Source organism: Pinus tabuliformis, chromosome 1_2 (genome assembly GCF_031772625.1).
Source record: "Pinus tabuliformis cultivar Carrire ecotype Pingquan chromosome 1_2, CPIR1, whole genome shotgun sequence".
NCBI lineage: Eukaryota > Viridiplantae > Streptophyta > Pinopsida > Pinales > Pinaceae > Pinus > Pinus tabuliformis.
In genome coordinates this window covers 886,500,192-886,572,280 of record NC_142298.1, presented here as the reverse complement: position 1 = coordinate 886,572,280, position 72,089 = coordinate 886,500,192, and positions in this window count along the sequence as shown.

The window sequence follows — 72,089 nt, the reverse complement described above, 5'->3', positions numbered from 1 at the left end:
AGGAGGCCGAAAAAGCCCTGAATGATTGTCATTCAGGCGCGTGCGGGGGGCATCAATCTGGATATGCAACAGCACAAAGAATCTTACGAGCAGGATACTTCTGGCCAACTATGTTTAAAGATTGCATAATAGCTGTCAGAAGTTGCCATGCATGTCAGATCTTTGATAGCAAAACCAGAAGACCACCCGCACCCTTACAGCCGATAGTTGCTGTTGGGCCCTTCGCCAAGTGGGGCATCGATTTCATGCAATGTAACCCCACCTCGACCGGGGGGCATGGGTATATTATAGTCGCTGTTGACTATTTTACCAAATGGGCCGAGGCGATGCCTACATTAGATAACACTGGTGAAACAGCTGCCCTTTTCTTTTTCAATCATGTAGTCGCCAGGTTCGGCGTTCCGCAAGCTATAGTGACGGATCATGGATCGCATTTTCGCAATCACATGATGATCGAATTAGCTGCCAAACTAGGGCTATCTCACGACAGCTCTACTCCGTATTATCCACAAGCCAACGGACAAGTTGAGGCAATCAACAAGGTCCTGAAGCGTATGTTGCAAAGGATGATCGGGGTTCATAAAAGAAGATGGCATCTAATCCTGTACTCAGCACTATGGGCTTACCGAACCTCGGTAAAAAATGCCACTGGGTTCACACCATTCCAATTGGTGTATGGCCTGGAGGCAGTTTTACCGATCCAGTGCGAAATTTCGTCACTTAAACTCGCAATTGACCTCCTCCCCGGAACCTCAGAAGAAGAGGCTCGTTTCCTGGAATTGATCCAGTTGGATGAAAACCATCGTGATGCCGCTTTGGCGAACGAGGCTCATAAGAAACGAGTCAAAGCACAGTTCGATAAGAATGTCAAACCGCGCAACTTCTCTGAGGGTGACTTGGTTTTGCTTTACGACCAAGAATCCGATAAATTAGGAGCAGGAAAATTTCAGTCCTTATGGATGGGTCCTTATATTGTTAAAAGGGTGTTAGCAAAAGGAACCTACGAGTTAATGGATTATGACGGAATACCACTGGCGCAACCCCGTAACGGGTTGTACCTCAAGCGTTACTATGCCTAAATAGTAACCTGAGTGCTTTTGTTGTATTTTGTTTTCGCTAAAATGTTTGTTTCGGTAGTAATCCACCCTTCTCGTTTGTTGCAGATGTCGAATTATTCTGAAACATATGTGGGATATGACGACGGAGCGAGTCGTAGTACGCGGAATTTGTCCTCCGCTGCCTGGGCCATTTTTGATCCAAGCGGCGAGTTAGTGAGTTTCAGAGGTGTGTGTATTGGACGGTCGACAAACAATATCGCTGAGTATAGTGCGTTGATCGAACTCCTCTCTGATACCATTGCTCATGGTATACGCCGACTAATTGTCAGGCTAGACTCACAACTTGTGATACTACAGCTCACTGGTATATACTCAGTCCGCAATCCAGCTATTTATCGTATGTTTCTAAGAGTTAAGATTTTGGAAAGAGAGTTTGATTCAATTCAATACCAGCATATTTCCAGAAACTTGAACACATTAACAGATTCATTGGCAAACTATGTATTAGATAGACATTTACAACATATATAAAAAGAGATGCATCAGTGCTATGTAAGTGGATCACAAATAAACTGAAATAAACTCCGAAAATCAAAATATATAAAGCTGTTTATAGTTTGTACATAATGTGCTGTAATCAAAACAAAATTGGTCATACGACCTAGAACTCAAAAAGATGCTAGGGGGCACCCTAGCCTAATGGTGCTCATGAAAGTACGTCACGGTCTGTGCGATCATGCGCAAGAGACGAGTCCATCGTCTAGGCACGCCGATGGTGTGTCACTGCAACTGTAAAGGTAACTCGTCAATCTGTACATCCGGAAGGCCACGAGTAAGGCTCTCAACCTGCTCCTGCACAGCTGCAAGTATCTCAGTATCACCAAGGTCGCGAATAACAACTCTCCTAGCAGGCTCTGCTGCTGGGGCAGCAACTGGCGACCGTGGACGAGCTACTGGACGAACAGGACCAACATCTGCATGCACCCAAGAGTTTGATCAGTTTTGAACAGCAAACATCATGAATGAAAACAATAGACAGTGATATGGTCAGAGATTTTACCAATAGCACCCCATTGCTCGCCATCCGGAAGCACCAAGTCCGGATCACCTCGGTAGTCCATACCTACGTATGGATACTCAGAAAATGCCATCTCCTGACGCTCGAACCACCTAAAGAAGGACTCAGTGAATGTAATATGAGGTTGACCAGCATGCCGGGACATATGGTCAACCCACCTCTGCATGCGTGGCTCGGTCGGAGAAGGCACATCAAGCAAGATGTACTGAGGTTGCATCAATGGGATTTTCTCCAAGACAAAGGCAGTGAGAATAGAACCAAATCCGAAGTTCTTCAGCCCCCCGTCCTTTACCTTGGTCAATTGACTTTTCATCTGAACAAGTACTGCATCACACCAGTTAAACACTTTCGGTTGGAGACACTCCAAGGCGTGCTGCATATAAGATCTGTTGGCAACATGCAAAGCTGCGCTACCGACCATCCTACCAATAGTAAACAGAATGGACCTGAGAGACCTGTCAGTGATGTCACAGATATTGATCTTGCCGTCTTTGCTCGGCTGTGAACCTTCCCGGCAATGCTGACGGATATAGTCTCTGGTGGAAGTAGTCCCTCGAGCCGTACCTGACAAAGAAATGGGAGCACCCCGCCTTGACAACCCAGTCAAGAAGTACATGTCCTCTATGGTCAAGGGGAAGGACTTCCCCCTAATCTGAAATACTTGGTTAACAGGATCCCAAGCATCTAGCATATACTGCAGTAAAGAAATCTGTGCTCTCATGCTAGAGATACGGAAGAACTTCAGCAGGCCACAGTTCCGAAGCGCGTTCACCGTGACTGGGTCATGGAGTGCAACCATGTCCTCTGCTTCATGTTCTCGTTCTCGCCATGTAAGGGACATTTTGTCCAAAGTTCCCTACAATCAAACAAGAGAATGAGTAAGTTCCTGAATTTGATGAAAATTTGGCGGAAAAAACATCAAAAAACTCATGCAAACTCAGTCTTTTTAGGCCCAGCGCAGGCAGAGATTGTTCCCCCTGCTCTGTAATTCAGTTTGCCTCAAAGCTGACTAGAATACAGCGCAAGTTTCGAAAGGGGAACCTGCGCTGATGCCAGGGCGCCCTAATGGAACCCCTGGGGCCCAGAAACACTGAAAAACAGGCATGAAACTGAAAAAGGAAACCATGAAAGTGAAGGGCTAAAGTTTAGCTCCTACCTGGTCCAAACGGCGCCGAAAATCGTCCACAGAATCTCCTGGAATCAGCTGGTGAAAATCAAGGAAGAAGAGGCACCTCCAGAGCTCCAACAAGCAAAATGCAAATGAAATGGTAAATGAGAGGTAAAAACCCCTTTTTATGACTTTTTACACCGTTTAAAGTTAAATATTAGGGTTATATTCTCGTTTTCATGCAATTATTATCCATTTCTAACAAAATTTGTTGCAGCAATTGATAATGAAGTACTACATTTGAAAAGAGAAAAGCTAATGAAAGTAAAAAATTAAATTTGACCATGAAACGAGCAGTTTTACCACGGAATTTATACTCGTTAAAAAATAAAAAAGTGTGAGCAGAGTTTTTCCGCCAAAGTTCAAGCTCATTAAAAAATGAACCTATCTAGGTAAATAACCATTGCGATCGTAAATTTATAAGCCTTAAAAACCTTGGTCGTGTTTTCATCCGTCACCTCCATTTCATTTGGCCGATCGTTCACCCCCATATGTGTGTTTACCTATTTTGAGGAACAGCTGCGAAGAGTGATTTCACCTAGCCCTCCTTGTGACACTACCGTGATTGGAAATTCCAATTTGTACCTGGAATCAGTTGCTATCCTTGTTTATCACTCGTTCCTCAAAAGACGAGTCTTCTTTGAGCTCTTTTCACTGACTCGTAAAATATGAAAAGTTTGCCGAGTTTTTGGCCTTCTAGCTCGTTAAACGACCGAAAGCTATCCCTCCTCTAGATTTTAATCTTTTTGGACCTGAGGGATTATTACACAAAAAGATCGAGCGCTTGTCTTGTTCGGCTCGTAAAAATACCGAATAGCCATCCCTTCTGTATTGTTTTATACTTTTTCGGACTTAAGGGATTAGATGACGAAAAAGGAATTATGGAGTTGACTTTCTGTACCTTTTTAGACTCTCTAAAAATGAAAAGGACCGAGTTTTCCTTGTCGTTAGACTCGTTAAAATGATTAAATAGCGACAAACTTGTCTTTAGACGAGAACGAGTTTCCCTATCGCTAGGCTCATTAAATCTTAGCGATGGGCTTGCCCGAAGGGCAGGTTATAGAACAAGCATATGTTATCCTCCTCAAGCTTGACAAAAATAAAGAGGTACTGGTCAGAAATGACTGGGGAAAAATTGGGAGAACATCAAAGTTTAGAGGTAGCAAGTCACTCTTGAACATGACACTTTTCCTCCGTATCACATCGGGTTGGGTTGTCTCATTCACCGGTTTCATCACCATGGTCCTCGCCACACCATCCATTCGGGGTAATGCTACCGATCCATCGCATCAGTGTCGTTATATGTTCAAGAGGGGTCATTCAGAAAGTGTCAACCGTATCCCATCCACTACCATACATTATCCTTCATCCATTTCACGATCGCCACCCTGAATCATATGTCACAGTTTGTTTCCACCTCCACTAAATCATTAGCTCCGTTCCGTGTCATTGATGTGGGATTCATTAAGGCCCTCCTTTGACGGATCGCTTCTTGTCGACATCAGCTCATTATCCAAGAAGTCGATCTAGGGACACCCCCATCAGTACTTTGAAGCTTGCATGCCTCAATGGCAAGTTTCTCACTTCCGGCGACAGGTATACATCAATGACCTTCGACCAGAAGATTTTGCGTGGCGTTCGACGCCAAGTCCTTTATTCACGCCACGTGAATTGTACTGCCGTACCTTGAGGGTCATCGTCCTTATTGGTGATTCCTCTCGCACTTGTTAACGGTTTTCATTATTGACCGGTAATCAAGCGATGTCTTTCCATGTTCGACTTCAGCGTAATTCTCACATGGATCGACTTGTACTTAGAGTGAAGATCGAACGAGTTTGAAGACCCCGGATCTAGTTTCATCCATCCGGGCTGCGATATATATTCAGGAAATATAAAAGCATTTACCATGTACATCATTGCAGCAGATGATCATCCTCCTCAAAGGATGATAATTTTAGCGGAAGATTATCAGTCTGTCTTCAGACGATCGTCTGTCGTATGTACCAAAATGTATTTATAGAAAGCTGAGCATGGGAATACCCGCCTCAGCTGGATCATGAAAATAATGATGAATGAAAGATAATGTATTGTATTGTATTGTATTACAGGGCACTCTCCTCAGCACTGGAACGAACTTCGGACCCTCTAGCTAAAGCATTTCACCCGATTAACGGCCTCATACTTTAGGGGGCAACTGTTATAGACATTTTTGTGCCTCGCGTCAAGGAGCAGGAAATGTCGATAATTACAGGGATCCTCAGTCCCTAAACATGTTGTTCTTACCCCTAAAAGAACAAGGTCATCAATCAACAGCACTTCCAATCAGTTCTCCACCTGAAAACACTTCAGAACAGGCTTATTTTGGATCATGTCAGCTGCTTAACTAAGCTTCTGCGCTGTATTGCAACTGTCCCACTCTGTACCTACGCTGGAAGTCAAAAACAATGAAGGCTACCTGCGCTGGGCGAGATTGGCCAAGTGGCACAGTCCTCCTGCAAGGTGTCAATTGCCCAGGAAGCTTCCAAACTGACACTTGGTTCATCAGATTCGCCTTGTGATGAGTAAGAGGTACTTGATCACCATGTGTAACCAAGGATCTCCAAGTGGACTCAAGAACTGAAGATTAACTGAAGAGGGAGAGGACACAAGGCAGCTTCATGTCAGTCTCAAGCTGACTCATCCTTTCTTCTTCTCTCCTATATATAGAGCTCTTCTATGAGGTCTAAGGAGGCTGGAATTTGGTATAAGCAAGGAGGTGTTGTTGGTATACTGCCAGGATTATTGGGTGATTGTTTTACTAGAGGTGAAGAAGAGAGTTCTTGCTGCCGAGGAGGTGCTGCTGGATTGGGGCCAACATCATTGGTTGTAACTTCCTCTGGAACCCTGTTACTTTCTATCAATAAAGTTTGCATGTTCTTCTATATACTTGTTTTACATAGATGCTTTTGTGTTTACATGTATATTTGATGCAACCTAATCCATGTTTCAATTATGATTGCTTGTATCTCGTAGTTTGCTCCCTTTTGTTGTGCAGATTCTGTGTGTAGCTGGATCGGCTTGGAGAGTAAAGAGCTGGGAACGGGATACAAAGCGAGAAGGACAAGGATCGACTAAGCGCAAGACACCAGGTTGGTTGATCCTCTTTCTATTCTCTCTGTGCTTTCATAAAGATGAACATGAAAACTTTGTCATTCAGTTGTTGCTAAAGTCTGTCACCTTTAGAAAGGGTTAGTGTCATCCGCATCGGATACTTTTCCCCACAACACCAGGTAAATACATCCTCGAACTCCTTAAACAGATTGATATATTTTACCTTTTCCTCTGGGGTTAAGGCTTTAGATATCTTAATGAGTTTTGGATTATCTTCAGTTTTGATACTACACTCTTTTATGTCAAAACTTAGAGGTTCCATCTTGGGTTTCCTAGCTACATCATTAGAGTCAAACAAATCCTCCAAAGGTACTAATCCTTTAAGCAAAAAATTATTTTTCAAATTAATAATCTCAGGATCATCATTCATTATTTCATCTATCTCTACATTTTCTAAACTATCTATTTCTACTCTAGTGAATTTAGTTGGTTTAGCCACATCGAAAATATTTACATCTAAGCTAATTTCTATATTATTGTCTATTGTAGAGTCAGTATCTATCTTACAATTATGAAATTCACCTTCGTTGTTCATGCAATCATATATCTGAGAGTCCTAGGAGAAAATCTACCAATACTTGAGGTTGTCTGGTATAACAGGCCTATGTCTGAATTCTACAGTGTACTCGTGGTTTGGTTGAAATGGAAATTTACAAGTACTAGAAAAGGTGGCCAGAGTATGGGCCTGCATTTTTTGTTTTCTAGGAATGGCAACAAAGTTTGATTCCATGAGGTTCTTGATCAAGTCTAAAACAATATCCCTATATCGATCAAGCCTAGGGTTGTTGACAAAGTATTCAACCCTAATCTGTTTAATAGTTAGCTCTGAGTCTCCCATGATGGAAACTATTTTGCCTCCTAATTTTCTAACCGATTGTAACCATAGAATTAGGGCTTCATATTCGACCATTTTATTGGTACATTTGAAATTCAATCTAAAAGCATGTCCCTCAGCATTATTATTCTCCATATTATGGATCCACACTCCTACACGAGGCCCTAACCTATTGACAAACCCATCAAAGTCTAAATGCCCAAGTGACTCATGGAATATGTTCTCATTGTCAACTGTTCTATATTTAAGGTCTTTGGCTGTGATTTCCTTTTTATCATTTTCTGCATTGTATAAGATGAAAGAGTCCATATCTGAATGCATGGAGTATATGGGAAAGTTTTGTGGTGTTTCCTCACTACTGAACATGTACTTCATCAAGGTCTCCCTATATAATTTTCTTGGTTAGCCAAAAACAGATATGGTGGCATAAGACATATCCAACTGCAAAGATCCCAACAGTTTTTCTCCCCATGAGTGAGATAGTAGCATTCCATATTTTTGTGGGATGTTTACAACTACAATGTCCATTAGAATGCTCATAATAGGGCACTGGACAAGAGTCACACATAAGTCTTTGATTAGGCATAGGCATTTAACCTAGCTAGAGTCAAAAGAAAACAAATCCTTATAAGCCCTGATAATGTCTAGGTTTAGTCTTTCAATTATTGCCTTTCGCATCAGATTATGGGATGCCCCTGAGTCCAAAATAGAATTATGCAAAATTTTATCATGAATGTTTATGCTGATGTAGAAAGGAGGAACTCCCCCTTGCTGATGAATTCCATTGTCCTTAGGGTCAAATAATAATTCAAGTTGGTCATCATTCAAATTAACAAAATTCTCTCCCTCTCCTATGTTCAAAGTCTCAGTTATCTGTGACCTATAAGATTGATCCTTTACCAGTTCAGTCAAAGGAGCTGATATCTTTAATTTAGCTATTTCATTTTTAATGTTGAAAGGGAGGTGAGGTTTGTTTGTTTGATTCAAATCTTCCTTAATGTGTGCAGTTTGAGTGTATTTATTCTATTTCTCAGTGGTAGGCATTTCAATTTGTGTTTCTACTGTTTTGCCTTGATTTCTTTTATTTCGATTGTTTTCAATAATTGTCTCTATTTCGGTTTTAGTGGAGGTTATATCAACAATCCTAGGGGTTGAAGTCTCCAGTGTTCCCCTCGGGAGAATCTGTAACACTTTGTTAACTGGAGCTTCTTTTATTATCTTAATCTAGGTTTGGATGGATCTTTTAATGGGAGTCTTGTTATTATTTTTACTTCTCAATCTATATTGTTTATCTACCTCATATATAGATGACTCATATCCCTGTTTAAAATCAAAGGATTCACCAAATTCTAACTGCAACTACTAAAGCATATACAACTCCTCTTCTTCTTCAGTAAGAAAAGCATTGTCTTCCTCTGTGGTTTCTAGTAAGTTAATCTCGATATTATCATCTTCTTCTCGATTATGTGAATCCTCAACATAGTTTTCTTGGAAGGGGGCTTAATCTGTTGGTCTGGTGTAGCATTTTTTTGTAGGATTAGGGTTCTTCCTAAAATTTGGTTTTCTTATTGGGGGTTGTTGTTGATTCTCCCATTGATTTTTCCTCTCCATGTTCTCTAACCTATCCATGATTCTTTCTAAACTCTCAGCTAAAACATCTACTTTTCCATCTGAAGTTGGAGCTTCCTCTTTAAATACAACTTCCTTTTCATTCTTCATTCGTTCTTTCTTAGCTAACAGGTTGGCCTCTACACTGACATCATTGCTTTTCATTTGTTCAAGTGTTTCAGGGTTTCTTTCCCTTCGCTGGTATGACAAGTTAGCATCAAAACCATCAGAGAACTTAATTAATTCTAAGTCAGGTGGAGGCTTAATTTTGGCTGGAATTGCATTATAGATATTATTAAACATAGTGCAATAGTCTTGGACAGACTCATTGGGAGCTCTTCTAATATTTTCATATTCCGAAATTATTTGCAACGGGTTTTTCTTTGTCTCCCATCTATCAATGAATAACCTTTGAAAATTGCCTAAGCCTGCATTATGGTTGGCAGGAAAGGCTTTGAACCACTTCTTGACATCCCGAGTTGAAGTTTGGGCAAACAATCTCCTTTGGACATTTGCTTCATCTATTTCATGTAATTCAAAAAAGTTAGACATTTTGTTTACATGATTCTGGGCAGCGTAATGACCAGTAGCATCAAATAGGAAAATATTACCCTGATAATCTGCACACATGGGATGGAGTTTGGCAGGTAGAACAAGAGGGTCATATCAGTTTTCCATTGTTGTAATTCTGGTTTGACTAGGGGCTAAAGTTGTGGTGGTTGAAGAATGAATTGAAACTGATGGAGGTAAACTAGATGATGATCAAGATGATTGATTAATAAGTGGTTTAGGTGATTGGATTTTGGTAGATATAATTGCTGAAGTTGTGGTAAAGGAAGGTGTATTTACTGTTAGTGAATACTGTGAAAACATTTGAGAGGAAGTAACAGTAAGGGAAGCTAGCTCAATAGATTGTTGAAAGTAAGCACTATCTAATTACTAACCATTGTAGAGGTCAAGGCTTCTAACTTGTCAAAAGTGTCCAAGAGAAACTTATCTAAATTTGGATGGATAACCATTTTTGATTCGATGAGTTAAGTAAACTTCGGGTCTAAAACTGTTTTATGGATATCATTCTCAAATTTGGTTCTAAATAGTGAGAGGTCAAATGACAAATCAAAATGGATTTCCTCCAAATTTGACAACTCCTCAGAGTGTGAATTGGCTCTGTCTAGTTGGATACTACTTGCCTGAGTTTATTCATTTTTTGGTTTCGTTAGAATTCTATCTGGGTCATCCACTATAATTATAGCGTTTGGATCTGGGTTTGCCCTGGTATAGTGAATCTTCCTAGGAGCCATAATTTTAAGTTCTTTTAAACTATTTTTATGAATTTTTTTTGAAAATTTACTTCAGATAGTGACCTTAAGGTGCTAAAGACTTGATTTAAGGTTTCCTTAAAGTTCTATGAGACTGAGGATCAAAGTCCCCAGTATGGTCACCAGAAATGCTATCACTCTAATAATTCTTTTGAAGTAAAAAGAAAGAAAAACAAAAGCTAACCACAAACTGCTTTTGGAGATTAGGACCTAGACTTCTTGATGCTCAAAGGGGACTCTCTCTTTAAAATTTAACCTTGTTTTAGTTAAGATGTGTTTAGGCTAGTTATGATTGTTCAAGGGGTTTTTGATTTGTATTTAAGATTGGGTGGTGGGATCACTTAGACAGATGGATAGAATGATGTCTTTCAGACTGCTAGGCTATGGAGTCGAACAATAAGGAAGAAAAACTGGATTAACTCACTAAAGGGAATGTTCAAAGGGCAAGATAGAAAAGTGTTTTCAAGATCTTTTAGACAAAGGGGTGAAAGGGTTTCACTAGGGGTGGAAGAGAAATTAAGGTTTCTCAGACAAAATAATTAATGATGAATGAAAGGATGATCCATATAAAAGGGAAATTAAGAATCCTTTAACCTGGATATTCAAGAAATCAATCTAAACCAAAGAGAAATTAAGAATTCCTTAAATTAGATATTAGCAGAAAACATTTAAATCTATAACTGTTAAGACAGAGTGTAATTAGGCAACTTTTGAAGTATTATTCGAGTTATAACATTTAGATTTAGAGAAAACATTAAATATTATGAATAACTTGAGAAAAATAACAATAACACATGAGAATACTTATCTGAATTTTGCTCAACACATGAATCCATTGAGATATCTGATCTTTATTTCTCAATCCAGCTTGTTGGCTCACCAAATGATACAATAATCCTCCGGGTTTTCTGATCAAAAAGTCTATAGAAATTTCTAGTAGAATCCACCCTACATACTTTGAATTATGAAGTATTTATATAGAATTACTTATAAAATATCCCGAACTGACTTGGGATTTATTATAGGGAAAAAATATCTAATTTTAAAAAGGTAATGCCACCTTTCTAGATGATTGCTTTCTAGGACTATTATATATGATTTCCTTTTATATTTAGTTGATTGATCTTTGAACTGGCATCTGCACCTATTCGTATTATCTTCTTTCACTGATAATCTTTGACTCCGATACTCTTTGACTGGGACAGCTGCCCACTTACTTTCACCATTCTGTTTTTACAAAATAGTGTTAATTGTTGAACTTACATTGAATTAAAGTAAGTCAGTTAGTTGCTCCCATCTCTCTTCAGTTGGTAACTAAATGTTCAACTTCCTGAAGACCTCATCAGCCTCTGTGTATTTAACAAATGTAGGCTTATTTACGAACAAGTGTTTTGCCTCATGCTGGAGATAAAACAAGTTCTCCAAAGCTTGGTAAAGGATTTTACCAATGGGAATCCCTTGGTTTGTTGTGTTATGCATGGATGCATTGTTGACTTGAGTTTTAGCCACTTCCCTGAGCTTTCTATTATAGTCCTCTTGTGTCATTAATTTATCATTAATTACCAAAGGACTTGGTCAACCTTTCTGTGTCAAAGTGTCAAATTTGAATTTAAATATATCAATAGAAAGTTATATAGTCTCACACTTGTCTTCCAAGTTGTGCATCAAATTCCTTTTAGTAAGGACTCTTCTTACTTCTAGGATTGTCCCTGTCCTATCACTAATATCCAATTCTTCCATTTCATATTTTTTTTTGGAATTCAAAAAGTTGATGATCCTAGTTGCCTCTTCTGGCATTCCTTCCAACTCTGTTTTAACCTTTTGAATTGCCTTTGTGGGCTCTTTAACCAGATCAATCTGCTAAAAAATTACCTGAATGGATGGCCAAATATCATTGACAAAGTCAATGATATTGGCCCACAATTTTTATTTTTCCTGTCCCAATGGCTCACCTAGAGTCATTTCTTTCTCTAGATTCTTTATCATCTTAGTTAATCTTACTACCTTGTGTTGTTCCTCCTTATTCATAATTTGAGCAAGTTTATACTCTGTCTCCAGACTGTTTACCTTCTCTTCCAGTTTCCTAATTTCTACATCTTTGAGGGACATCTCTTCCATGGCTTTAGCCAACCTATTAGCTTCTTCACCTGTGGAATCCACTGTAGTCGCCCCTTTTGATGAAGTAGATGGTGTTGTTGCAGGCAATGTAGTGGCCAATGGAGCTGTAGGAGCCAATGTCTCAGCCAATGTTGATGGTACTGCTATGGTGACAGTTGGGATGACCGTGGCTACACTTTCCTCGAAGCTGGCTTGCTTGGTCAACTTGGCAATTTATTTTTCCATTTCTTTCAGCTGGGTGTTCAACTACAACACCAAGTCAAGCATTTCTTCCTCGGTAGTTTGGCTCTCTGGGACTTGTTTCATTTGAGGGTGCTGTGACTGAGGCAATTTCAACTCTTTTTTCAAGGATGCAATGTCTTCATTCTTTCTTTTTATCAACTGTTCAGTAGCCTTTATGTCCTTTCGTTCATGGCCCAACTCAATAATCAAGTCTTCTAATGATTTGATCCTTGTGTCTTTAGTACTGGAGGAGACCTTTTTGAGTTTAAATTGTGCAATAGTATTATTTAAAGACTCTTGTAATCTGTATGCATGCATGGCCTTACTAGTCAAGGTGGAGTATATCATTTCTCCAGCTTGTTTATGAAATTCTATTTGGTCCACAGGATGGATGTCATTTCCCAATACTTCAAATGTGGTCTTCTTATAATTTGCTCCAGATTTGGGTTGTGGCACTATTGGATGCATATATGAAATTTCCATCTCTCCCTCCTCAATATCAAATCGAGACATTAGTATGCTCTATTTAGGAGTTGAATGTATGAAATACTAAGAATATGTCTCAACTTTCAATTTCTGATTTCTCATTTTAATCTCCTTATAACTATCCTTAATGGTTTTTTCTTTGTCAGCTGGTCTGACAAAGGAAGAAACCTCTACTGAATTCTACCTTTCTATCAATTGTGTGTTAGAGGTGGTGGGTTCATTTGTTTCCTCTACCTCTTTCCCTTTCTGACCTGTTGTGTCTGGCTGAGATTTTGACTATGGTTCTGATTGTGGTTCTGACTCTATTCCTTCTACCTCACTCTGTTCTTCTTGTTCAGATACATGATTCATTTTTCTCCTTTTCCTTTGGCCTGCTTGCTCGTCCACTGTTTCTATTTGGGAACTAGAAGTCTCTTCTCTGTTTTTAGGGCTTTTCTCCCTATTCATGGGTGTTTGCAATGTAGAGGGAGCATCCATCCTTTAGCCTTGATCTAGGACCTACAGGAACTCACTCAGGTCAATCTGTTGGTCAATATCATACAGAGCATTTTCAGCATCAACAATTGTGCTATCTTTATCTACCAAAGTGTTTTCCAACCATTCAGTTTGGTTGGCATATATTTCAATTTCATGCACTGAATAATGTGCATAAGGAACTAGTTTAACCCTGGTTCTCATTTTTGTTATTACGCCATGACGGTCATACTGCCACATAAAACTCTTGGAAAATCTCAACTCCTGTAACATACTATCTCCCTCTGGTCCATCTTGTTTATTATTGCAAATAAAGGGCCCCAGCTCACTTCTGACTCTAGATTGGGCATTCTTCTTTGTAACCACGAAGTGGACATCATCTAAGTTGATGATTTTCCAGAAATATTCCAAGGCAAAAATTCTCAAGGGAAGATACTTTGGAAATTTATATGGAGATAGTTGGCATCCATAGAATCTGATCTCTGTGAGATTCCAGTAGAAGTACTAGTCTCCTATCTTACTGTTTTTAGCCATTTGAAGTATGCTTTTGATCTGGGGACTAATCTTAGGTTGCACAGTTCCTGTCAGCTTATTCATCATTGGGTGGATAAAGGAATCTATGAAGCCTTATAATCATAAACAATGGAATATTTCAGAACAATAGGTGTCGAATAGAGTACAAACCTCTCTTTTCCTCTATTGTCACCTTTTATGATATTCATGTGGAATCTAGATCGTTTTAGTAGTACAAAAACAAATAATACAATACTGCAGAGAACTTAAACACCCTTTTAGTGGGCATTCTGATGAGTTTTTCATGCATTTTGTCTGCAATGAGCTGAGCATAGTCAAAGTTGATGACGAGAGGTTTACCAGGGGAAAAAAGGGACAAGAATGCAAAAGTGAGTTCATCTACATGTTCATCTATCCTGTATCCAAGGATGGAAGATATCATGGTGATAATATGCCTGGAAGTTTGTGAAAATATGGGGGCTATGTATGGAGGAGTAAAACTTGATGTATGCTCTTTTGCAATTATGAAATCTTTGAACACTTGCTTGGATTCACCCTCATAAATAGAATTATAGAGTTCTAGTATTCCTCCAATGGACAAAGCAGCTAAATTTGGGTTGGGCTGGACGTATAACATCTGATTGATGGACTTTGGAGTGATAGTGAAGAGCAATTGTTGATTGGGGGCTACTGCAGCTCTCTGGTTGGGGATGTAGTAGGTCTGAAAATAATGGATAATGTTTGGGAGACTATGGACTTCGGGGAATGAGTAGAGGAGGAGATTTGACTCCTAGAGGTGAAAGTCATCAGCATGGTTTAAAAATGTGTCTTCACTCCAGAAGTGGAGCTTCATTCTTTCGGAGGCTAACAATGTACCTTTAATATAAAAATCCCTATCAACCAAGGGTAGGTGATCTTGGTCAAGGTGGGGGGTTGAAATAGGCTTGACATTCAGGGAAATGTGGGTAGAAATTATGTGGAAAGCAGGGGTAGAATCTGGAAATTGACTTGGCAGGGTTCAACCAATGGTCTAGGTTTTGCAGGTTTTCTAAGGGTCTAGGTGCAAATAAATTAATTCAGGGGTAAAAAGCTTGATTTAATTCTACCTTAAATTACTTGAAATTTTATATTAAAATGGGGCAGATTGATGTATTTTTCAAAATACCTAAAACCAGAGGTTGGTGTTGTGAACTTGGTCAAGGTTTTTGGTCACACATGACAAATGTTGGCTATGGACAAGTTCTGGAGGAAATATGGCGAATGGTAGTTGGTTGGTGGCTGTAGATTTCGAGGGTGCATGAAAGCTCAGGCTTACAATGTGCAGATGGCTGAAAAAATGTAAAAATGGCGTTCACAGGGCTTTATTGGGTGAAAAATGGGAAAAGCGGGAAAAAAGGTTATGAACAACGACTTGTATCAAGAGGGTGGTTTTCCCCTCTTCACGCTACTTTTGGGGGCAGGGTGGTAATGTTTGAAGGGGATGTGAAATGATGCTATGGTGACATGTCGCCAAGTTGGGTCTAGGCAAAATTTCCCATTTTGGGCGCTATCGGGTCATTAAAGCTCAGAAATGGAATGCATGCGAACTGGAGGAATAACCGCTGGATGATATGGGTGTTAATCAGACAATCATCGCGCTGAAAAGATGCACAGAGGGGATTGGGGGAATGATTAAGGAGGGGCCTACCTACTTGAGCCTCTTTAATTAACTTTAAATAGTAGATTAACTTAAATCATCCATCGGGCGAGTTTTTCCAAGGTGGAAAGGTTTTCAACTTAGGATAAGTTGATTTATGGGTTTTTTGATTGGAAAAGGGTAAAATAACTTTTCAAAAAGGGGGTTAAAGCATTTTTACCCTAGGAAAAGGGATCTATGGAACATAATGATGATTTTAGCAAGGGGGAGGGATTTTAAAGGGAATTTCTGAGGAAAATATGGGATAATGAGGGTAAAAATGGAGGGGAAAATGGGTATTTTAAGGGATGATGGGAAATTAATAAGCATGAGAGGGAGAAACTTGTGAAACGAATCTGAGTTAGTTAAACTCATATTATGAGCATGCTTTCTTCATTTATAATTGCTCCTGCACACTTGAAACACATAGTTAAGAATGATAGTAGTGCGTATGCTCCAAATGACTTGTATTTCTGCAACCTTTCTTTACTTACCCTTTTACCTACCCTAACATTTTTTCTTCACTTTGGTGGGTGCACTTAAGCTAGCAAACCCTTTTCTTTCCTTTTCTTTTTATAAAACAATCTATCTACTTCTAACCTTATATCTTCCAAGGGCTCAAATTGAATTGATGAGGTCCTTTTATTTTCTCTACTTATCTAAGGATCTGCCAAGATTAAACTGTTTGGTCAGATTTTATTCTCTAACTATAAACATAAAATTCAAAGCATGAAGTAGTGAAGATTAAGCAGTTTGACTATAATGGGTTGTGGCATGTATGACAAGCTACACACAATGATTATTTAAGATAGTAAAGTAAAAAGTGGTGGCACTTGGACTTGCACACTTTCATGATCTGTGTTTGTTTAGGGTTCATACTTTTTCATTTCTTTGTATTTTTTGATATTTTCTTATTTTTCTTGCCCTTTGATATTTCTTTGAGGACATACCCTCTTTACATTTTTTAATTTTGATATGGAAAAAATTTGCAGAAAGCAAAGGTATGTACAATATTACAATATTTAACCTCATCCAATTCAAAATTACGAATCCTATCACTATAGGACTCTAATAGTATGGAGATGGTGTGAGGAGGTATAGTAGACAAAAAGGATAGAGAATAAATTTATTGTTGGCTTGTATTCCATTGAAGATTGTGGGCACTCGTCTAGGAGGAAGAGTCAAGGTTTGGAGGAGCATTACAACCAAAGCATTATTTTCAAGAATTTGGCAAGTCAATACAGTAAATAAATTTTATTTTAAGTAATTGTTGCATGCTAAGTGTTTTATTCATGAAAAAATTGGTAGAAGTATTGTTGTAATCATTTGTAGGTTTTTTGCATATGCATGCAAATGGAAAGGAAAAATAGGATTTATATTCTTCAAGTATTCAAAATGTTTCAAGTATTTTGTATATACATAAAATAGAAAAATTCATGATATAAATATTTGAATAGATCATGTATTTTATTTTACTATATAATGATTTTCTTGTCCATCACATCATAAATAATTTTCTTTGAATGTATATACAATAATTTTATTTTATTTTTAATTTACATCTAAATATGTTAGGACATGGAATTTTATACCTGAGTAAGAATATGAGATAGTCTACATAGGATATACTAGAAGCAACCTTTTCTTATGTATAATTATGGTTAGGAAAATGTATTAACTATTTAATAATGCGAGGACAAAATGTATCATTGAACTAACCTAATAAAACATAAAAGAATGAAATCTGAGTCACAACCTTAGGCCAAATAAAATCTTAATCATAAAATATGTAGACATCGTAAAACTTTAGAAAATGACAGATTTCTCTACAATTAATCTATAAAAAATCAAGTAAAATAAAGCCACTACATAGTAAATGAGGGGTTATAGTCAGTAGAGGAACGAACACGTTAGTGGGTTAAAATTATTATACCATTTATCCTCTAATACCACTAAAGTAGTAAACACTAAAAGCTATCAAGAAGACATATGGTCAATTTTTTAAACAACAGATAAGAAAAGAAACTATAGGTTACTGGATTATGGATAATATGTTGTCCTTGATGTCAACCTAGATATAATATGATGTCGACCCAGATGTCAACATTTGTTGTCCATTATGATTATAGGGATTTGTTTAACTATTACAAATGACAAAAATGTTTATACAGGTATTATAGAGGATACAGAAGAGTATTGACAACATAGTCACACGATCAAAACTGTCCTGTTTGAAAATAATACGCTACTTATGTGAAGCAAAGTCATGTACATACTCAATTTTTATGAATGAGTCACATACATGTCCTGTCCCATGGAAAATAAGATATCATAATCATTTCCAATGGTAATATTTGACAATTTTGTGTCGAAAACATCTATTCAACCCCATCAACAATTATGGTATTGGCAAGGAAAAAGGCTATTAAAGTAGAAGGATATAGAGTAGTTGGAGTGTGAGTTTTTGATAAGATATTAAATTTGATTTAATTTGGAATAGGTGCATACCAGAAAAAAAGGATTGAATATTGGATGGGTGTGTAGATATGATGCAGATCAAGGGGACAATATGAGGCAGAGTTAGTTTTGTTGTTTGCAGAGACAAACCAAAGTTGATACATGAGTTCCAGGTCTAATGGAAGTTCTTATAGTATGGTGATGTGTTTTGTTGCAAGAATATTAAACGAGTGTTTATAGATATGATAAGAGATTTTTTATATGGGTATCAGTGATTCATTGAATATGATTAATAAAGCTATAAAACTATGTTGCTGATTTCCTTAAATAATATGATTCTATGTTTGGGTTTATAATGATTCTTCTATGTCATGTGTTTTCTATTATCAATATTAGCTTTTATTTTTATGGTTGAATTGATGAGGGATATGATGGTACATTCAAAGAGTTTTTTTTGGGAAATCATTTATGCAATCTATATGTGGATTATACTCTAGAACGTTTCATACGTACACAAATCTAATTATAAATAGTTGTGTATATATTCTCAAGATATTTCATAGATTGTGATGAGTTATTTTGATGTTATGTCAGTGAGAATTTCTTGACGATAGTGTTGTATTCAGAGACTATATTTGATGTAGACAAGTTTTGACATAGATTATGATTTGGATAATCAAGATTAGAGATATATATGCTAGTGTTGTACATGAGAAGAACATATACATGTGGATCCCCTTAATGATAGTAACGTATATATTCAGACTTATGTATAGACAAAATGGTACTGCTTGGTTATGATATTGAAAAAATTGGTTGCTGCTAATTGTCAAGGATGCCTTTATTAGTATGTTTGGTGAGACTTGATGATAATATTGGATACTCGGGTTTACTATTGAGATTGGTTATAAAATGTTTCTTCAGTTGAAATGTTGAATGATTTATTGAAATGGTATTTCACAGTTGTGATATTGATGAGCAAAGAGTTTTACCTTTTATAGTATATTATTGAAATGGTTGAAAATGGATTAGTACCTTGGTATTTAGTATTCAATTTTTGGTTTAAGAATGGTTGATCATATGTTGGGTGTGAGTGCAGTTTGAAGTTTTGATTAAAGGTGGCCTACATGTTTTGATGGTTGATTGAGATAGGTGGATATAGTAAGAAAATTTTGCAACATGATACACAAATATGCCAGGAGTTTGAGCCTTCAATAAGGGAGTATGAGCTTCCCCCCAGTGATATCTGGTAAACTTGTTGAGGGAGTAGGAGTCCTTCTCGTAGGAGCTAGTAAACTTGATCAGGGACTAGTAACTTCCTTTTAGTTGGAGTTGGAGAAACCAAAGGTGATAGCCTCCCATAGATAGGAGCTTGCATATTGGTAAGATTCAGTGCCAATATAACAAGATGTAAAATATTTTATTTATAATAAGAAATAAGACAGAGATGACATCAATGATGGTCTCCTCCCAAGTTGGGTTTCCACCTAAAATCTTGGTCTCCCTATGTGTTGATGTGTTGATCATTTGTTTCATATTTTATATGATCTTATGTTAAATACTATTGATGGTTACTAAATATGTATATATTTATAACATAATTCACTGCTAATGATATACTGGTTCACATAAATTTGATGAAAATTATGAAAAGTAAGTAATATGCATAGACACAATTTATATTCATTAAAAGTGCGTACACACATGAGTTGAAGCAAGAGAAGTCATGTATAAGTTTATGAATAAGGATTTGGAAACTAATTGAAATGAAGTATTGATTCACCCTTCCCCTCTCAGTATTTATAACAGTTGGTATGAGAGTAAGTCTCTCTAGTAAAGCTTAACTGATTGATAGTAGAGCAGGGACAATGGGAAGGAAGTAGCATAAGGAAAGGGAAGATTAGTGTCAAGAGTAGAGACTAGGGTACGCATATTAAAAGGTAAATTAACATAAAATGACAAAAGATTCATATTTCAAGATAGTACAAAGATACTAGATAACCTTCTTAATAATAAAAGGTCTCCCTTCATAAAATTTGGTCTTGGATTTTGTGAATTATAAAGGCACAATCTAGGTCACAAGCTTCTGTAGGAAATTTTGAGCTTAATTAAGAAAACTTTGAAAATACTAGTCAAAAATTAAGAAGTCGGCCAAACCAACAACCAAGAAAAGTGAACTTTTAAAGGAAATCATTTACTCCCAACAATAGAAATAACAGTCCATTTTCTCCTTCGATCAATGATATTTAATGCTTATTTGCAATAAATTTTAACACATTCCATCCAATTGCAGAAGAAAACTATTCAGACCTCAAACAAATAGTCTCTCCACAGGAACATCATTGGTTCCTAGGTACTCAAGTTTCTTCAAGGGGTATTGTCTTACATGCAATGTATTTAGTAACATTGTTATTGATTACAATAAGAGAAATATGAAGCAGAAATATTATGATTCTATTTCCCCCTTCTCTGGTCACATGTCGTGTTATACATGTAATAAGTTTGGTCATGTAGAAAAGGAATGGAGGACCAAGTCAATGAATTCATATATATAATAAGTAGATTCCATCTAAAGCAAGCAACCAAATAAGAATATTATTATCAAAAGACCTCCAAAGGATGGATCCACCAACGATCCTCGTATTATGAAAAATGAAGAGGAGAAGGTGAAGGTTGGCCTTGCTGTATGTGCATTTGAGTAAGAAGGTCAATGTTACATATATAGTGGATTCTCGCATCACATGTTCTGAAATAAGAGAAAATTTATGTCTCTCAAGAAAAAAAAGAGTGGTAAGGTTATTCTTGAAAATAATGCACCTACAAAGGTACTAGGAAAGGGTAATGCATATATTGATGTTAATAATAGAGAAGAGGCCAATGTATTATTGGTTAAAGGGCTAAAGTACAACATTATATGTGTAAGCCAAGTAGTTGAAAAAGGGAATGTAGTTGTATTTACATCAACACAATGCAAAATTATAGAAGAAGACAATATAAATGTTATAGTAAAAGGATCTAAAAATGCATTCAAATTATATGCTCTAATGAAAAATTGAGGCAGAAATAAGAAGTGAACTTTTTCCTCTTAAAATTCGGAGTAGGGGATGATATTCCCCACTATAGTCGATCATATCTAATGCATATTTTTAATAGGGGCTTGATAAGTAAATGTGAGACACATATCCTTGTCGAAAGCAAATAATATTAGTAGAAGAGCCTAATGACTATCAAGTCTACAGGATCAATTTATTGAACGATGTGCATGAACACTACATAATTTATACATATGTGTTATTTCACTTATTCAACCTTGATGATGACTTCATATGTTCCTAGATTATTCTTTCGTGATGGTTTATAGTAATAATATTTCATATGACACATTTAGGGGGAACTGTGACAGAGCAAAATATAGCATTTTACAAGTTATACATAGTTATAACAATGTAACCATTCTAACAAGAACTGTAAACTCAAAACAATAACTGTAGCCATAAAACCCCAAAAGAAAAATAAAAACAACTCAAAAACGTAGATTTTTTTTTTCTAGAAATAACAAAAAAAACGAGGTAAATTTTCAACAATTTTTAAAAATGACAGTGAAAACTGATTTTTTTTTGTGCAAAAGACACCCTAAAAACGAAAAGTGTTGATGCCTAAATATTTTTTTTTTCTATGGCTAAATTTTCAAAATTTTTTAATAATGATGTTAAGGATAAAATATCATGACTCTGAAAAACCTTAAAATTCCAACGATTTCCATACATGAAATTAAAGATAAAATATGATTATGTGAAAAACCTTAAAATGCCAACAATTTTCAAGCATGGCATTCAACATAAAATATCACGTCTCTGAAAATCCTTAAAATTCCAACAATTTTCAGCCATGGTGTTAAGAAAAAATATTTACCATTGTTTTCAACCATAGAATTAAAGATAATATATCATGACTTAGAAGAACCTTAAAATTTTGAAAAAAATTCAACCATGGTATAAAAACAAAAAATCATGACTACATAAAATATTAAGTTTTAAACATATTTCAACCATGACATTATGGAAAAATTTTATGACTAAAAAAATTAGAATGAAGAGTAATTTCATTTTTAAATACTAAAAGCATAGCTATTTTAAAATCTTAGCCTAAGACAACTTTACACATTGCAAAAAAAAAAAAAAAAAAAAATTAAAAATGAACCATCAAATTGACATGGAGGGTGGATGAACTAGGCCCATTGCAATGAAAACGTAAAATCCAACCATGAAATTGACACATTGTGGGGGCGAACCCAATCGATTATAACGAAAAACATTAAAAGAAACTATCAAATTAACACATAATGAGATTGCATTGGTAGTAAGGTTTGACATGAAAAATAAAATAATAAATCAATAAAAAGGAAAAATACAAAAGAATACAAAAATTAAAACATTGATGAAAAAGTGAAAAACTAAAACAAACAAAAAAACGAGTTTAAAAAAGCAAAAAATAAAATGAAATAAAAATATTAAAACAAAAATAAAACAAGGGCTACATAGTAGATAATACCTGCTAGTTAGTTTAAATATAGGTTAATTAAACTAAAAAGTAATAAGCACAAAAATAAAACAACTAATAAAATATGGTATTAATGACTACGAGAAAAAAAATTAAGAAACGTGATTAATTAATATTGTTTATATTAACATATATGCACTTTAATATATATGTTTATTATATGTGTGCGTGTTTTAATTTTTTATATATATATAATTTTTTTATAATTAAATTTATTAAAATATTTTTTTAATATAATAATAGGTTACCTTAAATTGAAAATATGCAAAAATGGATTATAAGTCATGAAAATGAAAATAACAGAAGAAACAAAAAAATAATAAAGATAAGAAAGTTAAATAAAAAGGAAATGAAATAAAAATGAAAAATTAGTAACTAACAAAAATGGAAGTTACTAAACAACCTATAATAAGACCTCAACCAATCACCTTAAAAATAAATAAATTTAAATAATAATAATAAATAACAAAATTTGAATTCCTAATGTTAAACTATGGATATTGAGCATAATATTTTGGTTAAAGGAAAACTAATATGCAGTAAAAGAAACACTGAATGTGTGATACATGCCTATGACACCAATAATAAAGTAAAACAACCCCCAATAAAATATCAAATATATAAAAATATTCAAGAAAAGACAAAAACAAATCAAACATTAAAAATGTAAAAAACTTGAAATTAACTTGTAAAAGATAAAAAGATGGAAATCATTTCCAAAAAGCACTTAAATTAAGAAAAAAATTTAAAATAAAAAACAAATAAATAATAAATAATTGTAGAATTAGAAGAAAAAAAGAAAAAAAAAAACATTAAAATGAAAATGGCAAGAATAAATAAATAAAAGATTCAAAAAATAAAATAACATTAAAATATAAAAATGAAAAAGAATCAAAATTAAAACAGCTTAAAAACATTAAAAGAAAAAAAATAAAAAAAATAATATTAAAAACATCAAAAATAATAAAATAGATAACATTTGAAAAAAAACTTATATAAAAACATTTGAAAAATAAATAAATTTAAAAACAATTAAGAAATATAAATTATTAAAATAAATTAAAATGACAAAGCAATTAAAAAAATTATAAATAGAAAAGAATATAATTAGCATTTAAAAAAATTGCGCTTTTTATTACTATAATTATAATTATTTTTTAACAATTACTAATTGTTTTTAATTTTTAATGTTTTTACTACCTAGTTTTTTAAATTTATATTTTTAAATGTTTTTTTTTTCTTTTTATGTTTTATATTTCGGTTTTTTCAATGTTTTTATTTTTGTTCTCAACTCTTTTAAAATTTTTATTTTTTTATTTTCTTTTAGTTTTATGTTTTTTATATTTTTATTTTTAATGTTTTTTTTTTCAATTTAATTATATATTTCTTTTAATTTTTCACAATTCACATTTCTATTATTATTTTTTTGAATTGTACGTTTTAATGTTTGTTTTAATTATTATTACTTTGTATTTTATCGAATTGTCTCTTTTGGATTTTTTTTCCAAATGATTTTTTTTATTATATAGAATTCAAAAAAAATTGATTAAATTTGTTATTTTTCGAATTTTTTTATGTTAACTTTTACATATAAATCTTATATTTAATATTTCAATTTTAAAAAAAAATTTCAAAATACGTATTTTTTTAATTATTTCTATATGCAAAATCGGTGTTTTTTGTCATGTTTTTATAATTATTATGTATTAGTGACAATTATTTTATATGTATTGGAGTATTAATTTTGCGAACTTAAAAATGGTTAAATAATTACCATTAAACAAAATGTGTATAATTGGACATAAAAAAATTTAAAGTGAAAAAATTATTGCTTCAAAATATGTTGATGCTTTTCATAATCCACATTAAAATAATCAGCATTTTAAAAAAAGTATCCACACTTAATACATTAAAAAATTCAAAGTGTAGATAATAAGCCCTCCTAAAAAATGGGTTGATGTTGCATCAACACTTTTCAGAAGTAGCATGAAAATCACTAGCATTTAAAATAAATGTTCTTACTTGATACATAAGAAAATTTAAAGTGTCAAAAGAATGTCTTAAAAAAAAGGTTGGTGTTTCTCAAAATCTGCATGAAAATCACTAACATTTAAAAAAATTGTCTACACTTAATACATTAAAAAAATTTAAAATGTAAAAAATAATTCCTCTAAAAAAAGGGGTTGATGATGCATCAACACTTTTGAAAATTAGCATGAAAATCATTGACATTTAAAAAAAAAAAAATCATACGTGACACATAATAAAATTTTAAGTGTCAAACATATGCTAAAAAAAAATATGTGTTCTAAATCAACACTTTTCAAAATTGGATGATTTTTACTACCTCAAAAAATGGGTACTTGGTGCAATTCCTGTTTGATAGATATTATGAAGTATTGTCGTGTATTTATGTGGTACTTAACTGAGACACTTAAGTATCATTTTCTATGGTGCTAAAGGAGTGGAAGAGATTCAAGGGACCTCCTCATAAGTTTCCATCTATTTTCATTATGGTTCTGACACTAGTTTATTGTAGACTATTGATGATTCCTATGTGATGTTTGGCTCTCATATGAGTGTGTTGATATCTAATCAGCTCTTATTATTGTTGCTAATTAGTCTTCTTGTATTAGTTGTTATTGATTATAACTTTCTTTGATAAGAAGGATACATATAAGTTGTTGTCACTATGTAATGTTACTTCCATAGAAAGTTGATTAATGGTGTAGATGGCATCTGATATATTATATTGTTCAGAATGTCATATATGTTGTTGTTATGTAGAGTGATCATCTGATATTCTATGTCATGGATGCCATGTATTAATGATATGCATGTATCTTGATGTATCTGTCATGAAGATACCCATGCTGTAAACTTTGTAAGATTTAGCCACGTATGGGCCATTGGATGGTCCATGTAAATATGGGTCCATAGAGCCAATGTTTATGGCAAAGGCCGTATTTCTTATGGACACCCGTGTGTTTTCTCCATAATTCCTTGTTCTTACACTGTATATCTCTAGAAGGTCCAGTATATGCCTAGTGGGAGCATGGTAAGTATGCATATTTCACAGTTTCAATGAGAAAAACAAATTTATAGTGTTGAGCATGACATGGGTAGTACTTCTCTCGCTTTCTTCTGTCATTTTCCATTGATTTCAAAGGGGGAGAGAATACTTGGAGTTTTGCAGGAGGTTTCCACCAAGCCCAAAGGGGGATATTATTGGAATTATGGCTAATATGTTGTCCTTGACGTCAACCTATATATAATATGATGTCAACATGGATGTTAACATGTGTTCTCCTTGATGATTACAAAGATATTTTGAATTGTTGTAGATGACATAAATGTTTCTACAAGTGTTATAGTGGATAAGGAGGAGTATTGGAAGCTTAGTCACACGATACATGAAAATAGAAGTTTGAAAAGCATATGCTACTTATGTGAAGCAAAGTTGTGTACATATGTAGTTTTTAGAAGAAGGAGTTGTGCATGTGAACCTATACATGGAAAAAAAAAAACGTGAACATTTACCATCATAATCTCCAATAGTTTTGTGTCGACAATGCTTATTTGATGCCATCAACAATTACCATCAATGAACTCAAGGGATTTTTTTGTGGTATTTCCAAGGGGAAAGGATATAAGAGGAGAGTGATATAGAGCATTTGGGGTGTGCAATTTTGATAATATATTTAATGTGATTTGGTTTGGAAAAGGCTCAGACCAAAATGCAAGGATTCAATATAAGATGGGCATGTAGATATGATGTAGATCAATGAGACAATACGAGGTAGGGCTATTTTTATTGTTTGTAGAGACTATCAAAATTTGATACATGAGTTGTAGGTCTAATGGAAGTTCTTCTAGTATACTGATGTGTTTTGTTGCAGGAAGATTAAAGGAGTGTTTCTAGCATCTAATAAGATGCATAGGTATAAGTGATTCAATGAGTATGAATACTAGTGTTATAAACCTATGTTATCGATTGTCATAAAGAATGAGTCCATTTTTGTGTTTATAATGATGTTGTTATGTCTTGTGTTTCTTGTTATCAATATTACACATTATTGTGATGCTTGAATGGATGAGGGATCTGATAGTACATTCAATTATTATTTCTTGGGCATTCATTTATGAGATCTATACATGGATTGTACACTGAAATGTTGTGTATATACACATATATACTTCTAAATAGTTGCATATATATTTTGAGGATACTGTAGAGATTGTACTGCATTATTTTAATGTTCTATCAGTCAGTATTTCTTAATGACAATGTTGTATTTAGAGATTATGTTTGTTTCAGAGAAGGTTTGACATAGAATATGGTTTGGCTAATCATGAAATAATATTTGTATGCTAGTGTTATACATGAGAATCACATATATATGTGAATCTCTTTTAATGACAGCCATGTATATATTTTGAATTGAGCATAGACAGAAGGCTACTACTATGTTATCACAATGAGTAAATTGTTTGTCGCTAATTGTCAAGGATGTCTTTATTACTATGTTTGCTGAGACTTGATGATGAAATTGGCTACTAGGGTTTTCAATTGAGATTCTTTAAGGAATGTTTCTTTAGTTATCTTGTTGAATTATTTATTGATCTGGTATTTGAGAGTTTTGGTATTTATGAGCAATGCATTTGATTTGGCATGGTATATTAGTGAATTAGTTGTAGAAATATTGGTATCTTGGTATTTAATATTCATTGTTTGGTTTATGAGTGGTTTAGCATATTTCTAGGCTTGGTTCCAAATTGAAAATTTGATGAAAGGTCGCCTATAGGTTTTCATGGTTGATAAAGATAGGTGGATCCAATATGAAAATTTTGAAACATGGTACAAAAAAGTGCTAAGGGTTGGAGCCTCTAGTGAGGGAGTAGGAGCTTCCCTTTGGTAATAGCCGGTAAAGTTGTTGAGGGAGAGAGAGCTCCTTTCGATAGGAGCTAGTAAACTTGATTAGGGAGTAGAAGCTTCCTTCGTGTTGGAGATGGAAAAACTAGAGATGATACCCTCCCGCAGGTAGGAGACTATGTACTAGTAAGCATTTGTGCTAGTACAACATGTGAAATATTTTATTGGGAATGAGAAAGAAGTCAAAAATGACAACAACAATGGTTTTCTCCCAGATTGGGTTTCCACGTAAAATAACGATGTCCCTATGTGTTTATGTGTTGAATATGTGTTTCATAATTTATTTTCTCTTACATTAAATATCATTCATAGTTATTGAATATTCATAGATTTATAACATAATGCATTGCTAATGATATACTGGTTCAGATAACTATGATTAAAGTTGTGAAATTTTTTTTTTTCATATACACGGTTTACGTTAGTTAAAAGTGCATACAATCACAAGCTGCAGTAACTGAAGTCACATATACTTTTCTGAATAAGAATTTTGAAATTAATTGAAACAAAATATTGATTCACCTCCTCCCACTCAATATTTCTAAAAATTTGTATCAGAGCAGGTCTTTCAAGTAAATCTTAATTGCGTGAGAGTAGATCAAGGATAATGTGAAGGTAGTAGTATAAGGAAAGGGAAGATCAATTGCAAATAATAGAGGCAAAGGTAAGCATATTAAAAGTCACATTAGTATAAAATGACAAGTATCTGAGATTTCAAGATAATACAAGATATTGTATAACCTTCTTAATAGTGAAAGGTGTCGATTCATCGAATTTGGTCTTGGCTTTCATGAAATTGTAAAGGGAGAATCTAGATCAAAAGATTGTGTAGGAAATTTCGAGGTTGACAAAGTAAACTCTAAAGATCCTAGTAAATAACTAAGAAGTCAACCAAACAAACAACCAAGAAAAGTGAACTTCCAAAAGAAATAATTTTCTCTCAAAAATAGAGATAAAAGTACATTCTCTCATTTGGTCAATGATACTGAATGTTTTACCTATAATAAATTTGGACACATTGGAGGCAACTGTAGAAGAATATTGTTCAGACCTCAAACAATTAGTCTCTCCACAATAATATCATACTCAAGATTCTTCAAGTGGTATTTTTTTACCTTCAATGTATTTGGTCACCAAGCTGTTGATTTCAGTAACATAAATATGCAGCAAATATATTATGATTCTCTTGGCCCCTTCTCTAGTCACAGAAGGTGATGCATGTGTAATAAGTTTTTTCATACAACAAAATAATGCAGGACCAAGTCAATGAATTCATACAAACAACTAGTAGATTCCATCTAAAGTAAGCAATCATACATAAATATTGTTTTTGAGAGACCTGAAAAAGATCGATCCACCATGACTCCTAGTACTAATCAAAAGGAGGAGGAGCCAGTGAAGTGTGTCCTTTCTATATGTGCATTCGAAGAAGAAGAAGATCAATGGTACATAAATAGTGGATGTTCTCATCACATGTCTGGAAATAAGAATAAATTTATCTCTTTCAATAAAATATTCCCTTTTAGATTCAATTAAAAAAATGTTGTTAAATTAAAATATTTTTACTAAGAAATAAGTTGTGCTTTTTTTGCATGTGGTGTTGATAAGCCATGGTATTGGCCCATGGTATTTTAACAAGGCCGATTTACAAGTTAGTATCCATGGTAAAGTGAGGGGTTAATATCCATGGTTAACAATCTTGTCATATTGTTATAAAATATTTTGATTGTGAAATAATTTATGTTTTTTGGGCATGTGGTATTGATAATCCATGGAATTGACCCACAATATTGTAACAAAGGCTATTTTTTACAAGTTAATAATATCTACCATAATGTGAGGATGAATTTCCACGGTTAAGAATCTTTCATATTGTTCAAAATATTTTCGTTGTGAAATAAGTTATGGTTTTTGGACTTCTAATATTGATAAGCCATGGTATTGGCGCATGGTATTGAACCATGGTATTGTAACAAAGCCTATTCGAAATTTAATAATAAAATCAAAACATAAGAAATTGAATTTTATTATTTTTATTCATTTAACTTTTTATTATCAATTGAGGCAATATTTAAATATTTACACTCATTCCAATATCGATTTTAACTTCTTCTTCTTCTTTTTAATTTAGCGTCACAAAAATAACAAATTCTTATTAAAATAAATCATTTAACCCAATTTTCACTTTAAATATTTTATTTTATATTATAAATGTTTCTTTTATTTTTTGCATTACAAATGTTTCCTTTCTTTTTCATTTCCAATTTAGCGCTAGGTTCAAATAAAATATTCACAAATGACAACATCACATTGTAGCACTGAATTTTTCTTTTCCTCGTTGAAATCTACCTGGAGATGTCAGAAGAAGGAAGACCATAAACTTGATCTATGGATTTCATTGGATTCAACCCTCAGATGGAGTTTGCATGGGAAACACCTTAGGAGAGCATCAATGGTTTGATGGCAGAAGGCCAAGGTAATTGGCCGTGGAGATTTTGGCCATTTGTACAAGGGTATGAATTTAGACTCGAGAGTTGTTCCTTTTTAATAAATATTATTTTTGTTCTTATGCGTAAGCAATTTTGAGGGTTTATATGATCAAATCATAAATTTCATCTAGAGTTGAGGGTTTAGTGATTATGATAATGTAGACATTGACTGTGGCCAACAATTCGTCAAAAGATAATGCACAAGCAAGTATTTTGCATGTGCTTATTCCACAAAGGGTTTAATGATTATGATATTGCAAATCTTGATTGTGGCCAACAATTCATAAAAGGACAATGGAAAAGTAACCATTTTACATGTATTTATTGTACACGTCAGTTCGCTCGTCCCTAAATTTTGTAGGGTTAGAATGTATGAAATTTTACTTTTTCTTTTCACCTTTTTTTAGTGGTTGATTTTTTATGTAATGTACTTTACCATGCCAAAATTCTAAGGGCTCAAGTCATGCAAGAAAATTTTATCGTAGGATGCAAATACTAGACCTTCTTAAAACTTTGTTACATGAAATTAAAATTTCTTGTAATCATGAACATAGAATCTTATATGTTTCATGCTTAGATTCTAATCTCAGTGCCTACAATTTTAAACCATGATATTATATTTTAAGTAGAATATACTTAGATCCATTAAGCCTTATGACTCTCGAAAGCTTAGCTTAATTTCACTTAAAAAAAAGGAACCTGAATGGATTTTTCAATTTAAACTCAATGCTTATAGACAATGATTAGGAATGGAAGAACCTGAGTGGATTTTGCAATTTAGAATCAATGCTTACACACAATGATTAGAAATGGAAGAACCCAAATGGTTTGATAAATTTTACCCACCCATCAATTTCAAAGACCTTTAATATTATCCTGAACATAAACAGAGAGAGTAGAAGAATAAGAGGAGCCTCGATGAGATGGAGCATGACCTGCTTAATACTTTTCAAAAGTTAGGCATGCCCTTGACTAGAAGAAGAGATTGACCAGCGTTGTTGTATATGTTGTTTTTCTTAGTGTTTTCATTGCTACCATGCATAGGTAGTCTCTATAGGCAGTTGAGGTAATTGTTTGTTCATTATAAGAGGTAATTCAGAAGTGTCATAATCTAGTTTGGAATTCTCTTGATAGGTTTTTTCCTCTCGGTGATAACTATTATGGTGCATTGTATTTTTTTTTAGTGATAAATCCTTCTATTAAATCCCCAAACACACTTTCTCACCCATGCAAATATCCACTTATTTCAAGATGAATGAGATGGAGACCAGGAAGTTTGAGAGGACTCTGATTTTTTTAGATGAGAGGAGTTCTATGAGGTGAGAGGAATTATGTGACATATATTGAAGGATGCACTACACCATTTTATGAAGCCATTCATCTACATGCCACAATAGTGGATCTCTATTGCACCGAGGGAGAAATGATAAAGTATTCCACTATAAAGAATTGGTATGTCAGGGACGAGGAATGCAGATTTATTATGAAAAGAGGTTTGTGTGATGGAGACAAATCATGGATTTCATGGACTTGAGTAGAGACTGGTTCAAGAATCACCTAGAAATACTCAAGCACTGTTTTGAAAGGCGATGATTCAATTGGAGAGTTATATTCAGTTGCCTTGAAAAATAAGTATCAATAGGGTGGGCAAAGATGATCCATATAGGGAAGAATTGCAGGAGTAGGATTATTCATAAAATTATATCTATAATCAAGTCAAGGACCTACTACAAAGGACTAGTGTAGGTGCAACGAAATTCTCATAATGCAAGGAATTTTTCACAATGTGATTTGATGCTCATCGGTGACCGGGCAGCTGTAAATACTTATTGTTACATTCAGGTACAATCTGAGTTGGATTCTAAAGTCCCTAATTTCATTTATTGATAGTCCTTCTTGTGTCCTTGTGTCTCTCAATTTCATTGTGGTAGGATTGGAATGGTTTAAAAAATCAAGCATATCATTGAGTAAAATAGACACACACATGTCACTACATGTCATTGTGCATACTCTATGTTTTCTATACAATTAGAAATGATCAATATGATGTGTGCACAACTAAAAATCCTAGCAGGCATGGTGAATCGAGTCTTGGCATGGAAATCGAAACCAACAATCATAAAATATCAATAAATTTGTGAGTAAAAAACATAATAAAATATTATATGCCAACATTGTCTATTTAGTGCAACATACTACCAATATTTCATAATTTTCAGAGATGGTGGATGTCATGAAGATTCCCTCAAGCAAAGTTACTGACTTGAAGATAAGATGGTCAGTACAACTATTTACTCTAATAGGCTAAATTTAGGTAATTAAAGCAAGTTTGAAAATCACTAGAAACACCACCCGCATATCATTTTCTTTTAAATAGGCTAAATTTAGGTAATTAAAACAAGTTTTAAAATTTCTAGAAACACTAGCCCCACATCATTTTATTTCCAGTTGTATAAGAGAATATTGAATACAATTATGAGAACTTCCATTTAAATTGACCATACATAAAATAACAAACAAGGTTGATACTTTTAAAAGATATATCCATCATTAAATATAAAATATGACAAGAATGGATCGTAATTGTAAAGGCTATATCCATCAACAACTATAAGATAATATTTAATGAGATGATGTTAAAATTGGCAACCAGGGCAAAACTTCATGTCGGTCATCTTATTCATGGCTAATAATATTTTTATTAGATTCCTCTCGTCGAGAGCTGTACGATTGATATAAAGATCATCCAATTCCGATAAGTATTCATGGAGATATGAATTTATTTTGATTATGGAATTATTATCAAGCCGACCTACAACTCATGTAGGCTCAGAAGCCCAACAGTCGCATCTATTCACCCACCAACGTTGTGTATAAATATAAGAGGACTTTTCCTCATTTAGACTCACTCATCTCATCACATCTCTCTCTCTCTACTGCGCAGATATGAGTCTCTTTTCTACTGCGCTGAAATGGGTCTCTCTCTCTCTCACACATGTGAAGCCGGAAGCTGTTGAATTTGAAGCTGCGACTGCAGAAGTAAAGATTGACTTGCGTGGCCTAGAATATATCCTCTTTGGAATTGCGTTGTAGGTTCATCTGAACCTCCTTCAAAAGCTGCAACTTTTGGTGGTGGAATGAAGTCAATCCGACGAACGGTTTGCAAGATATCGACTGCCCTAGTTTGAAGCCGGACACTGCTGAAACTGAAGCTGTAACTGCAGAAGTAAAGATTGACTTGCGTGGCCTAGAAGATCTCCTCTTTGGAACTGCTCTATAGGTTCATCTGAACCTCCTTTGAAAGCCACAACTTTTGGTGGTGGAATGAAGTCAATCTGACGAACGGTTTGCAAGATATCGACTACCCTAGTTTGAAGCCGAAAACTGCTGAAACTGAAGCTGCAACTGCAGAAGTAAAAACTGACTTGCGTGGCCTAGAAGATCTCCTCATCTGAACTGCACTATAGATTAATCTAAACCTCCTCTGGAAGCCGAAACGTTTGGTGGTGGAATGAAGTCAATCCGACTGTCGGTTTGTGAGATATGGTCTGCCCTAGTTTGATAATGAAGCCGCTAATGCTACTGATCTAGGTTTTGCTACTGCTGATATGAATCAGATTTATTGTACTATTTCTCTCTGCTGAATTATTGAAGATAAAAGGAGATTTGATCAAAGGGTTTCCCCACACATTGTGGGGTTTGTCCCTGGCTAGCCACCACATCTTGTGTCTCTTGTCTTGGCTTGTTTTCTGTCGATCGTTTAATGTTCTATCTGCACTTTACTTTATGTACATGTGATTGCTAATCGGTGGAATATAATAAGAAAAAGAAGTAAACTGTTATAAGCATAGAACATACCATAATTTAACATGGTATCAGAGCTGAGGTGAAGACAAAGCCCGAGCAAGAGCAAGAGCAATCATTGAAGAGAAGATTGGCAAGGCTATCCTAAAAGAACTATGGGGTCCTCAACACTCTTTCCTGCTGAAGACAAGCTCCGTGAGAAAGCTGACTATCACGGATGGAAGATGTCTATCAATTTAACCCTTGAAGATCAAGGAGTGCTGGACCATGTAAGAGGCAATATTGTTGAGCCTTCATCAAATGCATCTGCTGCTACCTGGAACAAATGGAAAAATGGAGAAGTCAAAACAAAGAAGATCATCCAGGACTCTATCGACAAGCGCTTGGTGTCCTACATCTCTAATCTAGACACCTCCAAGGACATCTAGGACAGACTGGTGAGTTTATTTAAAGTTAATGATGCAAATCAAGTTTTGTTTCTTAGAAATAAGTTGAGGGAAATCAAGAAGGGTAAAGATGAAAGTATGAAAGCATACTTCTTAAGAATCACCGAGATCAAGAACGATCTCCTATCTATTGGGGAAACCATTATTGACAGAGAAATGGCACTCACAACTCTCGGAGGATTACCATCTAAATGGTATGTGTTCGGGACTACTCTTCTGAACAATAATGTAATTCCTAGTTTCGAGGAATTAATGGCTAGAGGCATTCAAGAACAAACAAGGGTAGAAGTGCAAGAAATGCCCATGCCTAAAGGTCCTCCTGCTGCCTTTTATTCTCATGCAAAGAAAAGAAATAATTCCGGGACTAAATCAAAAGGAAAGGCTAGACCTAAGGCTAGAAGAAAATGACGATGTTACATTTGCAATAAAGCAAGTCACTATGTATGAGATCATGAGCATCATGATGAATGAGATCATGGACATAAAGGGCAACATGAGATCATGGACATATAGGATAGCATGATGATGATGCACACTAGTTTGAGCAGCATTATGATGGATAAAATCATGGACATGGGCAGCATGATGATAATCATGATTAGAGAAGCATGATACAGTATGCAGTGGTGCAACTCGAAATCCCTCTGATGGCAATCAAAGGAATGACAAATTCAACAGCAAAGGTAAGAGGAGAGCTGGGAATCAAGGAAGAGGACAAGCATTCAAGAAGGCTAGAAATTCTAGGATGTATTAAATGCACCTGACCTCAAAAGGAACCTAGTGTCCATCTTAGCAATGGAAGACAGAGGCTACAAGGTAACTTTCAACAATGGCAAGGTATGTATATGGAAAAGTAATGTTAAAGATGCCTTTACTCTTGGGTTTAGTGTTGATTCATTATATCAGGTCAATGGAAGTCTGCTAGGTGTCATGTCTTCTGACACAAATCTTTAGTCCGAACTTTGGCATCAGAGGTTTTCCCACCTTCATTACAAAGCTCTACCCGATGTAAGACAGATGGTAACAGGGATGCTTGAATTCCAAGTACAGAAAGAAGGTGTATGTCCGGGATGTGCCAAAGGAAAGCTCAAAAGGGGACCATTCCCCTCAAGCCAAAGCGAGACCTCCGATATATTACAATTGGTTTACTCAGGCATACCTGAGGTTGGCATTAAGAGGGAGACTACTACACCACATACTCCTGAGCAGAATGGTGTGGTGGGAAGGAAGAACCACACAATGATGGAAGCTGTCCGGGCCATGCTACATGATCAAAGTCTTCCAAAGTTTCTATGGGCTGAAACTACAATCACCGCCGTATATGTACAAAATCGATGCCCTCATCAAGCATTGGGTTCCTAAACTCCTGAAGAAATGTTCACCATCGGTCAAAGGGAAGTCGTGATTAGTCATGATGTCACCTTTGACAAAGATATGGCTCTCAGCAAGGTGGACAATCTGCTGACTTTGAGTAGCTCTCAAGAAGCCGACACCAGGGAACTGAAAGAAAAGGATGATGGATCAATGCCTGATGTAGAAGAACCCATGGATCTGATTGATCCTCATCCACATGAGCCTTCCTCTTCCAGGAAGAGGCCTTCATGGCTTAGGGGGATACTTGATGATGCTGAAGGACATGCTACACCCTGAGGAACCTTCCATCAAACTAAGAAACTTAACAGGTATCAGGGATACCTAACCATCATGAGCACGATCATACAAAATGAACCTTCATCATTCGTAGATGTCATCAAGCATTAAGTATGGAAGGATGCTATGACCGAAGAATATGAGTCTATCATAAAGAATGATGTTTGGGAAGTAGTTCCCAGACCCCAGGACAAGATTGTTGTTACTTCCAAATGGCTTTACAAGATAAAGCATGCAGCAGATGGAAGCACGGAAAAGTATAAGGCTCGTTTTGTTGCTCGAGGTTTCTCCCAAAAGGAAGGTATAGACTATGATCAGATATTTGCACCTGTTGCCAGATATACGACCATCCACTCGATCATAGCCCTTGTCGCTTCACAAGGATGGAACCTACATCAGATGGATGTCAAGACTGCGTTCTTGCATGGCTCGATCAAAGAAGAGGTCTACGTGGAGCAACCCGAAGGATTTGATATTTTTGATCGAAAATCTCATGTATGCAGGTTGAAGAAAGCTCTCTATGGGCTGAAGCAAGCACCCTGAGCATGGTATGAGAGGATCGATAGCTACTTGATGAAGCTGGGATTCACTAGGAGTGAAGCCGATCCTAACCTTTACTTTAAGGTTGAAGATGACAAGCCTCTCATACTAGTATGTGGATGACCTCTTTCTAACAGGTGCAAAGCCTCTCATTCACAAATGTAAGAGGGAGATGGCTTCTGAATTTGAAATGAAGGACCAAGGACTTGAGGTGTGGCAGAAGCCAAGGGAAATTTTCCTATCTCAAGGAAAATATGTGGTAAATATATTAGAAAGATTCGGTATGATGGACTGCAAGCCTGTGACTACCTCGAGGATCTTAACTTTTAGAAGTTATATGGTAGTGATGTCGGACCAAATTTGGGAAATGCCTATGAGTTTCAAAAACTCATTCGCATTGATGTTCTTGGTGAACCTCCGTCTGAACATATGTTTTGCAGTTAGCATTGTGAGCTCATATTTGGTTGAGCCTCACTGGATTGATGCCAGGAATCTTCTGAGATGTCTTCAGGACACAATCTCTCATGGATTAAGATACACTGCCAGAGATGTGAGACTACTTGGATATACTGATGTTGATTGGGCAGGCAGTGTGGTGGACCGTAAGAGCACTTCCAGGTACTGTTTCAACTTGGGATCTGTTTCGATATCCTGGATGAGCAGGAAGCAGAAGTCGGTGGCCTTGAGCACCGCCGAAGCAAGATATATTGTTGCTAGCATAACCTCGTGTGAGGCAGTCTAGTTGCGAAAGCTCTTCAGTGAGCTATTTGGATTTACAATGGATACCACTGTGATTCTCTGTAACAACCAGAGGTGGGATTCGATTATTGAGGAATCTCGTATTCGTCAATTGCTCCAGCAGATAGACATCATCTGGGATATGGTAAGTCAATGAGCAAGGAAGCTCCATCACATTAAGATGATGTACAGGTTGATACACCTTGTCAAAGCCCCGAGGAAAGATCTAATCTGTGATTTTCCCAAACGACTTGGAGTCGGCAAGAAACCCTTGTACAAGGGTCCTGCATGTTGCATACATTGAGCTTTGGGAGCTCTAAGGGCTTGCAGTTCCTACTGGAGCAACATATGACCACAGGGTGACTCACCCTCCCCTGGTGGTGCACACTGGAACAAGATGATTCGCTCTTTTGTTGGACAAGATGATTCGCTCTCTTGTGGAACAGGATGATTCGCTCTCCTGTGTAGAAGGATGATTAGTTCTCCTGTGAGGCCTAGATTGATGTGTTCTCCATGGCAGCCTGGATTGATGTGTTCTCCACGGCGATTGTAGCAGGATTGATGTGTTCTCCTGTGAGGCCTGGATTGATGTGTTCTCCATGGCAATTGTAGCAGGATTGATGTGTTCTCCTGTGAGGACAGGATTGATTAGTTCTCCTATCGAGGCATCCTACCCATGCAGTCTGGGACTCATGGGAAGTACCTCTCATCTGATCAATGAGCAGGGAAATGAAGTTAGGGACCATAGTAGTACCGATGGACGAATCGTTGTAACTACCGTACTCCCTATGCTAGGATGACCTCCATTGATCTGGGATCAATGATACTGGTCTGGGACCGGTGGTAGGAGTTGTACCATACTATGACGCTGACTTCGGGTCGGTTGAGACTGGTCTGGGATCAGTGGTACATACTCTGAGACTGACTTTGAGTCAGTAGAGGATGATATTGGTCTGGGACCATTGGAGTTGTACTCACTATGACACTGACTTTGGGTTGGCTGAGACTGGTCTGGGACCAGTGGTACATACTCTGTGTAGAGCAACACAAAGCAGAATAGGAAAAATAGAGCAGAGCAGGGCAAGGGTCAGGCTGTACAAGGCAGTGCGTTTGATGGATGAATAGTAACGACCGATAGACAGATTGCAGATGAAGTTCTCCATGGTTGAGAGGGACTGTTAAAATTGGCAACCAGGGCAAAACTTCATGTGGGTCATCTTATTCATGGCTAATAATATTTTTATTAGATTCCTCTCGTTGCGAGGTGTAGGATTGATATAAAGATCATCCAATTCCGATAAGTATTCATGGAGATATGAATTTATTTTGATTATGGAATTATTATCAAGCCGACCTACAACTCATGTAGGCTCAGAAGCCCAACAGTCGCATCTATTCACCCACCAACATTGTGTATGAATATAAGAGGACTTTTCCTCATTTAGACTCACTCATCTCATCACATCTCTCTCTCTCTACTACGCAAATATGAGTCTCTTTTCTACTGCGCTGAAATGGGTCTCTCTCTCTCACACATGTGAAGCCAGAAGCTGTTGAATTTCAAGCTGCAACTGCAGAAGTAAAGATTGACTTGCGTGGCCTAGAAGATCTCCTCTTTGGAACTGTGCTATAGGTTCATCTGAACCTCCTTTGAAAGCTGCAATTTTTGGTGGTGGAATGAAGTCAATCCGACAAACGGTTTGCAAGATATCGACTGTCCTAGTTTGAAGCCGGAAACTGCTGAAACTGAAGCTGCAACTGCAGAAGTAAAGATTGACTTGCGTGGCCTAGAAGATCTCCTCTTTGGAACTATGCTGTAGGTTCATTTGAACCTCATTTGAAAGCTGCAACTTTTGGTGGTGGAATGAAGTCAATCTAACGAACGGTTTGCAAGATATCGACTACCCTAGTTTGAAGCCGAAAACTGCTGAAACTGAAGCTGCAACTGCAGAAGTAAAAATTGACTTGCGTGGCCTAGAAGATCTCCTCATCTGAACTGTGCTATAGGTTCATCTGAACCTCCTCTGGAAGCTGAAACTTTTGGTGGTGCAATGAAGTCAATCCGACTGTCGGTTTGTGAGATATGGTCTGCCCTAGTTTGATAATGAAGCCGCTAATGCTGATGCTACTGATCTAGGGTTTGCTACTGCTGATATGAATCAGATTTATTGTACTATTTCTCTCTGTTGAATTATTGAAGATAAAAGAATATTTGATCAAAGGGTTTCCCCACACATTGTGGGGTTTGTCCCTGGCTAGCCGCCACATCTTGTGTCTCTTGTCTTGGCTTGTTTTCTGTCGATCGTTTAATGTTCTATCTGCACTTTACTTTATGTACATGTGATTGCTAATCGGTGGAATATAATAATAAAAAGAGGTAAACTGTTATAAGTGTAGAACATAACATAATTTAACAGATGAGAAAAAGTTTGTCTTGATATAACATGTAAACGCCATATGACTTATAACACATGCATATTGTATCTTATTGTGCATATGTTAATTGTATAACTTCAATCTGGGTAATTCTTTACATTTAATTTGTCAAATATGTATAAGTTGCATTATGCTAGCTTAAATCCACACAATAATAAAATATGATAAATATGGTGGGGGAATGAGTAAGCATTTTCACACTAGTTTAAAATTTCCCCTTGGTTGGTGAAGAACCAATTTAATGCTATTTTGGTGGAGTATTAAGTTAATAACCGAAGATAAAAAAATGTTAGTCTCGTACATCACTAAAAAAGGATATTTAGAATGTGTTGCACTATTCAACAACCCCCCATTTAGTAATAATAGTAGTTAACGTTACATTAACTAAATGGGGACCCTTTAAAATTTTTATTCAAAAAATAAAACTTAGCATTTAGTCATTTCTTTTATTTCTGAATAAAGCAAAATAATAATCAAGACCTTTTTGGGAACTAATAAAAACTCACATTTTTCATATATAGCACGTCTAAAAACCCACTAAAGGAAATTTCTAAAAAAACCTCCAAAGTCAAGCAAAGTGTTTTAGGTAAGGGCTCCATGGTCTATATTATCATAAAATCTGACAAAAAATGGAAGTCCTTCAACTTTTAGGCTTAACTCTCGCATCGCATAACAAGACCCATAAAGAGTTTTCTCTTAAATATGGTATAGCAAAGTTTGTGAGTTCCAAAATTGTGATGGCACTTTGGATTTTATCACATTGCATTTCGGGTATTCAAGCAAACACTTTGCACCTACCAAAAGTTGATATTGTGATATTCGATTTGCACCTGCACCCACACTATAGAGTATTAAAAGCAAATATTTCAAGTCTGTCAAGTCTATCACCTAAGATGAGCCTAGTAAGTAACCATACATGAGACAACTAATGGAAAACTCGCATCTCACATCTCACATCTCGCAGACACACCCAGGAGGTAAGAATGTTGAAAGGCACACCTTGTGATATTGCGATCTGCGATATTTCTTCACAAATCACACAATTGTAATCATTGCAATATAATGGCTTGCTACCCTAAGAAACTTTCATCCCATTTTTCAATGCAAACCTTTATGAGCAATAAAGCTAAGGGATAGCGAATCATTAGTGGGCATTAGTGGGAAATAACTACATTTATTTATGAAAATCCATTTAGCTTGATACGATATCTTGTTACGTGCGTTCAAATAATGCTTCTTTTACCACCTTTACAAGTTATCTGCATTATTTCATTTTCTACATTCATCTTTGAGTGTCCAATAGCCTTTGTTCTTCATTTCAAGAAAAGCCCATAGAGCATATAGTTGAGAAGAATGGGGAAGAAAGGCAAGGTTGTGGCCTCTGAGAAGACAGAGATGACTCCCCTATTCATAAATACCACATGCAGTAAAGAGGGAGGAAACTCTACATGGGAGACTATGTACAACATACTGGAGGAGGAATAGCCAAGGATTATGGAAATAAATAATACAGTTGATGGCCGAGATTCCTCAAATGCTTCCATGTTAGAGATGGCTTGCTCATTTTTTCACCGCATAGCCGCTCGACCCAAGATAATCCCTTGTACCAATAGGTAAAATGGGTTATCGATGAAGCAAATATTTCAGATAGACAATTCAAAACGAGAAGCCAAGAGGCCATCAGATCTTTCACCCCAAACAATTTATGGCTTATGTACCACCCGCAAGAGCCATAGATCATCTACAATAGGAAATTCATGCAAAATATTGTTAAACAGAACATCGACCCAGTGGATTGCACCCGTTCTTGGTCGAATAATGAAGAAAAGATCAAGAAATACAAAAATGCTATGTACACTACTGCATCTATTTGTCCCCCTTATAATTTTGTTGTGGCTATGTTATGTCAATTATTTGGTAGACCTGATAGTACCAAGTTCTCCCTGGATTGGTTGGTGTTAATTGAAGCATTCGTTAATGCAAATATTATGAATTGGGCCCAAATCCTGTCAGTTAATTTAGCAAAAACAATTATCAAGTATAGAAGGAGAAGAAGCATTTCTTCCACGGTTTACCCTCCATTTTTTATGAGCGCCTATGTTATGGACGCTATTTGTTTAAGTTCAAAGTTACCCATCACGAGATGGAAATGGACTATTTAGAATCCACTTCCTATTCATGTCCACCACAAGGTCATGTTGGAATCCAATTTTCAACCACATTTTTTCAAGATTTTCCATGGAGTTATGCTCCCCATTTATAAGCAGTTGTATAATTAAGATGCCCCCAGATTTTCCCAAGAAGCTGAAGTTGAAATCCTCCCAGTGGCCAGATGGTTTAGGGAGGAGATATTTATATATGTCAAATTTTTTGCCAGCATCACCTCCCCCCACATCCTCCCATATTATGTTCCAGATAAATTGATGGCTAGGGAAATAGCCTACCAGACAACTACTAAAGGAGGAATGAGCCATACATTGAAAGAGTCAAAGAAGGCCATTTGGTATGCATTACCTGTATAGTGTGGAGCATTTGCACTACATGACCTAGGACACGCACTCAAAGAAGCAGAGAACATGATCTGCAATTACCCAAATTCTCTGAACCACAGTTTGACCAATTTGGAAGAGTCAAGAATTTCACCACCATGGTGAAAATAAAAGTATTCATCAATGAGGATGATGCTTTTGATTATATATTTTTGTAGAAAAACACCTTTTCAGAGGTGAAACATATGGCCCAACTACTTTTTGACCATGAAGACCTAGAAAAATTTTACAATTACAGAGAAAGAAGGCTCGCAATGGTCCCATTGGACCAATTACTAATTGAACCAATAAGGGTGCCTACTCCCAGTGTGACTATAGAAGGTGACTCCAAGGAAAACTCCAAATCTAATTCTGGAGCAGAGTCTCAAGAAAAATCTATTGGAGAATCACGACATTCATCACAGAACGAAAAAAGCAGGAGCATCGAGGATACATCCCAATCTACATAGAAGATAGTTGAGCAAGCTTCATCTAGCAAGGAAGCTAAAATCCCTACTACCTCTACAAAACCAATAAAACCCATGGTAATTGATTTAGAGGAAGAGTGGGATAATTTTAATAAAAGTCTTAATATAGAGGAACAGGTGCCAGATCTACAAACTCTACAACACGAGACAGCTCTGGAAATTATAGTGGAAGAAACTGCAAATGAGCCAGAAGTAGCGCATACCCCTGTCACCCCCACCTCTGAGATAATTCTGAAAATTGAAGAAATCCCCCCTTTGGATGTATTGTATAGCCCACAAAATAAGACCATGGTGAAAAGGCAAAGAAAGAAAATAAAATTGGACTTTATAGCTGTTACTACCCCAGAAAACGAATTAATTGGTGTTTTATGGAAGGACTTGCTAGTTGATCCATCCACCAACTTAACTATAATCTCGTAGTTTGCAGGTGCTTATGCTAAAATGACCATAGATAAAGCAACAAAAGTCCAAACATTTCTTAGAGATAAGGAAAGAAAAATAACTTCGCTCGAGCAACAATTACAACAAGTTAAATCTGACCAGCAGGCACGGACACAGTTGGCCAAGCTTCAATAGGAATTTGAAAAGATTCAAATAGAACATTGAATGAACTTAGCCGAGAAGGAAGCACAGGTTCAAGCGATAATTGATCTTCATAAAGACGATCCAAAAATTGATCAATTTATCACCAAAGAACTCCCACTTAATTCCCAGTTGACAGATCATAAAGAATTACTGTGCCAGAAGATTTCACACTGGAAATCTTATTCCGAAACAAGAGATAAAATGACAAGTCAAGTCGTAGAAATGTGACTTGAATATGATGAGATCTTTAAAAAGGTATCTGATCACATCAATTGGAAAAATATAGAGGGGAGAAAAGCCGACCTACCCAAACTCGAAGAATCACATAAGGAAATTCTGTTTGCAAGCTGGGATTCTCAGCTAAAAGAAGCAGAGAAGGCAATGGCGGATGCTGTGGAAGCAACAAACATTATCATAGAAAATATAAATGAGAATTTTCATGGTGCCAATCTAGTAGTAGAGTCCATCCCAAGGTTCCTTCCAGGTGCAAAACAGCTCGATCAACAATGGAAACAGGCAGCATAAGACAAAGTGGAAGTGATAAGGGAGACAACCAGGCTAGACTGGGAAGCATATTGGCAACATTTGGTCAAGCCTCATGTCCAGTGGATGAACCTGCGATGCCTAACCACCTCTACTAAGAAAATGCGCCAACTCTAACCGATGTCGTATTCTATGGATAGTTAAAAGCTGAAGTCAGTTGGCCTACACATCTGAAGCCTATGGTGGATATCTGTGACCTGAAGGATTGAATGGAGCATAGTTAGTCACCCTGTTTACTTTAATTCTGATTTTATTTTTGCATAAATTGAGGTAGGTTGTTTAAACCTCCTCAACTATTTTTGTAATAATCTATTTTTCCCATTATAGGTTTAGTATATAAACCCCTCTCATGCATTTAGATAGGGGTCCAAAAATTTTATCAGAAACATTTTTCAGAACATATACTGATTCTCCTTTGAGGAAGTTCGAGTGGAATTAATGGAACATGATTTATTTTCTACTTGATTTAACATATTCTACTAAAATTGCTCTTCTGTACTCTTAGATGATGTTGGGTGACTTGAAAGTAGATCAATATTGCTGGAGAATATTAGTAGGATGCATTATTAATGGTACTTTTATCTCTTAATTCCTTTTACTTATAGGTCAAGCAATAACTTATCTTCAAGTTTTTTTATGTATGAAAATTTGAATTGTTGATTTCCATTATTGCACTTTTGTATGATGATGATCTATAGTTTATGCTGAGTACATGAATGATTTTTACGCGATATATATCTCACAATCATTTCAGCTAAATTTTTATACAAAATGATTATTATTAAATGGATTCACTTCTCATCATAATTGAGTAATATTTATTATCAATTTCTTTCAAACATTGTTGTAGACGCATATGTCAAATTACTCTCGGGATAGTTATATTTATATAATGTTTTAGATTAGAATAAATTGCACATGATTTTTAGTTTAAATTAGATTAGTTTTAGGATAAGCATTATTCCAAATCTCAAATATCACCCCATTTGCACAATCATAAAAGTATATTGGGAAACTAGTCCCATCATCCCTAGTCAGAGCCACTACTCCAAATGGAAAAGGAACTGCCAACCAAGGTCCAAACTAGGTGGTTATCCCCCATTGTCGAGGTAACTATTTTCAGGCCTTCAACGTTTTTGGTGCTAGAAGGAGGGCCTAAGTGTGGATGGAAAATAAATCTAAATATATAGGCCATTCTAAGAGTAAAACTCCCTCATCATCACCTCCAACTTCTCGTTCTCATTCTAAATCTCCTAGTCCCAAGTAAGAAGTTGCAAAGAAAAATACACAGCCCACTGCTAAAATTTTTAACAAGCCAGATAGTTTTTCTTCTGAACCCCTTGAAGTACAATCTTTGATTCATAAATTGCAAGGGATTTCAATATCTCAAGAAGAATCTAAGTTATCCCAAGGCAGTGTTACTTCTCAATTTACCCCATCTCAACGACTAACTAGAGCACAGACTGAAAAGTTTGGAATCCCACAATTTGAATTCCCTCTGCCAAGTAGTAAGAAAGCTAATAAAAGACCATCAAAATCTCACAGTGAGGTTCTTTCATCATCTACACCCATTCCATCTATAACATCACAACATCATACATCTGCCTCCCAACTCCATGTCATGATTCATATAAGTGCAGGAGATATACCTTCGTCTACCCAATCACCTTTGACCACTGCTACACACTCTTCTGCTCACATCCCAAAAATGGCACATAATCCTCCCAGGCCATGGACCAACCCAGGAGATGTTAGAATGGTTGGACCTTTATCTCAATTGCCAGCACATCCAGAGAAATTGTTACGTAAATTCAATCCTAATAATGGCATGCTAGCTGAAGATCATATAAATAATTTCATGTTGTCTATTAATTTGAATGGAGTAGCATAAGAAGACGCAATTTTACGATTATTCCCAGATACTCTACAAGGAGCAGCAGGATCATGGTACATTTCGTTACCATTAGGCTCTATTAATAGTTGGGATTCTTTTCAAGAGCAATTTTTAACTAAATTTGGAGATGATAGATCTACAACAACTCTGATCAATGATATCTCGAATTTGAAGGCCGAACCTAAAGAACCCATTAAGGACTTCAACTCTCACTTCAATAAGTTATTAAATAAATTACCTATAGTATCGAAGCCTAGCAATGAGGTCCAAACTAAATGGTACATTTATGCACTGCCTTTAAACACAACCATCTTCATTGATAGGGATGCTAAACCAACGTTAGAAAAAAGTATGAAAAAAGCAATAGCTGTGGAAAAATTCATTCTAGCCGTAGAAAAGAAGAACACATTAGAAGAAAGAAAATCTAGGAAAGTAACCTTCACATATGACTCTAGGAAGAAACCACCAAAGGATCCTTTTGATCTAGAAGGATTGTAGAAAGTCCTTAAGACCATGTCTAATGAAATGGTTGACATAAAAAAATAGGTAGCACAAACTTCCTCCAAAAAAACCTTTAGACCATTTAAAAGGAATTCCCCAACTAATCCTAAACCTTGGAATGTTATATCAAATGCTGAATCAGATGGAGATGAGGAAGAATTTTTAAATGAAGAACAAATAAACGACGAAGAAGTAGTAGAATTACAACGGATGTCGAGTTTTATCCTTCCCAACGAGGAAAATCAAGAAGCACTACCTGTTGCTACTAGAAGTAGAAATTAGCTTGACCCACCCAAATCAAATTCAAAACATAAAACTTCAATGCCACCTCCAAGAGATAAATTTGTAGGAAAGAAATCTTCACCGAAATCCACTCAAACAAACCCTACCCAATTGGATTCTTCACCTTCATCTAAAACTCTGATAGTTTCTCACGAAATTGAATACAATATTATTGATGATATGAAGAAAAATATGGAAAACATCACCTTTCATGAGCTTAGTAAATTAAAACATCACAAGAAGCTACTTCTGAAAGAACTCAAAGCAATACCCACTACACCACTTCCTACTGCAGTAATATCATAGGCTGCTCAAGAAATGGGAAGGCCCCCTAGCACTTCTTCGAGCAAAATTGATCCAACCGGCATTGCTCTAATTAGAGGAAGATCTAAATCGCATACTCCACTATTTCTCCTTACTTTTGAAGTCTTTAATAAGAACTTACACAACTGTTTAGTTGATTCTGGTGCTTCATCTAGCATTTTACCTTGAATAGCCTGCGATAAGTTAAATGTTCAGCCTCATAAATCTGTAGTACGAATAGTACAATTAGATCGGTCTCCAGTCAAATTTGTTGGGGAAATGAATCAAGTAAACATTAGACTTTCATCAAACCCAAAATTTTATCAAATCATTGATATACTTCACAACTTACTTCTCTCACATGTGGCTTCCCTATAATGGCAAGCTAAATCAGATAAGGGTTGACTGAGAGAAACATCAAAAGTATATAGTAACAGAGATGGAAGGAGAAAATGAGCCAGTAGCATATAGCAACAATATAATCAGAAACTATTTTGTTGAGTCATTCCCCGGAAATTTCAATGCCCATACTTCACCTTTCTTAGAAAACGTCCTTGTATCTCAAATCAAAAATTATTCCCAAACACACTTCTAAATGTCTGAATTTTTAGATAAACCTATAAATGAATCTTTATTTTGGAAATTATTTTTTGATGGATCTCGATCCAATGATGGATCAGGGGCAGGATGCATATTAGTTAGCCCAGAGGGAGAAAAGACCATGTTAACATGCAGGCTCAAATTTGATTGAATGAACAACACTGCTGAATATGAAGAATTGGTTCAAGGTTTGTACAATTCAATTAGTCTTAATATCAAATACCTCCAAGTGTTTGGAGATTCTGAAATTGTCATCAGGCAAGTAAGAAATATTATACACTATTTGTCGAGACATTTGAAACACTATCAATCATTAGCCTAAAGCCTGACCTGACATTTTACAGAGTTTAATATTTCCCCCATTCCAAGACTCCAAAACACTAGTTTTGATCTCCTAGCTAATGTGGCTTCCAAGCTAATTCCACCATAAGATTACAACCCAGATCGATTTTCCATTGAATTAATTTTTAGGCCTTCTATTCCTAATAATATCACCAACTAGAGAGTCTTTAGTAACAATCCAGATATCGTAAGTTTCCTTACTTTGGAAGGCATTTATGATGACCAGATAATTGATGAAGACCAACATGATGACCAACTGAAACAAGAAACTACCAACAATGCTATACCAAAATTCGTAGTTAAGTTAGAAGATTTATATGACCTCAAAGATAGATTTAAATGATCTACTAATTCAAAAATTTATAGTACAACTTTGAGGTATGAATTGACAAATCTTGGACCTGTCGCAAAACCACAAAACATTAATTTGGGTCTCAGACTTACATTAGAAGAGAAATTATCTTTTATACGTTTTTTGAAACAATATAAGAATGTCTTTGCTTGGAATTATGACAATATTAAAACCTACACACTTCTATTATTCAATATATTATTATCTTGACTTTTGATGAAAACCTTGTTCAGCAAAAATTGAGGAAAATTCATCCTAATTTGGAAATACATATTAAGTCTGAGTTAAATAAATTGTTGAAAGCCAAGATTATTTTTCTTGTTAGGCATTACAAGTGGCTCTCCAATCTCATCCCATTTAGAAAGAAGAATGGTGATATTCGAATTTGCGTAGACTTTCACAATCTCAACAAAGCTTGCTAAGAGGACAATTTTCCATTGCCTCCTATGGAATAGATATTGAAATTAGTTGCACGCTTAGAACTAATGTCCTTTCTAGATGGCTTCTCAGGTTACAATCAAGTCTTAGTCCATCTAGATGATCAACTGAAAACTACATTCAGAACAAAATGGGGAACTTATGCCTATCAAAAGACTCCATTTGGACTAATCAATGCCGGTGCCACTTTCCAAAGAACCATGGACATTTCCTTCAAAGGTTTAGTAAATAGGCGAGTGGTAATAAACTCAGATGATATAACTATGTATTCTAGAAAACGTAGTAATCATCTAAGAGATCTTAAAAAAATCTTTGAATGTTGTCAAAGGTATGGAATTTCTCTTAACCCCAAGAAGTCTGTTTTCACGTTAAGTGAAGGAAAGCTCCTCGGATTTATTGTGTCAAAAGCAAGAATTCATATTGACCCAGACAAAATTAGAGAAATTTCTGAAATACATTTATCCCATAGTATGAAATCAATGCAATCTTTCCTTGTTCAAATAGAATTTGTCAAAAGACTTGTCCTTGACTTCTCAAGAATTGGTTTACCCCTTCAAGCCATGATAAATAAATGTTCTCTATTTAAATGGGGTCAATTGGAACATGAAGCTTTTATCTAGATAATAAAAGAAATCATAAATGCCCGATCTTTAGCAATGCCAAAATTTTCCTATCATTTCATTTTGTACACTTTTGCTTATGAAAAATCATACACAGCCATATTAACACAAGTAAATCAAGAAAAAGTTGAAGCCCCGATCTCTTTCTTTAGCTCAAATTTATAGGGAGCTGAATTGAACTACTCAAATGTTGAAAAACAAGCTTACGCTATTTTCAAATCAATAAAACACTTCATACCTTTTCTTCTTAAAACCCACACCAAGGTGATAGTACCATTCCCAACAGTAAGAAACCTTCTAATACAAAGGGATGTGGGTGAAAATAGAGCAAATTGGGTTACAACTCTGCAAGAATATGACATCGAAATCAAACCATAAAACATTGTAAAAGGTCAATGTTTTTGCACGATGTTGGCAGGAGCATCAAATATATCAAAATTACAGCATTCAGGTGACTAGGTACAAGTCTATGAGGTAAGCCTTAACAACACTAAATCAAGATATGCTGATATTATATTCTACTTAAAAAATGGATATCCCCTCCATATTTGAATTACACCAAGAAAAGAGCCTTGAGACTCAAAACTAAACAACATAAAATTGTCAATAATGTCGTATTTAGAATGAATTATGATTCTGTTTTCCTTAGATGTCTTGAAATTTTTGAAGCAGAAAAAGTGTTGTAGGAACTTCACGATGGACCAGCTGACGGGAACTTTAGAGGAGATGCTACAGTGCATAAAATCCTGCATGTTGGCTATTACTGACCAACTCTATTTAAATATGCACAAAATTATGTAAGGAAATGTAAGATTTGTCAAATAGCTCCTAGAAGACAAAAGAAACCACCATTACCGTTACAGCCAATCAACATTGATCAGTCATTCAAACAATGGGGATTCAACATAATAGGTGAGATCGTTCCTCATTATTCTAAGAAACATAAATATATCCTTATAGTCACCGACTATTTTACCAAATGGGTAGAAGCGATTGCACTTAAGGTAGCCAACTCTGAGAACATTATTGAATTTATAGATAAATTTATCATCAACAGGTTTGGCTTACCTTCTGCCTTAATGTTTGACAATGCATCTTATTTTTCAGGCAATGTTATCACAAAGTTTGCTCTTAAAAGAGCATTTGAACTTAAACATTCTACTAATTATTATCTGCAAGGAATTGGGTTAGCCAAATCCACAAATAAGAACCTTATCAGGATTATCAAAATGATCTGTTTAACAAAGTCAAAAGAACTCGCATAAATCTTTAGTGTTTTCTCTATGGGTAGATCAAATAACTCAGGAAACCTCCATTGGAACTTCTACTTTTAATATCATTTATGGGAAAGAAATTGTCTTACCAACAAACGTAGCTATTCCCTCATTTGCCTTGGTTCAATTCATCGAACAAACTCCTTCCTTATCTATGCAACTTAGAGAATTACAAATCCTTAAACTTTAAGAGGAATGAGAGAAGGCTAGAATTACCCATGCACATCATCAACAGTTAGTCAAAGCCTCTTTTGATTCAAATTCTGTATCTTCAAAAAATTTCCAAGTCGGAGACTTAGTATTAAAATGGGATAAAGCCCATGAAGAGAAAGGAAAGCATACCAAGTTCCAGTGAATGTGGCTTGGCCCATTCTAGATTGTTGAATTAATAAGCCCATCAACTTTTCTGCTACAGGATTTATCAGGTAAGAGAGAATCTCTACCTATTAATGGACAGTTCCTAAAGAAATACTTTCCATAGAAGATGATCTCTTCTATTCACTATATATTATAGTATTTTAGTTAATTTTCTTTTGAAAAAATAATACATGTTGAAAACATTTACTTTTGGTTTTACAAAGAATAATTTTATGTTCTTAATTTTTACTTTTCGCTTGTATTAGTAAAGATTTTTATGAAAGTAATCTTCACATATGAAATTGTTGAAACCCCGAGAATCGAGTCGACAATAAGGGGGATAACCACCCGGTCCGGACCTTGGTTGGCAACTCCTTATCCATTTGGTATAGCGGGTCCGACTCGGGATAATGGGACCAGTTTCCCAATTTAAGGGTGTGTGTGTGTGCAGAGTTGGATGATGCTGATCTAAGAGTACTTAAAGCTAATTTAATTCAAACTTTTAAACTAACTCTATGCTATTGTAATCTAATGAGAAACAACACATCTAATCTACGCTAACCCGGGTGTATTTCTTCTATTATGCGATCTAAAGAGATTTCAAACAATAACTGGTAATAAAGATCATTCAGCTATCATAAGAATAGAAATCAATTAAGATAAACCACTTTGCATAAAAATTTAGGCAAAACAGTTGTGAACAGCATATCGCATAATAAGTTATTCATATATCAAACATAAATAAATGACTCCACCGTACAAAAGTGCCAAATGGTAACTCACACATTCATGCAGTAACATATAAACAACTAAAAGCTGTATATCACTTTAAGAATATAAACAGAAACGGTCAAGAGATAAAAGTACCATTTATGACTGGTTCCACTCATAAGCTTCAAGCAACAATGATTTATCTCTCCTTGCTCTAACATCTACTAAGAGTACAGAAGTGCAACATCAGTAGCAGATATCAAATGAAAACATTAATAAACCTTGATCCATCCATTCATCAAAACCCCCTCTGAGGGTGCAAAAGTGCATGTTATGAGGACAAGTTTTTTGACAAATTTCTGGACCCTTCCCCTAATGCCTGAGAAGGGTTTAAATACTGCTAACTAATTAACTTAATTACATAAATTTAGGATACGGTTTTAAATGACCGCCCTTCTGCTAAAGCAAAACTATTTCTAAAAATTGAATCTAATTCCTAACCATTTCTGTATTTGCTGCTTAGTGCTGCAAGCATGCAACATTCACCTGGGAAGAGTCGGCTAGTCGCCTTCTGCTTTCATTTGAGCTATGAAAATAGAAATAACAAGCGCTGGCACCACTTTCTGGTAAACTAGAAGATATTTTCGAGAATATTCCTCTGGCTGGGTGTATTCACTGCGTGTATACTTGGTAATAACCCAAATTTCTCTCAAACTGATTCTGCTTTTTCTATTTCGGTTTCCGGCCTTGCGAATGACTGAACAGAGTTAGGGACTTTTCTCTCTGAACAATTTTCTTAGCGATGCGCGATTAGCGCTAGGCGTTAGTCGCGCATTGAAAACTGCCTCCGTTCTTTGTTCCGAGCTTTTCTGGTGCATTTTCCTTCTTTAGCGCCTTTTTCCTTTACCGAGCATAAGCTTCAGGATCTTTTGTAAACATGCTACTTTTGTGCGCTTTTGACTCTAAGCGTTGGATGGCCTATTGACATCAGCATCTGTTGAGTGATATTCTGGAATCTGTGGTCCTGTTGCATGCGGCATCCGTTTATGAAGGCATCTCTTCTCTGTTCTCCGAGCATTGACGCTTTCCCCTTTTCCTTAGATGTTTCTTGGACATTGCTTCATGTTATTTCCTGTCTTACAGATTACGCAAAGGAAAAGAGTAATGATAATAAAGATTGACATGAAAGCTTTAAGCTCTTATGAATGTATAAAATCATGACACCCATAGCGAACTGACTCTTCGAAAAACACAAAACTGTCCTTCTTGAATACTTTGGCGTACATTCATTAATTTCTTTTAAGGCGCGCGCCCAATTTTGGTTTACGGATAGCTTTCCTTGAATACTGCGCCGAGGAAAATTTGTGATGGGTGATTTCTGCGACTCGCATCACAGCATCGTGGATCACGTCGTCGAGATGTGTCATCACAGAAATTCATGATCGTATTTATCGCAAATCGCATTCATCGCAGATCGCAGCATCGCGGCATCGCAGATCGCACTTAGTCATTCAATCATTGTGTGCTACTTACGCGATGTTGCGATATGCGACGTCGCATATCGGCCGTCGGAGATTTCTTAAGATTTTTCATTTAAGAGCGCTTCATAATGTATGCGATGTGATGAATTTCGCGTCGCTTCTTCGTAGTTTATTATGCTCATAAGAAAATGTTTTATTCTCTTCTTGCGATGCGATACAATTTTAAGGAGTTGAATACAAAAATTTTCATAAAATGTTTTTTTTGGATTTTTTATTAAGGGTCCCCATTTGCTTGGTGTTATTGCTAATACCAAACAAAGAGGGGGGTTGTTGGTGGCCACAACAATGGTGATTCACTGGGAAGAACGAGTTATCTCTGCTTTTCTATTGAATTTTAGTTTCCAAAGCAGAAAAATGTTCATAAGTCTAAATTTTGTTATGGACAGGTAGAGTACATTATGCCTTATCCTATCAATGATATTTTGTTTCAACCTTTTTCTATTCCAATTGTTTGCTTCCTCAGGCTTTGTCCTTGTATTTACATCAGCCATTACTTGGTCTTTTAAAGATAAAATAAGGTCTTCTCTATGTGCTGGCTTTTAAAATATGCTCATTTGTCGTAGGTAGAGCCTCTGCTGCCAGCAGGCGTCCATAGCCTCGACAGGGTTACCTGTTACCCAGTAATGATCATTTATCCTGCTTAAGGCTATTTACAACTTTTCAGAGAAAAACCCATTTTGACACTTTTTTCCTTTTTTATTCTCTAAAGAACAATGTCTTGGTTTGGTGGCCAAATTATGACACAGTCATTCACTTGATTTACACTTTTTCTAAACAAGCTGGCTCGTGATGAGATCCCTTGTCTTCTGATTGCAACAATCTTGAGTCGTTGCCCTGTTTTGGTGGACAGTATTGGCAAAGTCAGCAAGTTATAATATCTGTGATCATGATAAGCCGACTTGTGATGAGACCTCTTATTCTTTGAGATATAGTGTTTTCTCGGATTGTTCCTCTGAACGCTGCGATTTTCTTTAGCAGGGAGGAAATCATTGTTTTTCCTTAAGAAAGCTCTGGACGACAATAATAGAGTTTGAAAACAGCAGTTTTACAGAGAATATTTATTTTATTATTGATACCTTTCATTGTGCTAATATAAAACAATTTTTTGCCAAAGGTTGCTTTCATCAAATTTTTTGAAGTTGAAACTAGTATCATATCTAGGCTAAAGTTTTTTTTTTTTTTTCTTTTTTTTTTTAACTCTATCTGTCAATAATAAAGATCAGATTTTTTGAAAAATTTTACTATTTGTACAAGCGAAAAAAAAATCGAAATCTGATAGAGAATTGGTGTATTTTTCGTGAACCCCTGTAGTAACCATCTACAACTGGTTTTATTTATAAGGAAGAAAAGAAAAACTAAAACTATCCTACAAAATAGAAGAATAATCTTCTATGGAAAATATATTTTAAGGATCTGTCCATTAACATGCAAAGAATCCCTTCTACCTGCTAAATCCTGCAACACAAACGTTGATGGGCCCATGACTTCTACAATCTAAAAAGGACCAAGCCACATCTTCTGAAATTTTGTATGTTTGCCCTTTTCTTCATGAGCCTTATCCCATTTCAAAACTAGATCTCCCATCTGAAAATTTTTCCTGGTCATTATGCTTGAATCAAAAGAGGATTTTATTAGCACTTGGTGATGAGCATGGGTTTTCTTAGCTTGTTCTCGTCGTTCTTCTAATTTAATTATTTCCATTTGTCTTAATTGTAAGGAGGAAGTAGATACTTCATCGATGTATTGTACTAAAGACAAGGAGGGTATCACTAAGTGAGTTGGGAGAACCACTTCCTTCCCATAAACTAAATTAAAGGAAGAAGTGCCAATTGAAGCTTTCTTCATTATTCATTCTACCCATAAAGCATTTACCAAAGTTTTGTGCCAATTCTTCTGGTTCTGGTCAACTATTCTTTTAATAATCCTGATTAGGTTTTTATTTGTTGACTCAGCCAATCCATTACCTTGCGGATAGTAGTTGGCTGAATATTTCAGTTTGAACCCTCTTTTAAGTGCAAACTCAGTCATTGCATTCCCAAAAAAGTATGAGGCATTATCAAACATTAAAGCTGTTGGCAATCCAAACCTAGTGATTACAAATTGATCTATCAATTCAATGATGTTTTCAGAATTAGCTCTCTTGAGAGGAACTGCTTCTACCCATTTAGTAAAATAATCTGTTGCCGTGAGGATGTATCTATGCTGCTTAGAAGAGTGAGGAACGATCTCACTTATTATGTCCAAGCCCCACTGACTGAATGGTTGTTCGATGTTTACCAGCTGTAGTGGCATGGACGGTTTCTTTTGTCTCCCTGCAGTAGTTTGGCAGACTTGGCATTTCCTCACGTAACTATGTGAGTCTTTGAACAACGTGGGCCAATAATATCCTGCACGTAAGATTTTATGTGCAGTAGCATCTCCAGCATAGTGTCCACCTGCTGGTCCATCGTGGAGTTCCTGTAAAACCTTTTCGGCTTCAGTTTTCTCAAGACACCTAAGAAGAACAGAATCGTAATTCTTTTTAAACAGAACATCATTTATGAGCTGGTATTGTTTAGCTTTCAATCAGAGAGCTCTTTTCGTAGTGTGATCCAGGTGTGATGGAGCATACCCGTTCATAAGATAATAAATGGTGTCAGCATATAATGATTCTGCATCGTTTAGGCTTACCTCATACATTTTTACCTCTTCAGATGAATTTTTAGGAATTTGCGATGTTCCAACCAACATTTTGCAGAAGCCTTGACCTCTTACAATGCTTGCTGGTTTGATCTCAAGGTCATATTATTGTAAAGCAGTGATCCAATTTGCTCTTTTTTCACCCACATCCTTCTGTACTAGAAGAATTCTTACCGCTGGAAACGGTACTATGACCTTAGTATGGGTTTTAAGTAAGAAAGGTCAGAAATATTTGACCTCTTTGAAAACAGCATATGCCTGTTTCTCCACGTCTAAATAGTTGAGTTCATCACCTTGTAAATTCGAGCTAAAAAATGCGATTGGAGCTTCCGCTTTCTCTTGATTTGCTTGAGTTAGAATCGCAACATATGATTTCTCTGAGGCAAATGTGTATAAGATAAAAGATTCTGAAAAACTCGGGGTTGCTAAAGATGGAGAGTTAATGATAGCTTGTTTGATCAGGTTGAATGTTTCATGCTCATCTTGACCCCATTTAAAATTTGAATTCCTTTTAATCATGGTTTGCAAAGGACAAACAATTCGTGAAAAATATGGGACAAATCTCTTCACAAAATTGATTTGACCAAGGAAAGATTGCATGGCTTTTTTATTATGAGGTAGGGATATTTCATAAATTTCCTTGATTCTGTCAGGCTCAATGTGAATACTAGATTTTGACACTATGAATCCTAGAAGTTTTCCTTCACTTAATGCGAAAAAATATTTCTTTGGGTTAAGTGAAATCCCATACCTTAAACATCGTTGAAAGATTTGTTTCAAGTCTTTGAGATGGTCGCTTCGCTTCTTGGAATACATTGTTATATCATCCAAATAAATTACTACAGATTTATTGACTAAACCCTTGAATGCGATGTTCATGGCTCTCTGAAATGTAGCGCTGGCATTGATCAAACAAAATGGCATCTTCCGATATGCGTATGTGCCCCATTTAGTTCGGAATGTGGTTTTTAACTGATCATCGGGATGTACCAGCACTTGATTGTATCCTAAAAATCCATCCAAAAGAGACATTAATTCTGAGCCTGCTACTGCCTGTAATATCTGCTCCATAGGTGGGAGGGAAAAATTGCCTTTTTGACAGGCTTTATTGAGATTCCAAAAATCGATGCAGATTCTAATATCTCTGTTTTTCTTTCTAACGGGTACCATATTGGAGACCCATTTGGAATGTCTGACGAGGAAAATTATTCTGGCTTTTAATAACTTATTTAGCTCATTTTTTATCTTATTTTCTAAATTGGAGTGGATTTTTCTGAGTTTCTATTGGACAGGTTTTTCGTTGTCAATCATAGGGATAGTATGTTGAATGATAGAAGTGTCGTATGTCTTCAGCTCATCGTAATTCCAAGCAAAAACATTTTTGTATTGTCTCAAAAGACGAATATACGCTAGTTTTTCTTCAGGGGCTAGGCCGTGGACTAGATTAACGTTTTGTGGTTTATCATCGGTTCCTAGGTTTACTAATTCGTAGTTCAGAGTTGAACTGTAGAGCTTAGAATTGGTAGACCTTTTAAACCGACTTTTCAAATCGTATAAGTCTTCCAACTTAACTAGTGATTTAGGTATAGCATTATTAGTGCTATCTTGTTGTATTTGTCGATTGTGATGGTCTTCGTCAATTATTTGATTGGAGTAGGATCCTTCAGAAGTGAGGAAATTTACAATATCTGGATCGTCATTGAATACTCTCCAATTTGTAATGTTGTCAGGGATGGACGGTCTAAAGATTAATTCTATTGAGAATCTATTTGGACTAAAATCTTCAGAGGGAATAAGTCTAGAGGGTACGTTAGCTAAAAGGTCTGCGCTCGCGTTTTGGAGTCTTGGGATTGACGAAATATTGAATGCTATGAAATGCTCAGTCAGATCTTGTACTAAATATTGATAGTGTTTCAAATGACCTGATAGGCAATGTATGGTGTTACGTACCTGTTTGACGACAATCTCAGAGTCTCCGAAGACTTGAAGATACTTGACGTTCAACCCGATTGCTTTGTATAGGCCTTGCACCAAGGCCTCATATTCCGTTGTATTGTTTGTGCAATCGAATTCAAGTATGCACGTAAGCATGGTCTTATTTCCTTTGGACTAATCAGAACGCATCCTGCTCCTGCTCCTTCGTTAGATTTAGGGCCATCAAAATATAATTTCCAAAACAAAGATGTATTTACAGGTTTATCTACAAAATTAACACACTTCGAATTATCAGTTTGGGAAAAAAATTCGACTTGGGACAAAACAAAATTTTCTAAGTAAGGTGATGTATGAGCATTGAAATTGCAAGGGAAAGTATCTACCGAGTAATTGCCTATGATACTGCTGTATATGCTATTGCTTCATTTTCTCCCTCCAATTCCGTTACTATGTACTTCTGGTGTAACTCTCGTTCAACCTTTATTTGATTCGGTTTACCATTGTAGGGTAACCACATGTGCGACCAGTCGGTTGAGAAGTATCCATGGAGTTTTTCGGACCAATCCCTGCTAAGAATCAAGCCATAGAATTCTGGGATATCAACTACTAGAATGTCAATAACCTGACATATCTTCGGGTTGGACGACAATCTTATGGTTACTTGATTAAGTTCACCAATCACTTCGACTTGAGATCGATCAATCTGAACTATGCGCACTGCGGATTTTTGTGGTTGAACATTCATCTTGGCACATATTGATCTGGGTAAAATATTCGTTGAAGCACCAGAATCTACCAAACAATTGTGCACATTTTTATTGAAAATTTCATAAGTGAGAAGAAAAGGGGAGTGTGAGACCTTGATCTTCCTCCAATCAAGGTGATGTCATTTGGATCAATCTTATTGATCGTGTTGGTTGGAGGTCTTCCCATGTTGTGGGAAGCTACCGCTGTAGGCAAAGATGTAGTAGGCATGGCATGTAATTCTTTCATCATTATCTTCTGTTGATGTTTCAATTTGCTCAATTCATAAAGAGTGATATTAGCCCTAGTCTTTTTCATGTCATCAATAATATTCTATTCCATTTCATCCGACACTATCAGTGTTCTTGATGGAGTTGTTTGATCTGGTTGGACTGGGCTAGATTGAGTCGCTTTAGCGGTCGTTTTCTTTGTTGCGACTTTATCTTTTGCTGCAGGGCTTGCGCCCTTCTGCTTAGGGGTAGTTTGGGGAGGATCAAGTTGATTTTTGCTTCGTTTGCTAACCGGAAATGCTTCTTGATCTTCTTCTTGTGGGAGGATGAAATCCCACATTCCTTGTAGTTCCACAACTTCTTCGTCATCGGTTTGCCCTTCAGTGGTACTCTCTTCTTCTTCCTCTTCTTCGGATTCGACATTTGAGATAGCGTTGGGTGGTTTCATATCCATTGAAGGGCCTCTTTTAAAAGCTCTATAGGGATTTTTTGAAGAAGTTTCTGCTACTTGTTTTTTTATGTCAATCATCTCATTGGACATGGTCTTTAATACTTTTTGCAATGCTTCCAAATCGAAAGGGTCTTTCGTTTGTTTCTTCTTGGAGTCTTCCTTGAAGGTGACTTTTTTAGATTTCCGTTCCTCTATCGCAGATCTCTTTTCCAGGGCTACTACGCATTTCTCTACTGCTATCACCTCTGTCAGGTTTTCAACTAAGGTTGTTTTATTTGCCCTATCCATGAAGATTGCTAAGTTTGATGGTAAGGCCGTAATATACCATTCACATCGTACTTCTTCGCTGGGTTGGGAAGCAGTGGGAATTTTGTTGAGGATCTTATTGAACCGTAAATTGAAATCTTTGATGGGTTCTCTAGCCTCGGCTTTAAGATTGGATAGGTCATTGATTAACGTTGCCGTTGATCTGTCATCACCAAACTTGGTAAGAAATTGACTTTGAAAAATGTCCCAACTTGTGATAGACCCAGAGGGTAATGAAAAGTACCATGACCCGACTGTTCGTTGCATTGTATAGGGAAAAAGCTGGACAACAACATCCTCGTTGGTAACTCCGTTGAGATTGACAGAGAGCATGAAATTGTTAATGTGCTCTTCAGCTAGCATGCCTGCTTCTGGATTGAATTTGGGTAGCCATTTCTTAGGATGGGCCGGTATTTGGCTCACGGGTGGAGGCATTAAAACTGCCCCAGGATTGTTCCATGGAGACTGGGCCATCGTTGAGCTGCTAGTAAATGAAAGTGCAGAGGATGATCCCTGAGGATGGGAAGATGAAGATATTATGATCTTAGATGATGGAAGAAGAGGGGTTGTGGAAGATGGATGGGTGGTTTGGAATGAAGATGTGGGTGGCTGACTTCACGGTGAGGGAGTTGAAATGGACGATGTAGATGAAAGAGTCTCACTGTCAGACTCTTGTGGTGTTTTCCTTGCTCTTTTGCTGGTGGGGAGAGGGAATTCAGTTGGCTGGATGCCAAATTTTTCACTCTTTAATCTGGTCAGGGGATGAGCAGGATTGTACTACGAAGTCACGCTGCTTTGAGATTTATCAGACCTCTATGCAGAAATAGAAAATCCCTGGAGTTTGTGAATCAGAGTTTGAACTTTAGGGGGTTCAATGGTAGATTGGTCTGAAATATTAGGGTATGTAGCAGTGATTAATACTCGAGCGACTTCTAACTCTGGATTTAAACATACTGGGGAAGTCGGGGGAGTTGATGAGGGCGATTTACTCTCAGAATGGTATTTAGATTTTGATTTAGGTGCCATTCATAGCTCGGGCCCTCCTTCTAGCACCAAATATGTTGAAGCCCCAAAAATCGGGTCGACAACAAGGGGGATACCCACCCGGTCCGGACCTTGGTTGGCAACTCCTTATCCGTTTGGTATAGCGGGTCCGACTGGGGATAATGGGACCAGTTTCCCAATTTAAGGGTGTGTGTGTGTGCAGAGTTGGATGATGCTGATCTAAGAGTACTTAAAGTTAATTTAATTCAAACTTTTAAACTAACTCTATGCTATTGTAATCTAATGAGAAACAACACATCTAATCTACGCTAACCTGGGGTGTATTTCTTCTATTATGCGATCTAAAGAGATTTCAAACAATAACTGGTAAATCATAAGAATAGAAATCAATTAAGATAAACCACTTTGCATAAAAAGTTAGGCAAAACAGTTGTGAACAACATATCGCATAATAAGTTATTCATATATCAAACATAAATAAGTGGCTCCATCGTACAAAAGTGCCAAATGGTAACTCACACATTCATGCAGTAACATATAAACAACTAAAAACTTTATATCACTTTAAGAATATAAACAGAAACGGTCAAGAGATAAAAGTACCATTTATGACTGGTTCCACTCATAAGCTTCAAGCAACAATGATTTATCTCTCCTTGCTCTAACATGTACTAAGAGTACAGAAGTGCAACATCAGTAGTAGATATCAAATGCAAACATTAATAAACCTTGATCCATCCATTCATCAAAACTCCCTCCGAGGGTGCAAAAGTGCATGTTCTGAGGACAAGTTTTTTGACAAATTTCTGGACCCTTCTCCTAATGCCTGAGAAGGGTTTAAATACTGCTAACTAATTAACTTAATTACATAAATTTAGGATACGGTTTTAAATGACCGCCCTTCTGCTAAAGCGAAACTATTTCTAAAAATTGAATCTAATTCCTAACCATTTATGTATTTGCTCCTTAGTGCTGCAAGCATGCAACATTCGCCTGGGAAGAGTCGGCTGGTCGCCTTCTGCTTTCGTTTGAGCTATGAAAATATAAATAACAAGCGCTGGCACCACTTTCTGGTAAACTAGAAGATATTTTCGAGAATCTTCCTCTGGCTGGGTGTATTCACTGCGTGTATACTTGGTAATAACCGAAATTTCTCTCAAACTGATTCTGCTTTTGCTATTTCGGTTTCCAGCCTTGCGAATGACTGAACAAGTTAGGGACTTTGCTCTTTGAAGAATTTTCTTAGCGATGCACGATTAGCGCTAGGCACTAATTGCGCATCGAAAACTGCCTCCGTTCTTTGTTCTGGGCTTTTCTGGTGCGTTTTCCTTCTTTAGCGCCTTTTTCCTTTACCGGGCATAAGCTTCAGGATCTTTTGTAAACATGCTGCTTTTGTGCGCTTTTGACTCTGAGCGTTGGATGGCCTATTGACATCAGCATCTGTTGAGTGATACTCTGGAATCTGTGGTCCTGTTGCATGCGGCATCCGTTTATGAAGGCATCTCTTCTCTGTTCTCCGAGCATTGATGCTTTCCCCTTTTCCTTACATGTTTCCTGCACATTGCTTCATGTTATTTCCTGTCTTACAGTTTACGCAAAGGAAAAGAGTAATGATAATAAAGATTGACAAGAAAGCTTTAAGCTCTTATGAATGTATAAAATCATGACACCCATAGCGAACTGACTCTTCGAAAAACACAAAACTGTCCTTCTTAAATACTTTGGCGTACATTCATTAATTTCTTTTAAGGCGCGCGCCCAATTTTGGTTTACGGACAACTTTCCTTGAATACTGCATCGAGGAAAATTTGTGATGGGTGATTTCTGCGACTTACATCGCAGCATCGCGGATCGCGTCGTTGAGATGTGTCATCGCAGAAATTCATGATCGCATTTATCGCAAATCACATTCATCGCAGATTGCAGCATCGCGGCATCGCAGATCGCGCTTAGTCATTCAATCATTGTGTGCTGCTTACGCGATGTTGCGATATGCGACGTCACATATCGGCCGTCGGAGATTTCTTAAGATTTTTCATTTAAGAGTGCTTCATAATGTATGCGATGCGATGAATTTTGCGTCGCTTCTTCGCAGTTTATTATGCTCATAAGTAAATGTTTTATTCTCTTCTCGCGATGCGATACAGTTTTAAGGAGTTGAATACAAAAATTTTCATAAAATGTTTTTTTTGGATTTTTTATTAAGAGTCCCCATTTTCTTGGTGTTATTGCTAATACCAAACAAAGAGGGGGGTTGTTGGTGGCCACAACAGAAACGTATAGTTAAGTTTGATTGATTTTGAAATTGGCCATCTTCCTCCTTAAAATTATCTGATTTTGATGAAACTTAACTTTGAAAGAGAAACTACTCCTTTATATCACTCTAGAAAAGTATTTATACAAAGCAAAGTCTCTCTCCAAGAAGGCATCTCTAAAAACTCTACAACTGTTGTCCAGAATCTCTTAAGGGGCCAATGATCCTCTCCACTTAGTCAGTTTTCATTTTTAGTGTAATTCTAAAATATACCTAAACTTACGGGATAAGAGGTCTTGTCAAGAGCTGACTTACCATGATCATAACATTATAACTAAACTGACATTACCAAAACTACATATCAAAATAGGGTAATGGCTTATGATTATAATAATCAAAAGACAAGGGGCCTCATCATGAGCTAACTTGTTCAGTTAAGTTATGAATCGAGTGAATGGCATTGTCAATATTGGTCACCAAACTGAGACATTGTCCTTTAGGAAATACAGATGAAAAGCTGAAGCAACAAACAAATAACTTCAGAAAGTAAATAAAGCAATAAGTATACTTATGAACTTATCTTTAAAATTGAATTATGATTTAAGTTGAATACTAGGTCATTGCTGGTTAAAAGGTAACTCCGTCGAGGCTATGAAGGCCTGCTCACAGCAAAAGGCTCTACCTAGGACAGCAGAGTAAATCAGAAAACCAATTTGCGGAGAGACTCATGGCTTTATCTTTAAAAAACTAAGTAAAGACTGATGTAGATATTGTTACTTTTTATAAGAAAAGAATAGTCAAAAGAATGGTAGCTAGGTAGATGATTATTTTATTACGAAAGCAATAATTCTCACCTTATATTCCATATAATCTATTTTTTTCAAAACTATCTTTATTTTGGAAGTTTTAGAAATTTCAAAAAGCTTTTAGAGATAATTGGTTCGTCCAAGTGAATGGCCAATTATTGTGGTATTCAACAACCCCCCATTTAGTAATAATAGTAGTTAATGTTACATTAACTAAATGGGTACCCTTTAAAATTTTTATTCAAAAAATAAAACTTAGCATTTAGTCATTTCTTTTATTTTTGAATAAATCAAAATAATAATCAAGACCTTTTTGGGAACTACTAAAAACTCATGTTTTCATATATAGCACGTCTAAAAACCCACTAAAGGAACTTTCTAAAAAACCTCCAAAGTCAAGCAAAGCATTTAAGATAAGGGCTGAATGGCCTAATTTATCATAAAATCCGACAAAAAATGGAAGTCCTTAAACCTTTTAGGCATAACTCTAGCATCGCATAACATGACCCATAAAGATTTTTCTCTTAAATATGATATAGCAAAGTTTGGGAGTTGCAAAATCATGATGGCGCTTTGGCTTTTATTGCATCGTATTTCGAGTATTCAAGCAAAGACTTTGCACCAACCATAAGCCGATATTGCAATATGTGGTTTGTGCCTAGACCCACACTATAGAGTATTCAAAGCAAATATTTCAAGTCTGTCAAGTCTATTGCCTATGATGAGCCCAGTTAGTAACCATACATGAGACAACTAATGGACAACTCGCATGTCACATGTCGCAGACACACCCAGCAGATAAGAGTATTGAAAGGCACACCTTGTGATATTGTGATCTGCGATATTTCTTCACAAAATACACAATTGCTATCATCGTAATATAATGGTTCGCTACCCTAAAAAATTTTCATCCAATTTTTCGACGCAAAAATTTATGAGCAATTAAGCTAAGAGATAGTGAATCATTAGTGGGCATTAGTGGGAAATAACTACTTTTATGTATGAAAATCCATTTAGCTTGATACGATATCTTGTTACGTGCATTCAAATAATGCTTCTTTTACCACCTTTACAAGCTATATGCATTATTTCATTTTCTACATTCATCTTTGAGTTTCTGACAGCTTTTGTTCTTCATTTTAGGAAATACCTGCAGAGCAGAGCGTTGAGAAGAATGGGAAGAAAGGCAAGGCTATAGCCTCTGAGAAGACAGAGATGACTCCCCTATTCATAGACAGCACATGCAGTAAAAAGGGAGGAACATCTACTGGGATACTATGTAGAACATACTGGAGGAAGAACAATTGAGGATTATGGAAACAAATATTACAGTTGATGGTCGAGATTCCTTAGACACTTCCATGTTAGATATGGAAAGCTCATTTTTGCACCGCAAAGCTACTCGACCAAAGATAATCCCTTATAATGATATGGTAAAATGGGTTAACAATGAAGTAGATATTTCAGACAGACAATTCAGGACAAGAAGCCAAGAGGCCATCAGATCTTTCACCCTAGACAATTTATGGCTTATGTACCACCCACAAGAGCCACAGGTCATCTACAATAGGAAATTCGTGGAAAATTTTGTTAAAGAGAACAATGACCCAGCAGGCTACACCCGTGGCTGGTCAAATAATGAAGAAAACATCAAGAGAAATAAAAATGGTATGTACACTACTGCATCTATTTATCCCCCTTATAGTTTTGTTGTGGCTATGTTATGTCGACTGTTTGGTAGACATGATAGTAGCAAGTTCTCTATGGATTGGTTGTCATTAATTGAAGCAGTTGTTAACGCAACTATTTTTAATTGGGCCCAAATCCTGTCAGATAATTTAGCAAAAAGAATTATTGAGTATAGAAGGAGAAGAAGCATTGCTTCGAGGGCTTACCCTCCATTTTTTATGAGTGCCTATGTTATGGATGCTATTTGTTTTAGTTCAAGGTTCCCCATCATGGGATGGGAATGGACTGTTCAGAATCATGTCTACCACAAGGTTATGCTCCCTATTTATAAGCAGTTGTATAATCAAGATGCCCCCATATTTTCCCAAGAAACTGAAGTTCACATCCTCCCAATGGCCAGATGGTTTGGGGAGGAGACTTTTACATATGTAAGAGTTTTTGGTAGCATGACCTCCCCCCACATCCTCCCATGTTATGTTCCAGATAAATTGATGGCTAGGGAAATAACCTACCAGATAGCTATTCGGGGAGGAATGAGCAATACATTGAAAGAGTCAAAGAAGTCCATTTGGCCTGCATTCCCTGTATAGTGTAGAGAATTTGCAATACACGACCTGGGACACATGCAAAAATAAGAAGAGGACATGATATATCTACAATTACCCAAATTTCCTGGACGACAGTGTGACCCATTTGGAACAGTCAAGAATTTCACCACTATGGTGAAAATAAAATTATTCACCAATGAGGAGTAGGATTTTGATGATATATTTTTGTAGAAAAACACCTTTTAGAGGTGAAACATATGGCCCAACTACATTTTGACCATGAAGACCTGGAAATGTTTTACAATTACAAAGAAAGAAGGCTCGCAATGGTACCATTGGACCAATTGGTAATTGATCCAATAAGGGAGCCTACTCCCAGCGTGACTATAGAAGGTGAATCCAAAGAAAACTCCGAATCCGATTCTGGAGCAGAGTCTCAAGAAAAATCTATCGGAGAATCATGACATTCATCACAAAATGGCAAAAGCAGGAGCATCGAGGATACATCCCAATCTGCACAAAAGATAGTTGAACAAGCTTCAACTAGCAAGGAAGTTGAAATACCTAATACCTTTGCACAACCAATAAAACCCACGGTAATTGATTTAGAGGAAGAGTGGGATAATTTTAATAAAAGTATTAATATAGAGGAATAGGTACTAGAGCTACAAATGCTACAACGCTAGACAACTCTAGAAATTACGGTGGAAGAAACTACAAATGAACCAGAAGTACGGCATACCCCTGTGACCCTCACCTCCGAGATAATTTTGAAAATTGAAGAAATAACCCCTCTGGATGTATTCTATAGCCCACAGCATAAGGCCATGGTGAAAAGGAAAAGAAAGAAAAGAAAAATGGACTCTATAGCTGCTACTACCCCCGAAAACGAACTAATGGACGTTTTATGGAAGGAATCGCTAGTTGATCCATTTTCCAACTTAACTAGACTCTCACAATTTGCAGGTGCTTATGCTACAACGACCATAGATAAAGCAACAGAAGTCCAAACATTGGTTAGAGATAAGGGAAAAAAATAACGTTGCTCGAGCAGCAGTTACAACAAATTAAATCTAACCACCTGTTGAAGCCACGAAAATCGAGTCTACAACAAGGGGGATACCCACCCGGTCCGGACCTTCGTTGGCAGCTCCTTATCTGTTTGGTATAGCGGGTCTGACTGGGGATAATGGGACCAGTTTCCCAATCTAAGGGTGTGTGTGTGTGCAGAGTTGGATGATGCTGATCTAAGCGTTCTAATATAAGCTACTCTAATCTAATTCTATGCTATTGTAATCTAATGAAAACAGTACATCTAATCTATGCTAACCTGGGATGTATTTCTTCTATTATGTGATCTAAAGAGATTTCAAATAATAACTGGTAATAAAGATCATTCAGCTATCATAAGAATGGAAATCAATTAAGATGAACCACTTTGCATAAAAAGTTAGGCAAAACAGTTGTGAACAGCATATCGCATAATAAGTTATTCATATATCAAACATAAATAAATGACTCCACCGTACAAAAGTGCCAAATGGTAACTCAAACATTCTTGCAATAACATATAAACAACTAAAAACTATATATCACTTTTAAGAATATAAGCAGAAATGGCCAAGAGATAAAAGTACCATTTATGACTGGTCCTACTCATAAGCTTCAAGCAACAATGATTTATCTCCACTTGTTCTAATATCTACCAAGAGTACAGAAGTGCAACATCAGTAGCAGATATCAAATGCAAACATTAATAAACCTTGATCCATTCATTCATCAAAACCTCCTCTGAGGGTGCAGAAGTGCATGTTCTGAGGACAAGTTTTTAACAAATTTCTGGACCCTTCTCTAAATGCCTGAGAAGGGTTTAAATACTGCTAGCTAAATAACTTAATTACATAAATTTAGGATACGGTTTAAATGACCGCCCTTTATCTAAGCAAACTTATTTCTAAAAATTGAATCTAATTCCTAACTATTTCTATATTTGCTCCTTAGTGCTGCGAGCATGCAATATTTTCCTGGAAAGAGTCGGCTGGTTGTCTTCTGCTTTTGCTTGAACTACAAAAATAGAAATGGCAAGCGCTAGCACCACTTTTTAGTAAACTAGAAGATATTTTTGGGAATCATCTTCTTGTTGGGCGAATTTACTGCGTGTATACTTGGTAACAACCCAAATTCCTCTTAAATTGCCTCTGCTTTTGCTATCTCGGTTTCCGGACTCATGGATGACTAAGCAAGTTAGGGACTTTGCTTTCTGAACAATTTTCTTAGCGATGCGCGATTAGCGCTAGGTGCTAATCGCGCATCAAAAGCTGCCTCCGTTCTTTGATCCGGGCCTTTCTAGTGCGTTTTCCGCCTTTAGCGCTTTTTCCTTTACCAGGCATAAGCTTCAGAATTTTGTAAACATGCTACTTTTGTGAGCTTTTGACCTTGAGTGTCGAATCGCCTATTGATATCTGCATCTGTTCAGTAACACTTTGAAATCTGCGTTTCAGTTGCGTGCGTTATCAGTTTATGAGGGCATCTCTTCTCTGTTCTCCGAGCATTAACGTTTTCCCTTTTTCCTTAAATGTTTCCTGCACATTGCTTCATGTTGTTTCCTGTTTTTTTATTCCTGCAGTTCACGCAAAGGAAAAGAGTAATGATAATAAATTTTGACACGAAAGCTCTAAACTCTACGAATGTGTAAAATCATGACACCTCATAGTGAACTAACTCTTTGAAAAACAAAAAACTGTCCTTCATGAATACCTTGGCGTACATTCATTAATTTTCTTTAAGGCGTGCACCCAATTTTTGGTTTAGGGACAGCTTTTCTTGAATGCTGTGCCGAGGAAAATTTGAGATGGGTGATTTCTGCGACTCACATCGCATCATCACAGATCGCATTATCAAGATGTGTCATCGCAGAGTTTCCTTATTAGTTTAGCTCAGAATCGCGCAGATCGCAGGATCGCAAGATCGTAGATTGCATTTATCACAAGATCGCAGATCGCATTTATCACAAGATCACATATCGCATTTATCGCAAGATCACAGATCGCATTTATTGCAAGATCGCAGATCGCATATCGTTGCAATTTGTTAAATTATTGTCTGTTGGTTATGCGATGTTGAGATATGCGATGTCGCATATCGGCCATCGGGGATTTCTTTCATTTATGGGCGCTTCTTAATGTATACGATGTGATGAATTTCGTGTCACTTCTTCGCAGTTTTTTATTGTGCTCATAAAGAAATGTTTCACTCTTCTCCGTGCAATGTATTTTTTTTAGGAGTATAATACAAAAAAATTTATAAAATTTTTTGGATTTTTTACGAAGGGTCCCCACTTCTTTAGTGTTATTGCTAATACTAAAGAAGGAGGAGGGTTGTTGGTGGTCACAACAATGACGATTCACTTGGAAGAACCAGTTATTTCTGCTTTTCTATTGAATTTTTTAAACTTCCAAAACAGAAAAATTTTCATAAATCTAAACTTTGTTATGGACAGATAGAGTACATTATGCCTTATTCTATCAAAGATATTTTGTTTCAACCTCTTTCTATTCTAATTGTTTGCTTCCCCAGGCTTGTCCTTATATCTACATCAGCCGTTACTTGGTCTTGTAAAGATAAAATAAAGTCTTCTATGTGTGCTAGCTTTAAAATATGCTCGTTTATCGTAGGTAGAGCCACTGCTGCCAGCAGGCGTCAATAGCCTCAACAGGGTTACCTATTACCCAGCAATGGTCCTTTATCCTGTTTAAGGTTATCTGCAACCTTCAAAGAAAAATCCATATTGACACTTTTTCCTTTCTTATTCTTAAAGAAGAATGTCTTGGTTTGGTAGCCAAATTATGACACTGTCATTCACTTGATTTACACTTTTGCTGAACGAGCTGGCTCGTGATGAGACCCCTTGTCTTTTGATTTCAACAATCTGGAGTCATTCCCCTATTTTGATGGACAATGTTTGGCAAAGTCAGCAAAGTTATAATATATGTGATCATGATAAGCCGACTCGTGATGAGACCTCTCATTCTTTGAGATATAGTGTTTCTTGGATTGTCCCTCTGAATGCTGCGATTTTCTTTAACAGGGAGGAAATCATTATTTTCCTTAAGAAAGCTCTGGACGACAATAATAGAGTTTGAAAACAGTAGTTTTACAGAGAATCTTTATTTTGTTATTGATACCTTTCATTGTGCTGATATAAAACAATTCCTTCACTAAAGGTTGCTTTTATCAAATTTTTTGAAGTTGAAACTGGTATCATATCTAGGCTAAAGTTTTTAACTGTATCTGTCAATAATAAAGATCAGATTTTCAAAAAATTTCTATTTATACAAGCGAAAAGCTCAAAATTTGAAAGAGAATTGGTGCCTTTCTGCGAATACCGATAGTAACCATTAACAACTGGTTTTATTATGAAAAAGAAAAGAAAAAACAAAACTATCCTACAAAATAGAAGAATAATCTTCTATGGAAAATATATTTTAAGGATTTGACCATTAACAGGAAAAGAATCCCTTCTACCTGCTAGATCCTGTAAGACAAACATTGATGGACCTATGACTTCAACAATCTGAAAAGGACCAAGCCACATTTTTTTGAAATTTTGTATGTTTTCCCTTTTCTTCATGAACCTTATCCCATTTTAAAACTAAATCTCCCATCTGAAATTTTTTTCTGGTCATTATGTTTGAATCGAAAGAGGATTTTATTAGCGCTTGATGATGAGCATGGGTTCTCTTAGCTTGTTCTCGTTGCTCTTCTAATTTGATTATTTCCATTTGTCTTAGTTGTATGGGGAAGTAGGTACTTCATCAATGTATTGTATTAAAGGCAAAGAGGGAATGACTAAGTGAGTTGGAAGAACCACTTCTTTCCCATAAACTAAATTAAAGGGGGAAGTGTCGGTCGAAGCTTTTTTTGTTATTCTATCTGCCCATAAAGCATTTACCAAAGCTTTATGCCAATTCTTTTTGTTCTGGTCAACTGTTCTTTTAATAATCCTGATTAGGTTTTTATCTGTTGACTCAGCTAACCCATTACCTTGCGGATAGTAATTGGCCGAATATTTTAGTTTGAACCCTGTTTTAAGTGCAAACTCAGTCATTGCATTTCCAGAAATGTATGATGCATTATCAAACATTAAAGCCGTTGGCAATCCAAACCTATTGATTATAAATTGATCTATGAATTTGATAATATTTTCAGAATTAGTTGTCTTGAGAGGAACTGCCTTTACCCATTTAATAAAATAATCTGTTGCCGTGAGGATGTATCTATGCTGCTTAGAAGAGTGAGGAACGATCTCACCTATTATGTTCAAGCCCCACTGGCTGAATGGTTGCTCGATGTTTACCAGTTGTAGTGGCAGGGACGGCTTCTTTTGTCTTCCAACAGTAGTTTGACAGACTTGACATTTCCTCACGTAACTGTGTGAATCTTTGAACAACGTAGGCCAGTAATATCCTGCACGTAAAATTTTATGTGCAGTAGCATCTCCAGCATAGTGTCCGCCTATTGGTCCATCGTGGAGTTCCTGCAAAACTTTTTCAGCTTTAGTTTTTTCAAGACATCTAAGAAGAACAGAATCATAATTCTTTCTAAAAAGAATATCATTTATGAGCTGATATTGTTTAGCCTTCAATCTCAGAGCTCTTTTCTTAGTGTGATCCAGGTGTGATGGAGCATACCCATTCTTAAGATAATAAATGATATCGACATACAATGATTCTACATCGTTTAGGCTTACCTCATACATTTGTATCTCTTCGGATGAAATTTCAGAGATTTGCGATGCTCTAGGCAACATTTTGCAGAAGCCTTGACCTCTTACAATGTTTGTTGGTTTAATCTCAAGATCATATTCCTGTAAAGAAGTGATCCAATTTGCTCTTTTCTTGCCCATATCCTTCTATACTAGAAGATTTCCTACCGCTGGAAACGGTACTATGATCTTAGTATGGGTTTTGAGTAAGAAAGGTTTGAAATATTTGACCGCTTTGAAAACAGCGTAGGCCTGTTTTTCTACGTCTGAATAATTGAGTTCAGCACCTTGTAAATTTGAGCTAAAAAACGCAATTGGAGCTTCCTCTTTTTCTTGATTTGCTTGAACTAGAATTGCAGCATATGATTTCTCTGAGGCAAATGTGTATAAAACAAAAGATTCTGGAAAATTCGGGGTTGCTAAAGATGGAGCATTAATAATAGCTTGTTTGATCAGGTTGAATGCTTCATGTTCATCTTGACCCCATTTAAAATTTGAATTCTTTTTAATCATGGTTTGCAAAGGAGACACAATTCGTGAAAAATCTGGGACAAATCTCTTT